Below are 72,089 nucleotides of genomic sequence, written 5' to 3' on the forward strand. Positions count from 1 at the left end.
GTACAGTCAAACCACACACAAGTACAACAGGTAGTATAAAGAGAAACTTAACAGAGTGCAAAATATAGTACTACCGTTACAGAGAGTAGCATGCTTTTGTAAAGGGGAGATCCTGCCTGACAAATCTATGGCATTCTTTGAGGAAGTAAACATGCAGAATAGACAAAGGAAAGTCAATGGATGCTGGATTTTCAGTACACCTTTGATAAGGTGGCACATGTGAGGCTGCTAAAGATCAGAGCCCATGGTATTAGAGGGACAATACTAACATGGATAGCAGATTGGCTGAATGGCAGAAGACAAAGAGTGGCAATGAAGGAGACTTTTTCTGGTTGGCTGCCAGTGACTAGTGGTTCCACAGGGGTCGGTGTTGGAGCCACTATTATTCTCGTTGTGTATCAATGAGTTGGATGAGGGAATTGAAGGGTTTGGGGTCACGTTTGCACGATATGAAGATAGGTGGAGGGGTAGGTATTGTAGAGGAAGCAGGGAGTCTACAGAAGGAATTGGACAGGTTAGGGGAGTGGGCAAAGAAGTAGCAGATGGAATACAGCATAGCAAAGTGTATGATCATGCTCTTTGGTAGTAGGAATAAAGGTGTAGAATATTTTCTAAAGGGGAGAGGATTAAAAAATCAGAGATGCAATGGAATTTGGGAGTGCTGGTGCAAGAATCCCAAAAGGTTAATTTGCAAGTTGATTCGGTAGTAACGAAGGCACATACAATGTTGACACTTACTTCGAGAGGACTAAAATATAAAAGCAGGGATGTAATGCTGAGGGTTTATGAGTCACTGGTCAGGCCCCATTTGAGCAATGTTGGGCCCCATATCTGAGGATGGATGTGCTGGGATTGGAGAGGTTTACGAGAATGATCCCGGGAGTGAATGGGTTAACATGTGATGAATGGTTGGTGTCATTGGGCCTTTACTTGCTGGAGTTTGGAAGAATGAGGGGGGAACCGCATTTAAACTTACCGAATAGTGAAAGGCCTGGATAGAGTTGACATGGAGAGGATGTTTCCACAACTGAGGTATAGGACCAGAGGGCAGAGCCTCAGAATAAAAGGATGTACCTTGAGAACGGAGATGAGGAGGAATTTCTTTATTCAGAGGTTGATGAATGTATGGAATTCATTGCCGCAGATGGCTGAAGAAGCTGTAATTGGGTATTTTTAAAGTGGACATTGACAGATTATTGATTAGTAAGGGTGTCAAAGGTTATGGGGAGAAGGCAGGAAAATAGGCTTAAGAGGGAAATACTAGATCAGCCATGATTGAATGGCAGAGTAGAGTCGATGGGCCGAATAGTCTAATTCTGCTCTCATGGCACGAACGTATGAGGGAGTGCAGAGAAAAAAAAGTACAAGAGCTATGAGGTAGGATGGGAGGTCAAGAAAATACCCTTACCTTATGAGAGGTCTGTTCATCAGTCTGATAACAATGAGGACGGGTGTACCTGAATAGCTTGTAGGAAATGTGGCAATTAATGTATACACTATAAACTCCCACATTGTCCAACTATTCAGAAATAGCATCTGGCTCACAAAGTAATGTTTCTTTCACTCCCTTTATACTTACAATGAGGCCTGGATTCTACACTTTCCATAAACGGACCAAGCCCCAATTCTCATGCCCCTTTTAAACTGCCCAGAGATCTGTTTCCCTTGATAGGGTTAAAGATTTTCTATAAAATGTTAAGTACTGTATAATTTTGTTTTTAAATTGATGCAGGTGTGATGGGACATTAATAAATGTATTGATAATTTTTTTTTTTGCCTATTTCCTTCCCCCCATATATGCGGCTGTACCCGCCTTTTTTGTGTACCTCCGTATTGATATAAATTTACCATTACAACTCCACCAAAGTCCTGAGTGTGGGTTCTTGGAGTTCTACTGTAATCTTTTCTTTGTGATGTTTGACTGTCCACAAATCTGGAAATGAGCCCTTCCCATCTTCAAGAATTTGCACACTTGAGAGGGCAGCTATTTAATGTTTAGTTTAGTTCAGTTTAGTTTAGGTCAGGTTGGAGGGAGTTTCCCCTGCCACGGGTACCATGTAATCAATGCTACCTGCACCATAGTCGGATAGTCGGCGACTAAACCGTCTCCCCCACCTGGTTTGCCAGGTGAGGAGGGGGCTGTGAACCCCCGGCAGGACCAAAGACAAGAGCTGTCAAAGGGCAGATGAGCTTCTAGCGAGCCATCAGCCATCCACACTTCAGTAGAAGTTGTGATCACTGTCGTACATAGCATTGTAAGGAATGAAGATAAAGCACACACACCAAAATCCTATATTTCCAGCGGCGGAGGTCCGCATGAACTGGAGGACAGAGACATGTGTGGTGCGTCCATCACCGTTCCCGTTGAGACCAGCACCACTGCGTCGCTAATGTTTTCAACGATGATAAATGAATGAATGAATTAGTTTAGTTTAGAGAGGCAGCACAGAAGCAGGCCCTTCAGCCCACCAAGTCCGCGCCGACCAATGATCACCCCGTCCACTAACACTATCCTACACACTAGGGACAATTTACAATTCACAGAAGTCAAGTCAATCTACAAACCTGTGCGCCTTTGGAGTGTGAGAGGAAACCGAAGCTCCCGGGGAAATCCCACACGGTCACCAGGGAAAACGTGCAAATTCCATACAGACAGTACCCGAAGTCAGGATCGAACCCGGGTCTCTGGCACTGTAAGGCAGCAACTCCCCATAATGTCCAAATGATGATACCTCCAGCAGTGAAGCACTCTCTCAATGTTAGCCTGGACTGTTATCCTCAAGTCTCTGGTGTTCAAAATCATGAAATTTAATGTCAATAATAAAGGAAAGGGAAGGCAACAAGGGGAAAAAATATCATTGAGTTGTTTTAATCGAGGATCTCCTGCCTGTAAAGGTGGCAGAAGCAGATTCAATAATAAGCTTTAAAGGAAATTGGATAAAGTATTGAAGTGGAAAAAGTTCCAAGGCTATGTTGAAAGAGCGATGGCGTGTGACTAATTGAATCGTTCTTTCAAAGACTGGCATAATCCACATTGTCTATTTACTCTGCCATTCATTTCATGATTCTGACATCTATGCACAGCAATCTTTGCAGGTGATTACAAACTAATTATCTCGGAGAGCATGGGACTAGGAAACGTTTGATTTTTCATCTAATTCTGCCTTCGGCCCTGAAACCTTTTTTTAAATACATCATAAAACTAATTTTCTCATATTTAAATGTAATACTTGATCCAGCGTCAACACTCATTGGAAGAAGAAAGTAATACTTTTCTGCCATCTTTTGCAGTTAAATGCTGGCTCCCGGTGCACTTTCGAGTTCATTTTAAGATACTGTTATTTGTTTTTATATCTCTGAATGGGCTCGCCCCGCCTTACCTCTCTGAGCTGCTCCACCCATACGCTCCTGCCCGGTCCCTCAGGTCAGCTGGTCAGCTGCTCCTGGAGGTACCGAGGTCTAATTGGAGGCTCAGAGGGGATAGAGCCTTCTCTGTTGCTGCTCCAGTGCTCTGGAACACCCTGCCGTTGCACATCAGACAGGCCCCCTCACTGTCCATCTTCAAATCCAGTGTCAAAACACATTTGTACTCCCTGGCTTTTGACCATGCCTGAGACTTTGCTTCTGTTTTTATTGTTTTTAATGTTTCTTTATTTTACATGTCTTTTCCTACTATTTCTTTGATTGTTATTATTGGTGTGTATTAACTTTTTTGTCAATGATTAATGATGTACAGCACTTTGTTGCAACTATGATTGTTTTTAAAGTGCTCTATAAATAAAATTATTATTATTATTATTATTATTATTATTATATGTTTCTAACTTCACCTCTGGAAGAAAAGACACAAAGTGTTGGAGTAATTCAATGGGTCAGGCAGTATCTCTGGAGAATATGGATAGGCGGCGATTCGAGTCAGGACCTTTCTTCAGACTGATCGTGTGAGAGGGGGGTGAGAGAGGGAAGGAAGCTGGAGGAGAGGAGGGACAGTACAAAGTCTGGCTAGTAATAGGTGAATATAGGTGAAGAATGTTTTGATAGCACAAACTATCGACTGACACGTACTACAAACCCACCAACTCCCACATTTATCTGGACTACACCTTCCCCACTCTAACACTTGCAAAATCACTATCCCCTACTCTCAATTTTCGCATGAGAATTCCTATTGTCCTGCGTTCTTCACTTCTGGACAGTTTAGATTTAATTTTTTTGTCCATTTCCCCATGTCCAGGAGTCTACAAACAACATTTTATTTTCTCTCAACCTATCCTTTCAGATTTCCATATCTATCTATATATTAAAACTGTGTGTGTGCGTGTGTGTGTGTGTGTGTGTGTGTCAGATTCCATTTTCAGATATTTTTGCAGATTAGATTTTTGGCCTTTGATTCCTTGGTCCGCCAAAACCACACGCTGAAACTCCGTGATTTTTTTCCATTTCGCTAGCGATTTCACTTTTACATTCGCTAATCCACTCCTCATTACATTTGGACATTGTTATGTACACATTTTTGAATAAAATCCTCCCCCCCCACTCACTCATTTAAAAATCTAAACGGGACACGAGCTGCTGACGTCACAATGCCAACATGCCGACCAATCCAGGCCCACCTGCCTCCAGGCCCCGCCCCCCGCCGCTGTGGATTAAAGGCGCAGAGAGATTGAGAAACTTCTGCAGAACAAACATTCTACAGCTCCGTTTCACTGCAGCTTCTTTGTTATACACATCTCGAGGCAGCGACTCCTCATTTGGCTCTCTCTTCATTTGGCAGCCCGGCTCTCCTCCACCCCCCCCAGCTGCCCGCACCATTGTGGAGTACGCTCGCGCCACGCCTCCCGCCCGCCTGCTCCACCCCCCCCCCCCCCACGTCACCTCACTCCCCTATCCTCCCCTTCCTCTCTCCCTTCACCCCCACTCGCCCTCTCCCTCCAGACAGAGCAGAACGCCGGCTGTTGCCAGAACCGCAGCTTCTGGCAACTGTGCCCGACCGACCTGCTTCAGGGGAGAATTACCACCTGCCCTGTGTGCCTCGATGTCACCCCCCACTCTCTCTCCCCCCGCTCTCTCTCTCTCTCTCCCCTCTCTCTCTCTTTCTCTCTCCCCCCTCTCTCTCTCCCCCCTCTACTCTCTCTCCCTCCCCTCTCTCTCTCTCGCTCCCTTCCCTCTCCCCTACCCCCTGCCCCCCCTAAACCCCCTTCCCCCTCCCCTCCACCCCTCGCCTACCCCCTTCTCTCCACCCTCTCCCTTCCCCCCACCTCTCCCCCTCCCTTCTCACCCCATCTCACCCCTTCCCTTCCCCCCCCCTCTCAGCCCCCCTCTTCCCTCTCTCTCCTCCCATCACTCTCTCCCCTCCTCCCCCACCCTCCCTCTCCTCGTCCCCTCCTCCACCCCCCACCTCCCCCTGTCTCTTGCCGTTCTGTCTCTGCCTCTCTCCCTGTCTCTCCCCATTTTCTCTCTGCCCTCACTCTCTACCCCCCTCTCCCTCTCTAGATGTGCCTGCGATTTGGGGGCTATGCGTCAGTGGATAGGGCGGTTATGGGGTAAAAGGATCTAATTAATAATATTAAAATAATATCAAGGGGATAGTTAGTGTGGGGGTGGTTAGTGTGTGTGTCGCCGCATGCCGCCCCGCACCAACCCCCCCCGCAAACGCGCGTTGGGGGAACAGACCCAACGGGTCTGCACTTGGTCTAGTTATCTCTAAAAATTCATCAACTCACTCATTAATCTCCTAACTTCCAGCTTCCAGTGAGCGCTACCCTAATTCATGGCATCTCTTCTCATAATTTAACCCTTTCAGTCTAGGTATCATTCCAGTAAATCTGTGCATATAGTGCCAAATATTCATACTAAGGCCATGCGGTCCAGAATTGAATACAACACAGCTGCCAACTCTCACGCATTGAGTGTGAGACTCGCGCATTTCACCCACTTCTCATGCTCTCACGCTGATCACAGAATTTCTCATGCTCTGTCGTGAGAAATTCTGTGATCAACAAGAATTTCAAAACTAATATCAACTACATGGGCCGCAAGTGTTGGAGAGCCAGGGCGGAGGGAGGGATGGAAGAAGAAGCAATGTAATTTAGCCTAACCTTATTCATAGCTAATCCAATTAAAAGCATAAATATTGCATTCAAGTGTAAGTGAAAAGACTTGCTACAGTATGCACCAGATTGCACAATTTCAAATTGAAAAATGCAAAAGCTCTCTACCAATGGGAGGGGGGACAACCCCTCTCCCACACCTCCCCCCCCCCCTCGGTCACTACACTCCCTCGGGCTTTGTCTCTCGCAAATTCTCACTCCCAACTCTCACCCAATGTTAGCAGCCCTGATACAATATGCCATGTGTGTCTCAAGAGTTCTTCTTGCCACAGCATGACTTTAACCCTCTTATATTCCAGCCTCCATGGTGTACAGGTCAATGTACCATTCACAAATTAGATTATTTTATCTATCTGCCCTTGAAATGCTCTTAATTGATTTGATACAATTAATACCTTTAGTGATTCTAGTTCTCCACCATTTAGAAAGTATTCGGTTTGATTTGTTCATGATCCAAAATGAATGGCTTCATGCTTTTCTGCATTTAAGTCACCAGATAGATCTGGCACTCCAATAATTAACCAGAATCAGTTTCAGTTTAGTTTATGGTTACAGTGCCCTTAATGATGTTTGGGACATCGATCATTTCATGGGCTCAAGGCATTTACAAACTTGCGTTTCCTCGGTCTTTCCCCGGCTGTTAATGTTTTGCTGGTTGCAATCAAAAGGGGACACGGAGTTTTCCAAAAGCGAACTCTTCCCCGGGCACATACAATGCCCTCAATATTGTTTGGGATAAAGACCCAGCATTTAGTTATTTGCCTCTGTACTCCACAATTTGAGATTTGTAATAGAAATAAAATCACATGTGGTTAAAGTGCACATTGTCAGATCTTAATAAAGGCCATTTTTATACATTTTAGTTTCACGACATGGAAATTAAAGCAGTGTTTATACATAGTCCCCCCATTTCAGAACACCATAATGTTTGGGACACAGCAATGTCATGTAAATGAAAGTAGTCATGTTTAATATTTTGTTGCCTATCCTTTGCATGCAATGATTGCTTGAAGTTTGCGATTCATGGACATTACCAGTTACTGGGTGTCTTCTCTGGTGATGCTGTACCAGGCCTATATTGCAGCCATCTTTAGCTTATGCTTGTTTTGGGGTAAGTCCCCTTCAGTTTTCTCTTCAGCATATAAAAGGCATGCTTAGTTGGGTTTGGATCGAGTGATTGACTTGGCCACTCATGAATTGACCATTTCCTAGCTTTGAAAACCTCCTTTGCTGCTTTAGCAGTATGTTTGGGATCATTGATCTTGCTGTAGAATGAACCGCTGGCCAATGAGTTTTGAGGCATTTGTTTGAACTTGAGCAGATAGGATGTGTCCATACACTTTAGAATTCATTATGCTACTACCATCAGCAGTTGTATCATCAATGAAGATAAATGAACCAGTACCTTCAGCAGCCATACATGCCCAGGCCATGACACCCCCACCACCGTGTTTCACAGATGAGGTGGTATGCTTTGGATTTTGGGCAGTTCCTTCTCTCCTCCATACTTTGCTCTTGCTAACACTCTGATATAAGTTAATCTTCGTCTCATCTGTCCACAGACCTTTTTCCAGAACTGTGATTGCTCTTTTTAGATTGTAGGTTAATGGTCGTGGGGGCGCTGCAAGCCGGCAGCCCTGCTAGCAGCGTGGCAGTTTTTTCAACTCATTTTAAATTTTTTTAGTGTGTTTAAATGTATTTTTTTAATGTTTCTTTGTGTGTCTTGTGTGGGGGATGGTGTGGGGGGGGGGGGGGGGGGGGGGGGGATAATGGGGGAACCGTTTTGGTCGCCTCCTCCACGGAGAGGCGACTTTTTCCATGTCGCCTACCCCGTGGCCTAAAATCGAGGATCGGTGCGGCCTTTCCCGGAGACGCGCCTGGGGCTTCAGCTGTGGGTGCAGCGTGGACTCTCAGCATGGAGTGGGCGAGCTCTCGCTGGGGCTCGCCGGAGGGGAGAGCTCCGTTTTGCTGGCCCGCGGGAGCCTGGAGCAGCGGTCTGCAGAGCTCCTGCTGGCGCGCCGGCCGCTCCTGGGATCCCTCGCTGGGGATCTGGGAGAAGAAGAAGCTCTGACTCCAACTGCCAGCCCGCGGCCTACCTCTACTGCGGGTGCGGCGTGGACTTACCATCGGGAGCGGGGTCCCTCGCTGGGGACCCCTGGAGGGGAGCTTTGACTTCGACTGCCGGCCCTGGCATTGCTTCTGGCTGCGGCGTGAACTTTAAATCACCGACCGCCGGCCTGCGGCCTACACCAATTTGAAGCCGCGGTCTCCAGTGGGGGAGGCACCGATTCAGGACTTACCTTGAATTTCATTCATCTGGATGCCCACAGCAGCGGCGGCTGCGGAGGGTTGAGGTCCCGACCACGGGGGAAAATGGAGGAGGACTGGCCAAATTTTACGAATAAAACCGTATTGTATTGTATTGTATTGTATTGTTTCAGTACTTATTGGTAAACTGTAACCGGGCCATCCTATTTTTGAAGCTAACCGGTGGTTTGCATTTTGCAGTGTAGCCTCTGTATTTCTGTTCATGAAGTCTTCTGCGGACAGTGGTCATTTAGGGGGAAATCCTTTAAAACCGAGATGAGAAGAACTTTTTTCACACAGAGAGTGGTGAATCTCTGGAACTCTCTGCCACAGGGGGTAGTTGAGGCCAGTTCATTGGCTATATTTAAGAGGGAGTTAGATGTGGCCCTTGTGGCTAAGGGGATCAGAGGGTATGGAGAGAAGGCAGGTACGGGATACTGAGTTGGATGATCAGCCATGGTCATTGACAAATCTACACCTGACTCCTGAAGAGTGTTTCTGATCTGTCGCACAGGTGTTGGGGGATTTTTCTTTAATATAGAGAGAATTCTTCTGTCATCAGCTGCGGAGGTCCTCTTTGGCCTGTCAGTCCCTTTACGATTAGTAAGCTCACCAGTGCTCTCTTTCTTCTTAATGATGTTCCAAACAGTTGATTTTGGTAAGCCTAAAGTTTGGCTAACAGTTTTATTCTTGTTCCTCAGTCTCATAATGGCTTCTTTGACTTTCATTGGCACAACTGGTCATCATGTTGATAAACAGCAATAAAAGGTTCCAAATGTGATGGAAAGACTGGAGGAAATATTACGTGCTGAGAGCTATCTTATACCTACATTAAGGACACATTTAAACACACCTGAGCAACTATAAACACCTGTAGACCTGTGCAAAACATTATCATGTCCTGAAATGGGGGGACTATGTATGTACACTGCTGTAATTTCTACATGGTGAAACAAAATTGTGTAAAAATATTTAAGAAGGAACTACAGATGCTGGAAAATCGAAGGTAGACAAAAATGCTGGAAAAACTCAGCGGGTGAGGAGCATCTACGGAGCGAAGGAAATAGTAAAAGTTTTGAGTCGAAGCCCTTCTTCAGACTGATGTGAGGGTGGGGGGGAGGGTGGGAAGAAGAAAGGAAAAGGTGGAGCCAGTGGGCTGAGGGGGAGCTAAGAAGGGGAGGAGAAAGCAGGGACTACCTGAAATTAGAGAATTCAATGTTCATACCGCTGGAGTGCAAACTGCACAAGCGAAATATGAGGTGTTGCTCCTCCAATTTATGGTGATCCGCAGTCTGGCCATGGAGGAGGCCCAGGACAGAGAGGTCGGATTCGGAATGGAAGGGGGAGTTGAAGTGCTGAGCCATCTGGAGATCAGGTTGGTTATTGCGAACCGAGCGGAGGTGTTCAGCGAAACGATCGCCAAGCCTACACTTGGTCTCACCGATGTAGAGCAGTGGATGCAATAGATGAGGTTGGAGGAGGTGCAGGTGAACCTCTGCCGCACTTGGAAAGACTGTGGAGTCAAGGGTGGAGGTAAAGTGACAAGTGTAGCATTTCCAGCGGTTGCAAGGGAAAGTGCCCGGAGAGGGCATGGTTCAGGTGGAAATGGACGAATTGACCAGGGAGTTAAGGAGGGAGCGGTCTCTGCGGAAAGCAAGCACGGGAGGAGATTGGAAGATTTGGCAAGTGGTGGGATCATGTTGGAGGTGGCGAAAATGTCGGAGGATTATTTGTTGTATGTGACGGCTGGTAGGGTGGAAGGTGAGGACAAGAGGGACTCTGCTCTTGTTACGAGTGGGGGGATGGGGAGTGAGAGCAGAGTCACGGGCTATAGAAGAGACCCTGGTGAGAGCCTCATCTATAGTAGAAGAGGGTAATCCCTGTTCCCTGAAGAATAAGGACATCTCCGATGGCCTGGTGTGGAACACCTCATCCTGGATTCAGATGCGGCGTAGATGGAGGAATTGGAGTAGGGGATGGAGTCCTTACAGGAAGCAGGGTGGGAAGAAGTGTAGTCTAGATAGCCATGGGTGTCAGTGGGTTTATAGTGGATGTTGGTCAGTAGTCTATCACCTGCGATGGAGATAGTGAGGTCAAGAAATGGTTGGGAAATGTCGGAAATGGTCCAGGTGTATTTGAGTGCCGGATGGAAGTTAAAATAATATTTTATAGATAATAATATAAACATAAAGGGTAAAAATACCCTTTATAAAATCTGACAATGTGCACTTTAACCGCATGTGATGTTTTTTATTGCAAATCTCAAATTGTGGAGTACAGAAGCAAATAAATAAATGATGGGTATTTGTACCAAACATTATGGAGGGCACTGTACATGTACCGAGGTACAGTGAAAAGCTTTTTGTTACGTGCTAATCAGTCATCAGAAAGACAATACATGATTACAAGCAAGCCATTCACAATGTATAGATACATGAGAAGGGATTAACGTTTGGTGCAAGGTAAAGCCAGCAAAGTTCGGTCAAGAGGTAGATAGTAGTTCAGCACTGCCCTCTGGTTTTGGTAGGATAATTCAGTTGCCTGATTACAGCTGAGATGAAACTATCATGCTGGATCTGGTGGTATGCGTTTTCACACTTCTATACCTCTAAATCTTCACAGGATATATATGTACGCACATCCTAGAGGCCTAAACAATCCCTCATCTCATCCCATTGTCAGTCAAACATAAACCACTTCCCAAAATACTTTGGAAAACAGCCTTTTTTCCAACGCCCAACCGACCTACATTTATTCAAAGTGTCCTTTAGCCATTTATTTGGGTCAAATTACCAATGTTCATTTCAGTTATTGATGACGAATTTGGTCTTAGCTGGTAATGCAAACTGGAGGTATATTAACATCAAATCTTCTCTATAATTGACTTCAATTAGAAATATTCTGGCAGGCAGTGGGGTGGGCTTAATTGTCAAAAATTACTAGTCTGGTATCTTAATGACTTCCCCTGTGGAATATGTAACTTTGACATTGAACCAGCACACTAATCCTCAGTGCACGGCTCAATGCTGGAAGGTAGCGATATGGTTGAGGAGGATTTCCAATCCATCCATGAAAATAGCTGGGACTCTATCCCAAATGAAGATGAACTATTTCCTCTTACATTTCTCATTCTCAGATACAGAAAGGATATAATCCATCGAACGGTACAATTGGCAATGAGATAATAGAGCAGACTAATTCAAGCAGAGACCTCTTCCTGGCAAAATATGTGGAGCATATTCTTGACACAGCCAACACCTGCTTTGAATGATACAAGCACAAGACATGTGTAGGAAAGAACTGCAGATGCTGGTTTAAATCGAAGGTAGACACAAAATGCTGGAGTAACTCAGCGGGACAGGCAGCATCGCTGGAGTGAAGGAATGGGTGACGATTCGGGTCTGAAGAAGGGTCTCGACCCAAAACGTCACCCGGTCCTTCTCTCCAAAGATGCTGCCCGTCCCACTGAGTTACTCCAGCATTTTGTGTCTACAAGCACAAGACATGTTGGCAACAGCCCTGATCCGGGCAGTTGATCCTATTAAATTATTCAGTCCAAGTGAAAGTCGACTGGGATGTCTGTACGATGGTTGCCAGACTCTTCCACCCCTCTTCTCTATGTATCTGACACCTTTTTGCTTTCTTTTCATTTCCAGCCTTTGTTACTTATTCCACCCATCTGCCATTCAATCTCCCTCACCTGTATCCACCTGTCACTTGTCAGGCTTTGCCCAGCCCCTACCTCTCTTTTCCACCTCCCCTCCTCCCCCACTACAATTTGAAGAAGGCACCCGACCCAAAACGTTGACTATCCATAGATGCCGCCTGACCCGCTGAGTTCCTCCAGCACTTTGTGGTTTGCCAAAGTTTCCAGCATCTGCAGTTCCTTGTCTCTCCAGACTATCCAATCCTGCTGGACTGCCTCAGGAGTGATTTTACAACAGAGGAAGTGAGAACAGGTAAGCAGGGAAAATCTCCAGGCTAGAGAGGATAGGGTGAGTTTTTTCAAACCAATAGTGCCAAAGATTTAGTTTCATTTATTTTGTTTTGTTTATTGTCATGTGTACCGTCGCACAGTGAAAAGCATTTTTGTTGCATGCTATCCAGTCAACTGAAAAACGATATATAATTAGACTAAGTAGGACCTATGGATCCCAGCATCACACGGGGGGGGGGGGGGGGGGGGGGGGGGGGGGGGGCTTTCTGGAGCGCTAGTATGGGTGTTGTGGGGTGAAGGGACTGGTTTCCAGTGGGCTAGTATGGACATTGTGGGTCAAATGGATTATTGGGATGGCGGCTCAGTCACTAAAGCCTGTTGTGCTGGCAGCTCACTCACTCATGGCTGGGGGGCTGGCAGTTGACTCACGGCTATTCCTTGAAATTCCATTTCAAGCAGGGCGTAAGGCCATCAAATTCAAGTGCAGATTCTTACCACTTCAAGTAGGGTGCAAGGCCACCAAAGACACTGAGTCGTGACCTCTCCCACCTCCATCTTGCAGAGCCCACACTTCTGGGTTTTATAGTCTCTTCCCCCTACTACCAGAAGGGGTGTGGCCTTCATGGCGTGATTGACAGGAGAGAGAATCTCAACATTTTTTAAACACTAATAACTCTTTTATTTTTCATAGATGGGAAAAATCCTCGGCACCTGAAGAGCGGAGGCAGACTCTCCACTCTTTGGTGGCCTTGCACCCTGCTCTCCGTAGCATTTATTCTAAAATCAATATAAAGCGCAAACAGGAAGTGGTCAAGATTAGACTTTTAATTATATAGAAGGCAAGTCAACCTTAATTAGGCAAGGCAAGTTTAATTGGGCAAGGCAACTTTAATCAGGCAAGGCAACTTTAATTAGGCATCGCAGCTTTAGCATTTCCAAACCAAAGGCAACACAGATTTAGCATTTCCAAACCAAAGGCAACACAGCTTTAGCATTTCCAAACCAAAGGCAACACAGTTTTAGCATTTCCAAACCTAAGGCAACACAGCTTTAGCATTTCCAAACTATATTTTCAAACCACATTAAGGGAACTGACAGGTCAGTAAAACCACTCACAGTTTAGTAGACATGTGTTCAGTATTATTCACAGCTCAGACTGAGAGACATGACCCTCGCGCTCCCCCATCTTGCAGAGACTGACTGAGGCACTCAACACTTCCGGGTTTTATAGTCCCTTCGGAAGGGGTGTAGCCTTCAGGAGAGAAAATCTCAACATTTTATAAACACTAATAACTTTTAGCCTTCATTGATGGGAAAAATCCTCTTGTCCTGCGCAGCGGAGAGGGACTCTGAGTAAGATGGCCAAAAATCACAGCCGTAAGTGGCAGCGTTTTTTTCTAAAATCAATATACAGAACAACAGGAAGTGGTCAAGATCAGACTTTTAGTAATATAGATGACAATCAGGCCATCCACAGTGTACAGAAAGAGGATAAAGGGAATAACGCTTAGTGCAAAATAAAGTCGAAAAATCTCAGATTAAATATAGCCTGAGGGTCTCCAATGAGGTTTATGGTAGATCAGGATGCTCTCTAATTGGTGATATGATAAGAAACTGTCCCAAAATCAGGTCGTCTGCGTTTTCACACCTGAATATCTTGCCTGATGAGAGAGGGAGAAGAGGGAGTGACTGAGCTGAGACTTGTCCTTGATTTTGCTGGTGGCCTTGCAGAGGCTACATGAAGTGGAGATGGAGTCAATGGAAGGAAGGTTGGCTTGTGTGATGGTCTTGGCTGCGTCCACAATTCTCTACAATTTCTTGTGGTGTTGCAAGGAGCTTTTCCGAAACCAAGCTGTGATGCATTCTGAGCTCAGGACAGGAAGAGATAGGAGGAACTAATCCAAGTCACTAGAATGTAGACCATAGGGCATAAAACAGTCCAGCGCAGCAGCTGACCCTTCAGCCCACAACATCTGTGCCAAACATGATGCCGGGATGAACTAATCTCATCTGCCTGCACATGATCCGTATCTCTCCACTCCCCACATATCAATGAGGCAATCTAAAAGCCTCTCAAATGCCACTGTCATATCTGCCTTCACCACCACCCTTGGCAGTGTATTCCAGGCACCCACCGCTCTATTATACCGGGTGGCGCCGTACGATGGCAGCCTCGCCAAAAGTCTGTTTTCGTCCTTTTATTCTTTTGTTGTTTTTAGTCTGTTGTTAAATGTATGTTTTGTTGTATCTTTAGTTTTATATTATGTAGGGGGTGGGGAAACTTTTTTTAATCTCTTTCCTAGACGGAGATGCGACTTCTTCCGTATCGTATCTCCGTCCGCGCTGCAGCCTAACATCGTGGAGCTGGCGGTTCCTTTGCTGGGGATCGACTTCGGGAACTCCAACCGCGGGAGTCTGCGGACTTAACATCATGGAGCTCATGATTCCTTGTCAGGGATCGACGGGAGTTCCAACCGTGGGAGCTTCGACCTTCCCGATCACTGGAGCTTCGATCGCTGGCTGCGGGAGCTTCGATCGCTCCGATGCGAGATGCTTTGACTGCCCCGATCACGGAAGAAAAAGAATGAAGAAGATAATATGTTAATGCCTTCCATCACCGTGTGCTGTGGTGGATGTTTTTGTTAATTTTTATGTAGATGTGTGTTTTGTTGATTTTTAGGTATGACTGTATGGCAAATCAAACTCTTTGTATGTTTTTACATACATGGCTAATACATTAATCACAATTACAATTACAATCTACAGTGTATGTATAAACAAACTCGCCCCACACATGTCCTTTAAACTTTGCCCCATCTACCTTAAAGCTATGCCCTCCAGTCTTTGACATTTTCACCTAGGAGTCAACTTTTGTTCTTTGATAATGGGTGGTACAGTGGCACAGCGGCACAGCTGATAGACTTGCTACCTCACAGCGACAGGGACTCGGGTTCAATGGAGCCTTTTATCCAGAATAGGGGGATCAAGAATCAGAGGTTTATGGTGAGAAGGGAAAGATTTAATAGGAATCTGATGGGCAATATTTTCACACAATGGTGAGTATATGGAACCAACTGCCAGAAGACATGCTTGAGGGTGATACTAGAGCTACATTTAATGGCATTTGGTCAGGTAGGAAAGATTTAGATGGATATGGGCCAAAAGTAAGCATGTTGATAGGGCATCGTGGTCAGCGTGGACAGTTTGGGACAAGGAACCGGCTTCAATGCTGTACACAGTACTCTGCACTCTGTACCGTGCGAAATTCCCCTCTTAATCTAGAAAGCCTATGGCATACCTAATGTATTGTGGTTAACTTGCTTAAGAAACCGCGCACCCCGGCAAGGTGGGCGCTCCGCTGACGGGGTGAGGGGGTGGGAGTGGGTTTAATTTTTTGTCGGGAGAGTGAGTGGCGAAGTTAGTGGACAGCGGGCAGCGGCTGTGGAGGAGTTCAGGTGTTGGTTCCTTGGGAAAGGCGGTGAATCACAGGCTGGGAATTTACTGGGTGGGATTGTTGGATGCGAACCTCGCCAATGTGCAGAGCGCAGGCTGGTGGGGAGCCTATGAATAATGAATGATGTGGGACAGAGTTTAGCAGCGGCTGAGATCCAGAGCGGGTCACTCTCCCGGCGAGGCGTGAACATGCAGTTTGCTCTCTTGGTGTTGGCGCTTGGCGGGGTGATTTGGGGCAGCGGGGCGCAGACTGGTTGCTCAGACTGCCAGCTCGCCTCTTGCCCGGCCGTGTTGTGCAGAGTGCCCGAACTGCTGGCTGAAGACGAGTGCGGCTGCTGTAAGCGCTGCTTGGGAGTACAGGGAGAGCGGTGCGGTGGCCAGGGGCTAAAGCACGGCCGCTGCGCCCCGGGATATGTGTGCCTGACCTCGGCGGACGGGCCGAAGGAGGAGGGGGAAAGGGAGAAGGACGAGAAGGAGGAGAGCGAGGATGAAGAGGGAACCGGCGCCTGCGTTTGCAAGCACGACTACCCGGTGTGCGGCTCGGACACCAACACCTACCCCACCATCTGCGCCCTGCACTTGGCCAGCTGGGTATCAGTCCACCAACAGGAGGGCAAGATCCACAAAACACACGACGGCGAGTGCAAATACGGTAAGGGACTTGAGGGGGAAGAAGTGCCGTCCAAATGGGGGGAGAGAGAGAGAGAGGTCAAGGAGGTGGCAAGGGACCGGAGGAAAGAAAAGGAACGAAAACAAAAAGAATGGAGAAGGATGGGGAGGAGGGGAGAGAAGGGAGGCGGAGAGGGGAGACTTGGAGATAGGACGCGGAGATGCAAGGGGAAGAAATGGGGGGTGCAAGAAGGAAACGGGGAACAAGGAAAGAGGAGGGAGAGGCTGAAAGAGGCAGGTGCCAAGTGGAGGAAACAGAACAAGGGAAATGCAAAGAGACGGACTGGTACCATTGCGTGGAATAGTTGAACAATTCGCGCTGCCCTGACCACTTATCCCTCTCACCCCTCTTTCCCCATTCCCTGCCTCTCCCTCTCCCACCACCCCCGTTCTCCGTGTTTATACATCCATTTCTCTTCTCTCCCACACTTTTCCCCATCTCTCTCCCTCCACAACCTTTCTCTCTCCCCCCCTCTCCTTCAATTTACGGTGCCTTCCGTTATCCAACCGAGGGAGAAAGGGACGGAGCAACTGAGTGCGGAGACAAAGGGGGAAGGGGGGGGGGGGGGGGGGGGGGTGGAACAGATGTAGAGACGGCAAGCAGAAGGATGGATGCAGCGAGAGGCGAGCATGCAAGCCCCAGAGATGGATGGACGGGCCAAACGCTAGAGTGAGACTTTCTCAGCCCCGCTCACTATCTGTCCGTGTCTGTACGCAATGTATCTCCTCCTCCGCCCGCGGTTCCACGCGGTTCTCTCCGCTTTGTCAGCAGTGCTGTGCCATGACGGGTAACTAAAGAACAGCGGGTTTCAAACAGCCGGCTGCCTGGGGTCTGGCGACACAGAGTGAGTCCCGGCCATGTCTACACTCCCCACTGTCCGAGCTGTCAGCTACAAGCTCCCTCGGGGCTGCTGCTTCACGCTTGTAATTCAGAGCACTGGGCTCTGGCAGATACCCCGTCTTTGCCCAAGTGTGTGTCAGTCCCGAGGAAGCGAGCGCTGCTGGACGCCGCGGGTCACTCCTGCTCTGGTCTCAGCGGGAGATGCCGCTTGTGTGGACATGAATGTAGAGTCGCCGGCAAACACCTGCCGCCCGGGCTAATGCGATATTTGAGGCTCCATCCCAGCCTCTGCCCGTGGCGACTGGTTACCCCAGCAATCAGAAAGACCACGAATCAGACACTCGGGGTATAAACTTCAGTAAAAAGCAGGGATGAACTTGGGCGAAAGGCTATTTATCATGAAGACCTCCCCGGTTACTGTCTATCTATCGAGCGACCCACACAAGTCCTGCTCGCGTGTATCTATCTGCCGGCTGCAAGAAGCGACAAAGAGAGAATGTACAACCACAGCTAACAGGGGATTTCGCTCATTTGATTTGGCTAGAATTCCCGAATAAGTGGGAGAATTGGTTATATTCGGGCCTGGACCGTTGACGTGGAATTTTAACCCAAGACTCATTTCATTGCATAATGAATTGATTCCGTGTGAATGGATAGAGAACCCGTTAATTCTAACTGTAAATTACAATGTTCGAGGACTAGAAAGTCCATGCTAACTCAGTCGGTGTAACTTGTGATAGGGGGTTGCTTATGTGTTCCGTGAACAAGTGCTAAGAAGCTTTGTATGTTTATGGGTTTTTAGACAATTTATATTGATGTAGAGCGAGGCGCATAAAACCCTACAGCAACAAATGCTGTCCACGCAGATATTAGGCAGATAAGCAGGGAGCGTACGGTATCTTACAGATCCAATAAAAGGTGACATCTGCGGATGTCTATCAGGATCGGTACCGACTTGGTACAGTTGAAGCGAAGTGAGGAAAATAAACAAATCGTAGAAAGACACAGAGCGCTGGAGTAACTCAGCGGGTCAGGCGGCATCTTTGGCGAATATTATGATGCAGCTTTATCGGACTTCAGTTAGACCACACGTGGAATATTGCGTGCAGTTCTGGTCGCCCCATTACAAGAAGGATGTGGAGCCTTTGGAAAGGCGCAGAGGAGATTTACCAGAATATTGCCCGGATTAGTGGGTATTAGCTACAGGGTGAGGTTGCACAGACTTGGATTGTTTTCTCTGGATAAGCAGAGGTTGAGGGGAGACCTGACAAGTGTATACATTTATGAGAGGTATAGGTAGGGCAGACAGTTAGAAGCATTTTCCCAGAATGGAAACAAAAATCTAATACTAGAGGGCATAGCTTTAAGGTGAGAGGAGCAAAGTTTAAAGGAGGTGTGCGGGGGAGCTTGTTTACTTCGAGGTGATGAGTGCCTACAACGCGTTGGCAGGGTTGATCATTGAGGCAGATACAATAGTGGTATTTAAGCTTTTTGTAGGCATATAGACATGGAGTGATGGAGGGATATGGATTATGTGCAGGTAGATAAGAGATGGTCTTGGCATCATGTTCAGCACAGACATTGTGGGCCGAAGGGTCTATGCTGTATTGTTGTGCTGTATTGTTCTATGGATAAATTATGTTTTGGGTCAAGACCCTTCTTCAGATCCGAAACGTCATGCATCCATGTTCTCCAGAGATGCTGCCCGACCCTCTGAGTTACTCCAGCATTTTGTGTCCTTTTTTGAAAACCAACATCTGCAATTCATTGTGTCCAAAAACAATCAAGGATGTATTCATACATTTACTTTCAGACTATATAGTGCATTTACATTTTTATAATGATTCTAAAATACAGTTATGATTTTGTCGTGCTGCTTTTACTAGAAGATCTATTTGGACTAGTCAAGAAATCCCTGAGGTCTTGCAGTATGAACTGGTGCTCAATCCTAATCCTAATCTGTTTTTTCTGAGCCTTTTCTGTTGCTGCCCCGGCACTCTGGAACACCTTGCCGCTGCAGATCAGACAGGCCCCTTCACTGTCCATCTTTAAATCCTCCCTAAAAACTCAATTTTATTCACTGGCATTCGACACTGGCTGAGACATTGTTCCTGTTTTAGTGCTTTTAATGTCTTTTAATTTTTTACTGTTTTTATAGTCCTGTTGTCTTAATGGTTTTAGTAGTTTGTAATAACTTTTTGTTGACTTCCCATGTACAGCACTTTGTGGTAACTGATGTTGTCTAAAAGCGCTTTATAAATAAAGTTATTATTATTATCCTAATCCTAATCAATCTAGTTTATTGTCACGTGTACCAAGGTACAGTGAAAAGCTTTTGTTGCGTGCTAACCAGTCGGCAGAAAGACAATACAGGATTACAATCGATCCATTTACAGTGTATAGATGTGTAAGAAGGAACTGCAGATGCTGGTTTAAACCAAAGATAGACACAAGAAGCTGGAGTAACTCAGCGGGACAGGCAACATCTCTGGAAAGAAGGAATGGGTGACATTTCCAAAATGTGTATACAGCATACAGGGTATAGATACATGATAAGGAAAGAATGGTTAGTGTAAGGTAAATCCGGCAAAGTTTGATCAAGGATAATTCGAGGGTCATCAAAGAGGTAGATAGTAGTTCTGCACTGCTCTCTGGTTGTAGTAGGATGATTCATTTGCCTGATAACTGCTGGGAAGAAACTGTCCCTGAATCTGGAGGTGTGCATTTTCACACTTCTGTACCTTTTCCCTGATGGGAGATGGGAGACGAAAGAGTGGCCAGGGTGCGATTCGTCCTTGATTATGCTGCTGGTCTTGATGAGGCAGCATGAGGTATAAATAGAAGGGAGGTTGGTTTGTGTGATGGTCTGGGCTGCGTCCACAATTCGCTTTGTAACACTGTGTGGAGATTTAGAACATAGAGCAAAATAGCACAGGAATTTTCTGTGCTGAACATATTGCCAATTAAAACTAACCTCCATCTCCTTCCATTCCCTGCATATCCATGTAGCTACTGTGTCTGAAAAACCCTCCTAAACGCTGTTGTATCTGCCTCCACCGCCATCCCTGGCAGCACGTTTGCAGGCACACACCACTCTCTGTGTAACAAAAACTTGCCCCATGCATCTCCTTTAAACTTTGCCCCTCTCAGCTTCAAGCTACACCATCTAGTATTTGAGGAGATTTGAGGAGGAATTTGTTTATCCAGAGGGTGAAATCTAGCATGTGATGTCTGTGAGGCTGGTGGATGTGGGTACACTCATATGTAAGATGTATGAATAGAAACCATGTTTCAGGTCGGGGAACCATCTTCAGACACTATTCCCAGTATGTTGTCATTAACATTCTTATCTTAATTCAGAAATCCCTTCACCTGTAACATCTTTCAACCTTAGATATCCCTGTGCTCTTCTGACTAAATCCTCCTGTTCCTTTCCTTCACGCGTCACGTTTGCATTTGTATGATGAGTATCTGCTTAATTAAAGAAGAATCAGTCGGCTTGGGTCAACTGCCCTATATGCCTGCGCAAATAGCAGATCAGCATCTAGAAATAGAAAGAGGATGGGATAAGAAGGGATAATGATGCTGCCTTGTTTTATTTGCTGCTGGTTTCCATTTCACATTGAATAACAATCATGCGATGAAAACATTGGATTATTGTAGCAATACAATTCTGACTTCACATAGCATCTTTTAAAGCATGAACTTTGAGTGGTGATAGATAAATTTGTGCAATAGAATTGAAACACGGATTAATTTATCACAGGGGTCATGACTAGTTATATATGGAAAGGTAATAGTTTTTGCTATTAATGATACATAGAAGTGTAGTTGTATGTTGAAGTGTATCAAATGTTGTTGATCATGTTAACATTTACAAAGCATGTTTATAAGTACATCAAGAAATAATTTATAGTTGAAGCATTTCTATCAATATTTAAGTAAATTTAATGATCGTGTTATCCTGTTGCTGAATTAAATTATTATTTTGTATTTTTTATTATATTGATTTGCAGCTCTACTGATGTTCATCAAAAGCATGCCATTTACTTATCCTCTTACTAAGCTTAGTCTGTGAATGGTCTGTGTCTGGGTGCTGAATCAGTCTGCATCTCTGAATAGAGAAGGGTGAATAATTTAACCACAATAGTCTTCTGTGACAAATCTCTGGGAATACTGCTGTGTTTTGCATCCAAATGAATCAGTATCTAAAAGTAATCCTGGGCATTTTTCACATTAAATATCTTTTCACCAAAATGCAAGTTCTTCAATGCAGGTCAACACCGACAACTTCAAAGCATAGTCCTCAAGGCAGTAACTATCGCTTGTGCTGAAAAAACAATTAAACAAATGTGTGTTTATCTATGTTGATGAATAAATACTCAATATTTAATTGCTCAATATGCCCTGTTGATCAATTCATTTTGTTTTTTTATTGTTGTGCAAAGCCAAGTAATATGCTGTTACCACTCTTTGGAGAAGCAGCATTCCTATTAACTGCACTCAGTAAAACCTTCACCCTTTCTTCTTTCATTCCGCACACAATGACCAACCGAGAAAACTAAAGGGACACTGGAGCCTTTTAAGGGATTTTCCAGCCACTAATCTCATGGTTTCAGCTTGTCCCATCTGTACAGTCAGAATACACAATTTCTGTCCCTCCGACCATCAAACAGAACAAAGCACACCCTTCACAATACTTTCATCCTGAAAAGCTCCTTGCTGCTTTTTGAAGTTATTCAGTGTGCTTCGATTTTAGAATGCTGCTTTGTTTCAAGATGCTGACAAACTGCAGCAAACATTCAATGACAGGTGCAGAATGAGCCCGGTATCTTCCTCAGACTGTCGGTAATCTTTCCGCCAATTCAGACCAGCGTTTAAAAGGTAGACAAGATTTCTCCTTGATGTAAATAGCTAATTAAATCAGGGGAGCAGAAGCAGCCAAGTATGAAGAGCTTAATCTCTGGTTTCTGCACACAGCATTATTACTCACAGGGGAGCGAAGATGAATTGTAGGATTCCTCCAAAGTGGCACCAGCATGGGGTACAATCTCCAGAATCACCTCAGGGCAATTAAAGCTACTGATGTGGCATGCAAAGTAGCACCATCACTGCTCTTTAATGCTTGGCACCCAAAGGAAGGCTTGGAGCAATCATGCCAAAGTGGTTAAAACTGCTAATACTTGATATTGCAGCTGCAAGCTGTGTCTGTATCAGGAGCTGGCTCACAGTTCCCGGGATCTGCCTGTGGGGAATGCTCTCTGCGATTAACAAATGAGGAGGAACGGCCAGGAATGTAACAGATGGAAGGAAATGGTGCGTACTTGTGTTGCGCACAATAGTAAGCAACGGACAAACAACCCGACCTCATCACCAACTCTCTTGACCCTGTTCACCGTCCCTGAAATGTCCCTGTCCATCTAACATCTCTGCATTGGCTCGGGAAAAAAAACTCCTCCAATTAAATAATACAAAGACCAAAGTCATTGTCTTTGGTCCCCATTGCTAGCTACTAATTAAACCTTTTTAACGGAACCAGTCCAATGCTGAAGTGGACGGTTTGCGACCACAATATCACGTGTGGCCCCAGGTTTAGTTCCAAGTCTTTTATCAACAATCATTGCCTATTTTCAACTTTGTAATAATTCCTGTCTCCAAATTTGCTTCAACTGTTAAAACCCTCATCAACATGATTATTCCAAAGCACTCCTGCAACACTAAACCTTTCAGCCTGCCTGCATCATATCCTTATTATAACAAAGTGGGGTGTTCGGCAAAGCAGATTTTCTGAGCAATTTCTGAGCATTTTCAACAATCCTTTCTCTCTCATATACACATTTACTCATGCCACCCATTTTCCTGCCACCCACCTACACAAGGGGTAATCTACAGTTGCCTATTAACCTACCAATCAGTCAGTGCATAGCTCATCTCTTTTTGTACACTGACACTGAAAGAGACTGTTCGGCCCACTGAGCTAATGTTGGCCATCAGAGACATTCCCACATTTATTTCCATGAAACCTATTTTCTCCCTCAAGCTCATCAAATCCACCCTGATTTTTCTATAAACTGCCAGCACAAGGGATAATTTAAAAACTATTTACCGATTTTGGGAAATAGGAGGGAACTGGAACTTCAGGGGAAAACCCAATGCAGTCAGAGGTAGAATGAGCAACAACCACAGGGCAGGATTGAACCTGGGCTACAGGAATGTGAAGCTCTTCATCTCTCGTCACCTGTCACATGTCTTGCTCGTCACCTTCTGAGTTTTATTTTAAATTAATCCTGCAAAGAATCTTACGTTTTTCACCATATAAATTGCCTTTCTTCTATTTAAACATTGGAGACAAACAAAAAGGTTACTTTGGTTAAGTTTCATTTTATTGTTCATGGTATCAAGATTGATATTCAGTCCTCCTTTTTAAGTAATTAACAGTATCCCAGAGGATTTGTGCAGGGGCCTGAGTTATTCACTATATTAGACACAAAAAGCTGGAGTCACTCAGCGGGCCAGGCCGCAACTGTGGAGAGAAGGAATGGGTGACTTTTCGGGTCGAGACCCTTCTTCAGACTAGTCCAGATCCGGCACATTTTCTTCTGCTCAAGGTTCCAGCATCTTGTGTCTCCATAACACAATATTTAGGATGTATCCAAGTTTACCACAGGCTCAATTAGGTAATGCTGAAACTGTATGGGATGGGAACGTTGTTAAATGAAGTGTACATAGTTGTTGCAGACAGAAATCAGGTCAAGTTCTGTGCATCAAATGCAAATAAATCTTATTTAAAAGATAGCTAACAATGGTCTGAGATCCAAGGATTCTTATCCACAGTTCATTAAAGTGTAGTAGAAAGAATAAATAATAATGGGAACAGGTATTAAAGTGGTTTCATCCGGTCAGGATCGATAAAAAGCTTTTGGTGTTTCACTGTTGAGAGTTTCTCGGACAAGGAGAGACAGACCCTACTACAAAATATCACCATGCAAACGATGGTGGAAATGTGGGACTGACTCCTACAACAAGCAACACCTGCTAGCTCTATTAATAATTTAAAATCTGACTTTGATAGATTTAGTTTAGTTGAGCTGAGTTTAGTTCAGTTTAGTTTATTGTCACAAGTACCGCGGTACATTGAAAAGCCTTCGTCGAGTGCTAACCAGTCAGTGGAAGGCCAATGCAAGATGACAATCTAGCCGTCCACAGCGTATAGGATACATGATAAAATAAATAACATTTAGTGCAATATGGTGCCAGGTTGCGTATAGTTCTTGTTACTGTCAGAAAAGGGTATAAAAAGACAGATGACAAGAAGGATGGATAGAATTAGGGTACTGTGACTGTGCTGAATGGAACTGGTTTGAGGAACTGAAAGGTCTCTTCCTGTTCACGTGTCACTGCGTATAAAGACAGTAACTAAATACGGTGAAGTGTTCAGCAGTTCCGGCACTGCATCTGATATCAGCAGAGCTTCTATGTAAAGGACCCATCCGGTAACACATTCCAAAATATAAGGAAAGGTCATCTATTTCATTTCACAAAATGATTTAATGTCAAAGAACTGGAACAAAATGTGACAGGTGTTTGAATATGGAGATTAGTTTGATAGAGAAGGAGGGTAAATCCATTTCCTGCATTGTAAAGTAAAATTTGCATTTAGTGTAATTTAGAGATGCAGTGCGGAAACAGGCCCTTTGGCCCACCGGGACCAGCGATCCCTGCACATTAAGACTATCCTACACACACTAGGGACAATTTGTACATTTAACAAGCTAATTTACCTACAAATCTGTACGTCTTTTGAGTGTGGGGGGAAACCGAAGGAATTTCCATTTCAAATTTTCAATCATTCAATGATTCAATTTCAATTTTTCAATGATTCAATTTCAATTTTTCAGAATATTTCTGAAAAATATTCCATAGCTATGTAGGTTAATTGTTAGTTCAGGGATACAGGAGGCAATTACCACATCTGATGTTAAACAGGGATTTTTAGGGATTTCATTTCACCAGTTGGCATCAAGGAATAACACACTTTTGATCATAAACTCTGGCAAATTCAGTTCAGTTTCAGTTTAGTTTATTGTCACAAGTACCGAGGGACAGTGAAAAGCTTTTTGTTGCATGCTAACCAGTCAGCAGAAAGACAATACATGATTACAATTGGGGAGCCCGCGTAGAAGCTGAGACCGGAGCCTCACGGATCGGAGCCCACGGCTGAGTCGACAGAGACCACGGCTGCAGCCTGGGTCAGCGCCAAGGAGGCGTCCAGAGATGACCTGGCACCAATAGTGCAGAGGTGGTCGATGATGCCACTGAACGATGGACGAAGACTGACCAAGTGGAGTGAGGACGTTGCTGCCGGGGGAAGGAACAAAGGAGGACACAGCTTGGGGGTGGATCGCCGTGAAGGAGGGGGAAAAACAATTAACCCAGAATGGGGGGACCACTGTGAGGGATGGGGGGAGAACAAGGGAGGACTTGCCGCGGGATACTCTGTATATCCCGTGCCCTTTATGTGGCTTCTATTTGCATACCTTGGGTATGCAAGCAAAAAATTTCACTGTGACGTCACATGGGTCAATAAAGATACATTCATTCATTCAATTGAGCCATTTACGCTGTATAGATACATGATAAGGAATAACGTTCAGTGCAAGGTAAAGCCAGCAAAATCCGATCAAGGATAGTGGAAATGGAATAACTGTCCAAATTGATTAAAGAATTTTGACATTAAACAATCAATGAATGTCATCATAGACTGACATTTCTGAAGATTACCAAGATCTGCTGTGTTGTCAGAGGTCTACCCTCTCAGAGAGAGATAACAGCATATAGGTGAGAAGGTGACAAGGACTTGGACAGATCCTTGGAGGATTTATTGCGTAAAAGTGTTGGAAATAGAAATTGTTCCAGATGATTTTCTGCCTACAACTTGCTATATAAGAATTGAAACAGATATGCTGTTATTCCACCCGCAACTCACAACTATTATCAAATGTCTACCAAACAATCCAGAGTAATTATAAATAATCCAGTGGATCTTTTGTTGATGTTCTCTAATCGACTTACGACTTACCATCGTGGACCCCGCGATCCCTTTGCCAGGGATCAACCCCTGAGCTCTGCCGTGGGGGCCTGCGGACTTTAACATCGTGGAGCTCGCGGTCTCTGGTCAGAGACCAACTCCAGGAACTCCAAGTCACAGGAGCTTTGATCGCCCCGACACGGGAGCTTCGACTTTAGACTTTATTGCCTTCCATCACAGTGGGGAATGTGGGGAATCCGCTGTGGTGGATGTTTATGTTAACTTTTATGTAGTTGTGTGACTTGTTGCTTTTTTAGTATGGCTGTATGGTAATTCGCAAATCACTGTACCTTAATTGGTACACGTGACAATAAAAGAGCTTTGAAGCCTTTGAAGCCTTTGAATATCTATTTTTAATTGGCAGCTCATTCAGCTGAAATCAACAGGAGATCATTGATACTGTATGTACATCCCAAATTATGCACACCAACACGATGACATCTGTAATGACTGTTGTGAAATGTCTTAATGAAAATAACCAAATGAGTATCGTTGATCTTTGCCAAGATTGTTTTCTCCATTGGTAATCAATTTTTGAAAACTAATTGCCTCAAACGAAACCAGCACTTGCATTGGGTCTGCCAAGGCCTGCAGGATCTCCCGGTTGCTAGCTATTTTAACTCTTCTTTCCATTCCCATAATTACATTTCTGTCCTTGGCTTCCCCCATTGCCAGAGTGAGGCCATACACAAACTGGAGGAACAGCACCTCATATTCTGCCTGGCAATGGTATGAACAGTGAATTCTCCAATTTTAAGGGATACCATCCCAGACTCTCTCTCTTCCCTGTGCCCTGCCCCACCCCACACCAATTTCACTCACTAACCTCCCTAGGTTATTTCCTTACCTCTCCTTCAACCGATCCCTGAGTACACTCACAGCCCATCCACGTCCATATTTTCCCTTTCATCACTCCTCTTTCCCCATCCTCCTTTCCCCTTCCACCCACGCCTCTCTCTCCGGCTTTACATTCCACTCTTCTGTCCTCTTTTCTCTCCTTTTCATCTCGAGACTTTCACACTTACTCCATCTACCAATCAAGCCAGCCTCATCTGTATCTACCTATCACTTGCGAGACTCTGTCCTGCCCCCTCTCTTTACCAGCTTTCTCCCTCCGACTACAATCAGTGTCAAGAAGATTCCCAACCTGAAACATTGCCAGTCCATTCCTTCCCCAGATGTTGCCTGACCTGCTGTTCCTACACCACTTTGTTTTTTGTGAAACTGCTAATGAATATCACAACATTATGCAAATCCATTTCTCTAAATTCTGTTGAATAAATAGCGATTTCGTAACTGATTTTTGCTGTGACTCCATCAAACCAATTAAAAATATTAAACCAGAGTATTAATAGGTAATCTAAATATAACAATGAATGACATTGGTATGTATATATACAATAAATACATCATTCCTACTGTAGGTTAAATGCCAATGAGTGTGGATTAGAAACACTATAAAATAAGCAGAGCATTGCATTAGATTTTATTACCTAAACCATTAAATTATGTGGTAATGTAGATAACTGGTATAGTACAAACTCTAACTCGTCACTAATTTTCTATTAAGCTGTGAAATAGAGAAGCATGGCCCATATGAGTTTGTGATGGAGATGTAGGGAATTATTCCTCAAATCAAGTATGCATTGCCTCAGGCTTTTGACCAATGTTTCATGCCTCAACATCTTATTTGACCATGGGTTGAGCTACCAAATTAAGTGTGTCCATCTTCAAATCCACCCTATTCTTACTACTGTGCCCCAACCCAACCAGATCCTGGCATCAAGATCATCAACTGCTGAAATCCACCAGGGTAGTCCACAGAAGGCAGTGGAGGCCAATTCACTGGATGTTTTCAAGAGAGAGTTAGATATAACTCTAGGGCTAACGGAATCAAGGGATATGGGGAGAAAGCAGGAACGGGGTACTGATTTTGGATGATCAGCCATGATCATATTGAATGGCGGTGCTGGCCAAATGGCCTACTCCTGCACCTATTTTCAATGTTTCTATGTAGTATATTTTTGTGGTGTGCTTTAGTTTGGTTTAGTTTAGTTGGGAACAGGCCCATCAAGTGCACTGACCATCGATGGCCCATTCATACTAGTTCTATATTATCTCTATTATTCACCCACTCCCCCACACACTAGGGACACTTCAGAAGCCAACATACCTGCACGTCTTCGGGATGTGGGAGGAATCTGGAGCATCTGGAGGAAACCCATGGGGTCAGAGGGAGAACGTACAAACACCATATATATAGCACCTGTAGTTAGGATCAAACCTGGGTTGCTGGCGTGTGAGACATCAGCTCTACCAGATGCACCATTGTAAATCTTTTAATCTCTATAACTGTAGGTTTGAACAACTTTAGATATCATAATAAAACATGCTATAATTTAAAATTTGAAGATCCTCCAGGTGAATTTTCTCTAAATTATAAAATCTTATCCAAGAGGGGCATCAAGAAGGCCAAGCACTGCCATAAGCTCAGGATTGAGGAGCACTTCAACAACAACTCCGACCCCCGACGCATGTGGCAAGGCATCCAGGCCATCACGGGCTACAGACCCTCCAACACCACCCCCACATCCAGCGACGCCTCCTTCCTTGAGGAGCTTAATCACTTCTATGGCCGCTTCGACAGGGACAATCTAGAGACAGCCATCAAGGCTGTGCTCCCTGCCGATCACCAACCCCTCACACTCACCCCCTACGACGTATACGTGGCACTGAGTAGGACTAATGCATGTAAAGCTGCTGGCCCTGACGGCATCCCCGGGCGCGTGCTCAGGGCCTGTGCTGCGCAGCTGACAGACGTCTGGACTGACATCTTCAACCTGTCACTTGCCCAAGCAGTTGTCCCCACTTGCCTTAAAACCACCTCCATCGTGCCAGTGCCAAAACACTCCACTGCGGCAAGCCTCAACGACTTCCGCCCAGTTGCACTTACCCCCATCATCACCAAGTGCTTCGAGAGGCTGGTCCTGGCACACCTTAAAAGCTGCCTACCCCCCACACTGGATCCCTATCAGTTTGCCTACCGCAAGAACAGGAGTACGGAGGATGCCATCTCAACAGCACTTCACTCCGCCCTCTCCCACCTCGACAACAGAGACACTTACGTAAGAATGCTGTTCATCGATTACAGCTCAGCATTCAACACCATTATACCATCAAAACTGATCACCAAACTCGGTAACCTTGGCATCGACCCCCCCCCCCTCTGCAACTGGATACTGGACTTTCTAACCAACAGACCCCAGTCTGTTAGGTTAGACAAGCACACCTCTTCAACCCTCACCCTGAACACCGGCGTTCCACAGGGCTGTGTGCTGAGCCCCCTCCTCTACTCCCTCTTCACCTACGACTGCACACCTGTACATGGTACTAACACCATCATCAAGTATGCAGATGATACAACGGTGATTGGCCTCATCAGCAACAACGATGAGTCGGCCTACAGGGAGGAGGTCCAGCACTTAGCAGCATGGTGCGCTGACAACAACCTGGCCCTTAACTCCAAGAAGACCAAGGAGCTCATTGTAGACTTCAGGAAGTCCAGAAGCGGCACGCACACCCCCATCCACATTAACGGGACGAAGGTGGAACGTGTTTCTAGCTTCAGGTTCCTGGGGGTCAACATCTCCGATGACCTCTCTTGGACCCACAATACCTCAACTCTGATCAAGAAGGCTCACCAGCGTCTCTTCTTCCTGAGGAGACTGAAGAAGGTCCATCTGTCTCCTCAGATCCTGGTGAACTTCTACCGCTGCACCATTGAGAGCATCCTTACCAACTGCATCACAGTATGGTATGGCAACTGCTCTGTCTCCGACCGGAAGGCATTGCAGAGGGTGGTGAAAATTGCCCAACGCATCACCGGTTCCTCGCTCCCCTCCATTGAGTCTGTCCAAAGCAAGCGTTGTCTGCGGAGGGCGCTCAGCATCGCCAAGGACTGCTCTCACCCCAACCATGGACTGTTTAACCTCCTACCATCCAGGAGGCGCTACAGGTCTCTCCGTTGCCGAACCAGCAGGTCGAGGAACAGCTTCTTCCCGGCGGCTGTCACTCTACACAACAACGTACCTCGGTGACTGCCAATCACCACCCCCCCCCCCGAACACATTATTATTTATTCAAATCATTTGCTATGTCGCTCTTCCAGGGAGATGCTAAATGCATTTCGTTGTCTCTGTACTGTACACTGACAATGACAATTAAAATTGAATCTGAATCTGAAGTATTCATGTGTTGATTTGAACTTTGTTCTAGAGCTGGATTCAGCATGATAGTTTTATCTCTTCCCTTGTGTTCATGGTTCAGCTTGTTTTGCATAACATCTTTGTGAACAGGCTGGATAAAAAGTTACATGCGCTGTCCTATGATTTGATGAGATATTGAGGTTTCCATTTTGCAGACAAATTATTTTACTCTGCATCCATTGCTTGTTAAGATATTTAAAATCAGTAAAGAGCAAATTAATGCGGGTCCTGGAAATCAGAAACAAAAGAAGAAGGGATTTTAAATGTTACATTTCTCAGTTTTAACTTTCACTTTTCATTGTTCTGAGCATGAGCACGGGAACTGGGTAAAAATCGAATTGAGCACACCAGTCAGAGAAATAAAACTGGGTCGAGGGAAGTGCTTAGTAGAATGCCATAGGGATTAATGCAGGGGCTTGACTGTTTCTAATCTGTTGACTATACAGCAATGGCGATAAATTTTACTGTTCATGTATCTCTGGAAACCTGTTGAAAGCCAAGCTCATTTAGGCAATTCATTTACCCTCCCTACATTATGCATAATTAAGCTGTACATGGAGCATCTATAAAGATGTGGATGTTCCCGTTTTTTTTTTCCTTTTTCCTTCTGTAGTTAACTATTTGTTTTCTGTAATTGTAACCATGACAACATTGGCCTGCACTCTCTGAGTCAATTCTTCTTAGCTCTCCCCCTCCCCCTGCTGCGACTCAAAACATGCCCCGATTTCTCACCTGCCCAGTACCGATGAAGGGTTCTTGACCCAAAACGATGACTATTCTATTTTGGTTCTATTTCGTTCTACACTGATGCTGCGTCCCACATTTTCTGCTTATTTTGCATTTATAGCATCTGCAGTTTTTTCCTACTTATTGTAATTCCACACCCAAAGGTGTACACAGAAATGTTATCATTTAAAATGTCATGCCAAGCCATATATGCAGCCACCGTTATATTGAAGATGGACCCAGATGCCTGAATTAAAGGAATGGAATGTTCAGCCACCATTTTTATAGGCAGATGGAGAAATGTGTGGATTTTAGTTAATATCTAGTTGGGCAACAATAATTTATTTGGTTATTTTCAGTCTTCCAGGGCCATCTGTGATTTAGAACTTACCCAAGCTGAAATGTCAACCAACCCAGTAAGATATGCAGACCCAACAGATTATTGTATGTCATGTTGTCACTTGCGGGCGGAGCACCAAGGCAAATTCCTTGTATGTGAATACTTGCCCAATTAACATATTCATTACAGATGGGGTGGAATGGTGGTGCAGTGGTAGAGTTGCTGCCATACAGCGTCAGAGACCCATGTTCCATCCTGACTGTGGGTGTTGGCTGTACTGAGTTTGTACATTCTCCCTGTGACCGCGTGCTCCAGTTTCCACCCACACTCTGAAGACATACAGGTTTGTAGGTTAATTGTTTTTTTGTAAATTGTCCCTAGTGTGTAGAATAGAACTAATGTATTGGCGATTGCTGGACAGCGCAGACACGGCCTGTTTCCACACTGTATCTCTAAAGTCTAAAGTAAAGGATGCTGTAATCCGGAGCAAGAAATAAAGTGCCGGACGAATTAAATGGATTGAGCAGCATCTGTGGAGGCAAAAGGATAGTCAATGTTTTGCGTAAACCCCCCCCCCCCCCTTCGTATGCTCCTTCTTTTCTCCAGTTTAGCCTCCTCATCCCACTCTTCACCTCGCTCCCTCTCAACGTGCTTCATTCCCCTCCCCACCTGGTTCACATCACCCACACACACACCTTCTGGTTCTCCTATCTCCTATCCCCTCCCCTCCCTTATCTGGTCCACTTCTCAGCTTCCCTCCTTATGAGATTCCACACCGCCAACCTCTTTCCAGACGTTGTCTCTACCTCCAACCTCCCTCCCTCCACCTGGCTCCATCTGCCCATCATCTCCCCCCTCCCCGGTTTCCTCCTATCTCCTGCCAGTCCCGTTTTTACCGTTCCTTCTGACCTCTTTATCTTGGTTGTCTCCCTTGTGCACCATCAATTGCAATGCAGGCTGGCCACTCCAAATGGTGCCTATCCCTTTGACCCTATAGATGCTGCTTGACCTGCTGAGTTCCTCCTGCAGTTTGTTTCGTGCTTTGCTATATGCAATTACATTGGAAGGAGTCGGCACACACTGCTGCGAAAAAAAGCTGCCCCAAATAAGCAACAAATTACGCAATTCTGATGGTTTTTGTAGTTTGTGCTCTTGTCCTGGAGTAGCGATGTCTTCATGTAGGCTGTGATTGAACCCCTCAATGAGCTGCCAACCTAGAAATTAAAATGAGTAGATCTTTGTTTCTGTGTTTCTATGTTTCTATGTTTCAAGGGCGGCACAGTGGTGCAGCGGTGAAGCTATTGCCTTACAGCGTCAGAGACCCCCCGGATTCGATCCTGATTACAGGTGCTTCTCTGTACGGAGTTTGTACGATCTTTAAGCATGACCTGTGTGGGTTTTCTCCAATATCTTCAGTTACCTCCCACACTCCAAAGACGTACAGATTTGCATACAGATTGGCTGGGCATAAATGTTAAAAAAAATATCTCTAGTGTGTGTAGGGCAGTGTAAATGTGTGCGGGGATCACTGGTCAGTGCGGACTTGGTGGACCGAGGGCCTGTTACCACGCAGTATCTCTAAACTAAACTAAACTAATAAATATTTATTCATCTGAAATAAAGATTGGATTATGGATATGAGGTTAAGTTAGGAAATGAAGTAGCGAGGGGAAAACATTTAAAGTTGAGGCAGCCAATACAAAGCTTATCGAGACAGACTGGCATCTGATCTCTCGCATGTTCAGCGCTTCTACCCGGCAGGTAGGTATGATATGAAGACGCTGACCTGCTAAAGACATTGCCTGCAATTCTCCTACACGCCGCCAGCAAGGATGATTAAGCCCATTACTTTCACAAGAGAATGTGTAAAAGGAGACATCTGATCACCGATATCGATACTATATTGATTAATCACTACACGGTGGTGCAGCGGTAGAGTTGCTGCCTTACAGCGCTTGCAACACCAGAGACCCAGGTTCGATCCCGACTACGGGTGCTGTCTGTTCGGAGTTTGTACCGGAACCGGCGTGGTAAATGTAAAAATTGTCCCTAGTGGGCGTAGGATGGTGTTAATGTGCGGGGATCGCTGGTCGGCGCGGACCCGGTGGGCCGAGGGGCCTATTTCCGCGCTGTATCTCTAAACTAAACTAAACTATATTGATTGTGAAGATTGAAACAGCACTTCCTATATTGAGGCAGAGAGTCTTTGATAGCAACTCACCTCTGGCTCTGTTTAGCTGTAGATGTTCGATATTAGCAGTTGTGATAAAACAGAAAAGACAGGAAACATTCAAAAAGTCGGGCAGAATCCTCAGAATGAGAATCAGAGATAACATTTCAAGTCAAAGACTCCTTCACCAGAACTGGGAAAGTGTGATGGTTTTATGTCGCAGAGAGAGTGAGGGAGGAATGGGTGGGGTAAAAAGAATAATTCTATTTTCCTATCCATGAACCTGTCCAAATGTCTTTCAGACATTGTAAATGTACCTGGCTCCACCACTTCCTCTGCAACTGTACAGCTTCAAAACAAGCTGGACCACGGATTGCCAGACCATAGAATGCCAGAAACCTGTACTTCCAATTTCATAAATTCATAAGTGATAGGAGCAGAATTAGGCCAATCGGCCCATCAAGTCTACTCTGCCATTCAATCATGGCTGATATACGTATCTTTCCTTCTCGACCCCATTCTCCTGCTTTCACCCCATAACCCCTGACACCCGTACTAATCAAGAATTTATCTCTGCCTTAAAAATATCCATTGACAGCTTCCACAGCCTTCTGTGGCAATGAATTCCACAGATTCACCACCCTGTGACTAAAGAAATTCCTCCTCCTCATCTCCTTCCTAAAGGAATGTCCTTATATTCTGTGGCTATGACCTCTGGTTCTATACTGTCCCACTAGTGGAAACATCGTCATCTACTCCATATGAATTGCTACCACACATTTTACTCTTCATTATTTTCACCTACATGTAGTCCCATCAGAAGATTCACTTCCAGGAGCCTTTTCAAACTTTCTTTAATTTATAACCTACTCTTACTCCAGCTAAACGGTGCTCTATGCTGATAAAATGTTTGAATTCTATGCCTGGACAATTGGAATGACTATTCATAGTATTGCCATCTGAGGGAGGGATAAATCCTAAATTGGACTAGCAAGCTCCTTTAAGGTGCATCCTCCTGGTTTTCTGTAATGTCACCAAAACAAAAGTGAGGTGCTGCCTGAAAGCGCCAAAGTCCTGAGTTCAATCCTGGCTCTGGGTGTTATCTGTACAGAGCTTATACATTCTCCCTGTGACTGGTGCTCCGGTTTCCTTCCACATTCCAAAGATGTGCAGGTTTGTAGGTTCATTGGACAATGTAAATCGTTTTTTGGCACAGACTCAGTGGGCCAAAGGGCCTGTTTCCACACTGTAACTCCATACTAAAGTAAACAAAAAAAAGTGTGACATGATTGGATTTCAAAGTAATTAAAATGTTTAAGAAGGAACTGCAGATGCTGGAAAATCGAAGGTAGACAAAAGTGCTGGAGAAACTCAGCGGGTGTGGCAGCATCTATGGAGTGAAGGAAATAGGCAACGTTTCGGGCCAAAACCGTTTTGTCTACCTTGGATTTCAAAGTAATGTGGATTCCAGGACTTTGTATATGATTCATGTGTTCAGCTTAATAAACTGAATGTGCCCAGGCATTCAGCTCATTATAGGTGGAAAGGTAACGGGTTGGAGGTTTAGCAATGTCCTGTAGTTATATTAATGCTGTACTGCAGGCCACCTCGTTTAACAGGAGTTTATTGAGGAATTCTAAATCACTGCTCGTTAGTAGAAAAACAACTGAGTTGTAGGCAAATAAATGCATCTGTTTGTTTCACTGTAAATAGAGCTGCACATCCCTGAGGTTTTGTGCATTCAGTTTAGTTTGCGTGACTTTTTCCATTCTTGGCAGTGCATGTGCTCACTGACAGATTCACATTTAGCAGTGGTTGGGTGACTTGGCAGATAAAGTGAAACAAGTGAATTGGATGAAAGATTAGTTCTGGATGAGAGATGACCCACAAAATATCCTAGCTTGCAAAATCACATGTAACAACCTGTCAATGTCCTCAGTGTTATGTCAGTTTAGTTTATTGTCATGTGTACCGAGGTACAGTGAAAAGCTTTTGTTTGTGTGCTAACCATTGTATAAACAATACATGATTACAATCGAGCCATTTACATGATGAGGGAATAATGTTTAGTGCAAGGTAAAGCCAATAAAGTCTGATCAAAGATAGTGTGAGGGTCACAGAATTTTCAGGTAAATTACTTCTCTCTCCTGATTTACCCAGGTCCTCTCAGGCATCCTTTACTTTCCATTCCCTTTCCCCCCCCCCCCCCCCCCCCCCCCCCCCCAATTCCAGTTTCTTTCCCCTCCTCTTTCTGCCCTTCATCCATCCCTCCCCTAATTATCCCCATCATCACCATCCTAATCATCAATAGTGTTTTATTTTTGATGTTTAATGTTTTATGTGTCATTCCTAACTGCCACTGCATGGCATGTTGTCACTTGCGGATGGAGCACCAAGGCAAATTCCTTGTATGTGAATACTTGGCCAATAAACTTATTCATTCATTATTCATTCATTCTTTCTCATCCACCCACCATCTCTCCCTCCGGTTCCACATTTCACTCCCCCATCTTCCTTTCTAACCAAATTCCATCATCTGCCGCCTTTGTTGTTCGCCACTTATCATCCCCAGCCATTGTGGCTTTCTCCATCCTTCTTTCCCCCGCTTGACTCATCCCCCAATTAAACACTCCTTACCTGCATCCACCTATATCACTTGCCAGTTCTTGCCCCACTCCTCCCCCTCACATTTTTCTCCCAGCTATCTCTCCTCTACTCCAGTCTTGAAGAAAGGTCCTGACCCAAAACAACATCTGTCTATTTCCCTCCACAGATGCTGCCTGACATGCCGAGTTCCTCCAGCAGTTTGCTTTTTAGATAATCTGCCAGTTTTCTTCATTCGCTGAGTTAAATTAAAAAATATGGCAACATAAAGCCTGGATAACGAGGTTGGGTCAATGTTTTCAAAATTGTTATTATGATGTGGCAGCAAGTAGTCCTGAGGCCATTCAGAGTTAACCACACAAGGATTAGAACGGAGTCGCGTGTAGAGTAGAATGGGCTGGGGCAGGCAGGTATGGCCCCAAGGGGCATGAATCATCTGGTTGGATTTTTATAAAAGTACAAATCATTCTGCTGATTATCTGGGCCAGCCCATGTACATTGGTTCATTGGTTACTCACTGAATTCTATCCGCTGATTACCCACCATTGGTGATCACTGAGCTGTGTCGACTGGTGTCAGCAACACAACTTGTCTTTTGGTTTGGCCGTTAATATAGTGAAATATCCCAAGGAGCTTCATAGCAAGAGTTTCAACAGTACTTACACTGTCACATCAAGGAATGTATCAAAAATCAAGCAAAGGCACGATCATAGTCATCGAGAGCCATCGAGTCGTACTGTTTAGATTAGTTTAGTTTAGCGTCACGTGTACCGAGGCTCAGTGAAAGGTAGCAAGCAGACGGAAAGGCAAATCCACGGACGGATTTGAAAACAAGAATGAGGATTTATAATTGGTTTATCAGGGGCTCATATGGGTCAGGTTAATGGGTGAACACTACTTGAGAAAGCTAGGACAGTAGTAGTTTTTGCTGATGAAAATGAAATATAGAAGGCAGGCCAGGAATGCATGGAGCAGGCCAGAGCACACTGGTTGTTCAATGAATGTTAAACACTGGTTTGTCACCAATCTACATTAGTTGGCTAGCAAGTCGTAGAGTAGTGCAGCATGGAAACAGGCCATTCAGCCCAACTTATCTAAGCCGACCAAGAATCCCCATTTAAACTAGTCCCATTTGCCTATATTTGGTCTTATCCCTCTAAGACTTTCTTATCCATGTACGTGTGAAAGTGTTTTTAAACACTGTTTAGTACCTGCATCAACTACCTCCTCTCGCAACTCTTTCTATATACGTACCGCTCTGAATGAAAAGGTTGCGGGTCAGGTTCGTATTAAACCTTGTCCCTCTCACCTCAACATAAACCTCTTGTTTTTGATTTCCCTTCCCTGAGTAAAAGATCTGTGCTTCCACCCATAGTTCTTCCCATCATGAGTGTTGTACACTGCTTGTTCAATACATTGTACACACTGTGTAGGAAAAAACTGCAGATGCTGGTTTAAATCGAAGGTAGACATAAAACGCTGGAGTAACTCCATGGGACAGGCAGCATCTTTGAAGAGAAGGAATGGGTGACGTTTCGGGTCGAGACCCTTCCTCAGACCGAAGCTGCCTGGCCCGCTGAGTTACTCCAGCATTTTGTGTCTGCATTGTACACACTGATTTCTCACTGAATGGTGTACAGTGAACACTTACTGAAATGGGTACAATGGTTGGTAGACAATTGAATAGTGCTCTCTTTTTAATTCTACAGTCCTATTGCAATGAGGCATATTTGTGATTTCAGAAAATGATTCACGTTTCCACAATCTGGAAGAAAACTGTAGAAATCAGTTGCACTACACATTTCAGATATTCAGAATATCACTGATGTAGGATGAAACATCACAACATTCTAAAGCATTGGTAAATGCCAATAGATTGAACCATATTAGATTGAGCTAAAATCCTGCTCCCAACATTTAGGGGATAGCACAAAACTGAATACTGTTTTTAAAGGATGTGTTCTATAGTGCAGAATAATCTTCAATATAATATATATCCTTCAATATATCTTCAATACCATACAAAATCCTAAAGAAAGGTTTTGATTCATAACATCACCTATTCCTTTTCTCCAGTGATCGAAAGGATTGAAAATTCCTTTTCTCCATCTGCATCTGCCTGGCCTGTTGAGTTACTCCAGCTTTTTGTGTCTATCTTTGGTGTAAACCAGCATCTGCAGTTCCTTCCTAACAGAGAAGTGTTCCTTTTATCGGAATTGATTGAAAAGATTAGAGCCTTTCAATTCAAGTCATCCGGTCTTGTTACTCTAACTGTCTTAAATGTTTACAGATATATATTCACATGCCTACTATTTTATAATCATGTCTGAGCAAGCTAGCTCTCATGTGGACCGGCTCTTCATGGATAAATTGCCCAAACTAGTAGCTTGCCAATTGGTTGCTACCGTAAACACACAGAACAACTGCACCCTTCCTGCCTGTGTAAGGAAGGAGGCTCCAAGTACTGAATTAGTGATGCTGAAACGATATGGCAGCTGTCTCTGCCTTGCACCAGTTCCTCTGGCTCCCTGCTCAGTGGTTCCGGTGGATTATTCTTCTCAATGCGCAACATTAGAAATAGGGGGAGCGTTAGTGCAAAAAAAGCAGATGGACTTTGGATTGGGGCCAAAAATTAGAAGGTCATAAGGAATAGGAGTAGAATTAGACTATTTGGCCCATCAAGTCTACTCCCCCATTCCATCATGGCTAATCTATCTCTCCCTCCCAACCCTATTCTCCTGCCTTCTCCCCATAACCTCTAATACCTATACTAATCAAGAATCTATCTCTCTGCCTTTAACATATCCACTGACTTGGCCTCTACAGCCTTCTGTGGCAAAGAATTCCACAGATTCACCACCCTCTAAACTGACTAAAGATATTTCTCCTCATCTCCTTACTAAAAGAACGTTTTTTTAATTCTGAGGCTATGGCCTGTAGTTCTAGACTCTCCCACTAATTGAAATATCCTCTCCACATCCACTCTATCCAAGCTTTTCACTATTCTTTGCCTAATTTAAGAATTAGGCATATCAAAGAGAAGCCTAATTTGTTTTATTAATGAATCTCAAAGTTTGCTGACTATTGTGGATATTTATTATACCACTGGTGTTGCGATCTTCACATTCCCAGGAATTAATTTATGCAATGATAATTTGAATCAGCAAATCGGAGTAATGGGTGGAATGACAGAGGTGGAATAAGATACGATCAGGAGTATAAACAAATGCTGGTGTAATTCAGCGGGTCAGGCAGCATATCTGGAGAACATGGTTAGGTGACATTTTGGGTCGGGACCGTTCTGTGTGGAGAAGGATCCCGACCTGAAACCCGTCTGAAGATTGGTCCCGATCCGAAATCTCACCTATCCATGTTCTCCACAGATGCTGCTGGACCCGCTGAATTATTCTAGCACTTTGTGTCTACTTTGTAAATCAGCATCTGCAGTTCCTTGTTTCTATATAAGGTCAGGAGGGTTTTTTGGATGAGCTCAACTGCATGCCAAACAGAAAAATAACATAAACTGCTGTAGTTGCTAGAAATTTCAAATACGCTGAATAGAAATACACCATGGGTCCAGCAGCATCAATGGAGTGAGAAACAGAGTTAATGGTTCAAGTGGATGACCATTCATCAGTTTAGTTTAGTTTAGTTTAGTTTAGGTTTAGGTTTAGTTTAGTTTAGTTTAGTTTAGTTTAGTTTAGTTTAGTTTACTTTAGTTTAGTTTAGTTTAGTTTAGAGATACAGTGCAGAAACAGGTACTTTGGCCACCGAGTCTGGGTCGGGACCTTTCTTAGACTCTGTACATACTTGTTTCCACATTCTAGCTAGTTATGCATCTGTGTTGCTGCACTTATTTGGCGATTGTTTCAGGAAATAGTTTGGATGTAAAAGTTGTTTCAGCCCTTCTACACATCCGACAAGAACATTGCTTTGGATGTTACCCTCTTCATAAATTTAGCGACGGAACATTCTTAGCAGATGGGGATGCGTGGATCAATGTGAAATGTAACAGCTGTCATAATCAAATCTCTCAGCGATCCACGGGAATCCAGATTCCCTGCAGACATCTCCAATTCTCTCATAATGAGAGGATATTTGGCAAAAGTTCAGGGGCTTCCTTCCCAATGGCTCTGTCACTCCGTTAATAAGAAGAATGATTGACTGTACTCCGTTAATAAGAAGAATGATTGACTGTAATAGAGGCTCCTGCAGAGGCATTCAATCGACAGTTTTTATAAAGATCTCGTTAGCCATTGCTTTATGAGATTGTAAATTCTACCACCTACATCTCTACCCAGGTCCATGCTGAGCAAGAAGAAATTTAGGGGATTTTGAATCAAAAGCCTTTTTAACTTGGTCCTAACTTCCAGCTTTCCACAGTGAATAGCTGCATTTGCTTGACTGTGCAATGGTGCTGTTTCCGGAGCTTAGGGTTTTTTTGTTTGCTGATGGAAGTGGAATTATTTAGCTTCTGTTCCAGTTCACCCCTAGATTGTATTGGTCTAGTTAAGTTTAGTTTAGTTTAGTTTAGTTTAGAGATACAGCGTGAAAACTGGCCCTTCGGCAAATATAGTCCGCGCCGGCCAGCGATCCCCAAACACCAGCATTATTCGACACACTAAGGAAAATTTACAATTTTTACCCGAAGCCAATTAACCTACAAACCTGTATGTCGTTGGAGTGTGGGAGAAAATTGGAGCACCCGGCCAAAACACCCACTCAGTCACAGGGAGAACTTCCAAACTTTGTACAGGCTGCACCCTTAGTCAGGATCGAACCCAGATCTATGTCGCCGTAAAGCAGCAATTCTACCCATGTGCCACCGTGCCACACAACCATCAACATTGCAGAGCGTGGCAAATACATAGACCGCTGTGGAACCAGCACAATAAAGTGAGCTGGACACACAAGACACTGCAGATGCTGGAATCATTATGAAGAAAACAAAAGGAACTCAGTGAGTGAAGCAGCATCTGTGGTGGGAATAGACAGATGATGATTGGGGTCGAGACTCTTCTTCAGACTGACAGAGCAGAGGGGAGAAAGCTAGAAAAGAGCGATGCGGATGGAGCAAAGCCTGGTAAGTAATAGGTGGATACAGGAGAGGCGGAAGGATGGACAGATGGGTGGAGTAAGTGATAAAGACTAGAGGTGAAAAGGAAACAGATTATTGCAGGATAGGGAGAAGAGAAATTAAGAGCCAGAGGTGGGAGGTGTGGGTTTTCACACTTTTATACCTTTTGCCAATGGGAGAGGGGAGAAGATGGAGTGGCCAGGGTGTGACTCGTCCTTGACTACGCTGCTGGCCTTGTTCAGGCAGCGTGAGATACAAATGGAGTCAATGGAAGGGAGGTTGGTTTGTGTGATGGTCTGGGCTGCGTCCACAATTCTCTGCAATTTCCTGCAGTCTTGGATGGAGCTGTTCCCAAACCAAACTGTGATGCATCCAGATAAAATGTTTTCCACGGTGCATCTGCAAAAGTTAATGAGAGTATTTGGGGACATGCTGAACTTCCTAAACCTTCTCAGGAAGTAGAGGCGTTGGTGTGCTTTCTTGGGCGTTGCTTCAATATGGGTTTGCCAGGAGAAATTGCTGGTGATATTTAATAATAATAATAATAATAATAATAATGTTTATTTATATAGCACTTTTCACCAAAACCAGTATTTGAACCAAAGTGCTTTACAGAGATTGATTAAATTAATTGAACAGATCAAATGTCAATATATCCATACAAAACAAAAAAGAGAAAAAAGAAAAAAGACACAAAACAGTACACTATAGAAATCAACATGAAACGTCCCCCCACAGCAGAATTTACTCCTAGGAATTTGAGGCTTTCAACCATCTCTACTTTGGCGCCGTAAATGCAAACTGGGGTATGTGTACAGTACCGCTTGTCTTCCTGAAGTAGATCACCATCTCCTTTGTCTTGCTGGCATTGAGAGAAAGGTTGTTGTCTCGACATCAGGACACGAGGTTCTGAATCTCCTTCCTGCACTCCGTCTCATCATTATTTGATTTCCGGCCCACAATGGCGGTGTCGTCTGCGAATTTGTAAATTGAATTAGATTTATACATGGCTGCACAGTCGTGGGTGTACAAGGAGTAAAGAAGGGGGCTGAGAACACATCCTTGCGGACGACCAGTGTTGAGGGTTATCGTAGAGGATGATTTGTCCCCTATCCTCACCGATTGGTGGCCTGCTGAACAGGAAGTCAATGATCCAGTTGCAGAGATGAGTGCTGACTCCAGGTCCCGCGAGTTTGGACTCAGGGATGGGAGACGAGTGCACAGAGCAGGAGAAAGAAACACAGTTACTAGGATGATGGGTGAAATGTGTGCGCACTGGACGAGTTGGGATGAGGCAGAGGAAAGGGAGGAGTGTAACTTGAAATTAGAGAATTCAATGTTCAAACTGTAAGTGTATGCTACAAAGTGGAATATGAGGTGTTGTTCTTCCAGTTTGAATGTGGTCTCACTCTCACAATGGAGGAGGCTAAGGACAAAAAGGATGGTATGGGAATGGGAGAGGGTGCAACCTGGAGTACCAGCAGGCCTTGACAGCAAAATGGTCACCTAGTCTAAGGTTTATCCCTTTGGTGTCAAAAGCAAATTTGGTGGGAGCACATGCAGAACTACAGGCCACAGAGGAAGCACTGGTGAAGGCTAGGGCCACATCAGCAGGGGTGGTGGGGGAGTGACACTTTTCTGAAGAAAAATAACATCTTGGATGTACCTGAACATAAAGCATTTTGGGAGCAGATGCAATAGAGACAGAGATATTGAGAACAAGTGATGGCATCCTTGCAAGAAACAGGGTGGGAGGAAGTGTGGTCAAAGTAGCTGTCAGAGCTGGTAGGCTTGTAGTCGACGTCAGTCGATAGTCTGTCTCTTGCGATGAATACAGAGAGATCAATAAAGGGGAGAGAGGTGTCAGGGTTAGCACACGTGAATTTGAAGGCAGGATCTTAAGCTGGGTCTTGGACAGATCAAAGGCAGAGAATTCCCAGCAGAGGGAGCCCTGCTCTTGGCCCTCTGCCCATTGACTCTGAAGCCCTGGAGAGCGATCTTCCCTGCAGCTCTCATCTGTTTTAACACACAGCACAAGCCTGTTTCCGCTGCACTCCTCCCAAATGCTAAAACTGTATTTGTGGAAACAGCTGCAAGCAAAGGTTGTCCCATTTCCAACACTGTGCATTGTTTGTGATCGAAACAGTCTTATCCTAAGAGACAACGCTACATTATGTAGGAGGTCTGTTCACAGTATTGGCTTGTTGTGACTACATGGATGTTTTGTTGGTGATCTTTAGACACACCACCTATTTTTATTCATTCACTGGCAGTATCAACATTTGCTGTCCATCCTTAACTGCACTGAAGGGAGGATCTCTAAAGTCTATAATATTGGTGATTCTGTAGTTACATATGGGTAGAAATGACATATTTTCATCAATGAATGAAACAGTTTAAACAACATTGTAATAGTGTCATGACTACTCCACTGGGACAGTTTAAAACAAATACTTGAATTTAAACTTCCCAGCAGCAGTGAAGGGATTGGAGCCGAGAACTCTGGTTACCAGACCATTTATTTAACCATGAAGTTACCGTACCTGTTATTTGACAATCTCATCTCTTATTACAGAATTGTTTAGTTACCCTGATGAAACATGCATTCCTAAGTTTGTTCTGATCCTTCGACTTTCCCTTAGCAGTGCAAAGTTGACTTTAACCCACCCCACTCAACAAAAAAGGGTTGTCAACCTCTACATAGTGGTAGCACTGGCTACCATCTATCTATATACTTTTAAAACTCTGTGTGTGTGTGGGTGTATGGCATTTTGCCTTTGATTCGTTACTCCGCGAAAACCAGACGCAAAAACACCGCCATTTTTACCATTTTGCTAGCGATTTTACTTTTCCATTCGCACATCCACTCCTTGGTCAATTATTTCCCCAGACTTTGAGTAAAATTGATCACAAAACTCAAACAAAACTCAATTTTTTTAAATCTGAACGTCTCTTACCAGCTGCCGACATCACAATGCCCACATGCCGACCAATCCAGGCCCACCTGCCTCTAGTATGCCTCCAAGTACGTTGGTGCCACGCCTCCCGCTGCTGGACTCCGACACGCGCCCACCTGCCCGCTCACTCCAAACTCCCCCCCCCTCCCCACTCCACCTTTCTCCCCCATCCTCCCCCCCTTCACCCCCACTCGCTCTCTACTAACCCCCAGACAGCGCAGAATGCCAGCTGTTGCCAGAACCGCAGCCGCAGTTTTTCCGGTGCAATATTTAGTTTTCAGCTTCTGGCAACAAATGGTGACAAAGCAATCAAAGGTGAAAATGACGGTGAACCAGACAGAACAGTCTGTAGCTGCAAACCTCAGTACTTCGTAAAGACGCAATGGTCCTTCCTATAGTTCACCCTGCTGATGCTCACAGTCTCCGGTGGGGCCGCTTTCACAGACTTAACCGTGAGCGGCCCCAGCGTTTAGCCCGCGTTCTGGGAACTCGGCATCTGATGGGGACGAGGAGGCTTCTAGAGGGAAGTTAGGGACAACTTACAATCCAGGAGCAGAGTGGCTCCGTTAATGGATTCATTCCACAGTGAGTTCAGTTCAGTAACAATTCCCCCCTCTCCTCCCCCCCCCCTCTCCCTCTATCCCCCCCCTCTTTCCCCCACCCACTTCTCCCCACCCTTTCCCCCCCTTCTCCCAACCCCTCTCCCCCCTCACCCCTTTGCTCCTCCCATCCATACCCCACTCTCACCCCCCTCCCCCTCTCCTCCTCTCCTCCCCCCTCCCCCTCTCACCCCCCCCCCCCACCTCTCACCCTTCCTTCCCCCCGCCTCTCTCCCCACCTCTCCCCCTCCCTTCCCACCTTTCCACTCCTCCCCTCCACCCCCCTCTCCCTCTGTCTCTTGCCCCTCTCTCTGTCTCTGCCCCTCTCTCTGTCTCTGCCCCTCTCGCTGTCTCTGCCCCTTCTCTTTCTGCCCTCACACTCTACCCCCCCTCCCTCTAGAGGTGCCTGCGAGTTGGGGGCTATGCGTCAGTAGATAAGGCCGTTATGGGGAAAAAGGAGCAAATTAATAATATTGATATAATATCAAGGGGGTAGTTAGCGTGTGTGACGCCACATGCTTCCCCCCCTCCCCACAATCTGCACTTGGTCTAGTATACTTTTGGAACTCTGTGTGTGTGTGCGTGTGTGTGTGCGTGCGTGTGTGTGTGTGTGTGTGTGTGTGTGTGTGTGTGTGTGTGTGTGTGTGTGTGTGTGTGTGTGTGTGTGTGTGTGTGTGTGTGTGCGTGTGTGTGTGTGTGTGTGTGTGTGTGTGGGGGGGGGGGGGGGTGTATGGGTATCATTTTTGCCTTTTGAACCATATCTCCTCGAAAACCAGACGCCAAAACAAAGATATTTTTACATATTTCAGTAAAGATTTTTCCTTGTGATTTTAGAAATCCACTCCTCTGTACATTATTTTCCCGACTTTTTAATTAAAATTGTTGACAAATCTGACCTTTTTTTTAAATCTGACCGCTGCCCAGCTGCTGACGTTAAAATAACAGTGACATTTTTACATCTTCTGGTAGAAATTTTCCTTATGATTTCAAAAATCCAATCCTCTATCAATTTGGTCAATTATTTCCGGAATATTTACTAAACTCTATCACCAAACTAACATTTAAAAAATATATAACGGTTGCCCAGCTGCTGACCTCACAATGCCCTTGCACGTGGCCCAGCGCGCTCATGCCCCCCCCCCCCCCCCCCCTCCCCCACCCCCCCACCGTTCTTCAAAATGCACAGAAAGAACAAGCATTCTGAAGATCGGGAGGTCACCGGAGGTCCCAGCAGGTCCCAGCAGGTCACAGCAGGTCACAGCCGGTCACCGGCTTGTGTCTGAACCCTCTCCTCTCTCTCTCTCTCCTCTCTCTCTCTCTCTCTCTCTCTCCCTCTCCCCCTCTCTCCCCTCTCTCTCCCTCTCTCTCTCTCCCTCCCTCTATCTCTCCCCTCTCTCTCTCTCTCTCCCCCCCTCTCTCTCCCCCCCCTCTCTCTCTCTCTCTCCCCCTTCTTTCTTTTCCCCCCTCCAGCCCCTCCCCCCCACTCCCTCCCCTAAACCCCTCCCCCTCCCTTCCTCCCCCTCCCTTCCTCCCCCTCCCTTCCTCCCCCCCTTCCCCCCCCCCCCTCTCAGCTCCCCCCTTCTCTCCACCCCTCTCTCCTCCCCTCTCTCTGTATCCTCCCCACTCTCTCTCCCCTCTTCCCCCAACTTCGCCACCTCACCCACCCTCCCTCTCCTCCTCCCCTCCACCCCCCTCTGTCTCTTGCCCCTCTCTCTCTGCTCTGCCCCTTCTCTCTCTGCCCTCACTCTCTACCCCCCCCCCCCCACTCTAGACGCGTCTGCGAGTTGGGGGCTATGCGTCAGTGGCTAGGGCGGTTATGGGGTAAAAGGAGCAAATTAATAATATTAATATCAAGGGGGGTAGTTAGTGTGTGTGTGGGGGAGGCATATTTTCTTGGATTATTGTCATATGTACACATAGGGTGAGGTACAGATAATTTCTAAATTATCACAGGCAAATACACTCAGACAACACAATAAACGAAGGTTATACATACATTATATACAAATTACACAAGACAATGAAAAGGAAAAAAAACTGAAACACGATAGAAGTTCATAAACATAAATAGAAACAAGTTGATGGTTATTCAAGAGGTGATCCATAATGTTCCGTTACTGAGTTAGAATTAGGCTTTTGCAGGTTGGTCAAAAAATCTTATGATCGTAGGAAAGAAGGTGTTGCTGAACCTGGTCGGGTGAGATTTCAGGCCTCTCTACTTCCTGGCTGATGGCAGCAGTGAGAAGATGTATGGACTGGACAGTGGGAATGCTTCATGACAGATGTCAGCCAGGACTTGTCTTCTGAGATGTTAACACCTAGGTATTGAAAGCTACAATCTCTCCGCTGCTGACACACCAATGAGATTTGGCAGGTTACACAAAAAAGCTGGAGAAACTCAGCGGGTGCAGCAGCATCTATGGAGCGAAGGAAATAGGCAACGTTTCGGGCCGAAACCCTTGGTTTCGGCCCGAAACGTTGCCTATTTCCTTCGCTCCATAGATGCTGCTGCACCCGCTGAGTTTCTCCAGCTTTTTTGTGTAACCTTCGATTCTCCAGCATCTGCAGTTCCCTCTTAAACAATGAGATTTGGCACCTGGTCTCCCAGCTGCCCCTGTCAGATCAGAGCGCAGGAACGGAACAAGACCATGTCCGGGCACATGGCGAGTGTAGCTCAAAGCAGATGCTGACATCTCTTCCTTTTCCTGATGTTGCGTCCAGTCCATACGGTGGATGGAGAAACCTTTGGGCTGGAATGCCACATACAGAGAGATGGGGGTGAGCCATGTCTCGGTGAAACTTCGTCATGTCTCACTCTTGTTCTCCAATGACTGTACATTGGCCAACTGCAATATAGTAGTCTTGGTAACATAGAAACATAGAAACATAGAAATTAGGTGCAGGAGGAGGCCATTCGGCACTTCGAGCCTGCACCGCCATTCAATATGATCATGGCTGATCATCCAACTCAGCATCCCGTACCTGCCTTCTCGCCATACCCCCTGATCCCCTTAGCCACAAGGGCCACATCTAACTCCCTCTTAAATATAGCCAATGAACTGGCCTCAACTACCCTCTGTGGCAGAGAGTTCCAGAGATTCACCACTCTCTGTGTGAAAAAAGTTCTTCTCATCTCGGTTTTAAAGGATTTCCCCCTTATCCTTAAGCTGTGACCCCTTGTCCTGGACTTCCCTAAACATCGGGAACAATCTTCCTGCATCTAGCCTGTCCAACCCCTTAAGAATTTTGTAAGTTTCTATAAGTTATTATAAGTCTATAAGAATTTTGTAAGTTTCCCCTCTCAATCTCCTAAATTCTAGAGAGTATAAACCAAGTCTATCCAGTCTTTCTTCATAAGACAGTCCTGACATCCCAGGAATCAGTCTGGTGAACCGTCTCTGCACTCCCTCTATGGCAATAATGTCCTTCCTCAGATTTGGAGACCAAAACTGTACGCAATACTCCAGGTGTGGTCTCACCAAGACCCTGTACAACTGCAGTAGAACCTCCCTGCTCCTATACTCAAATCCTTTTGCAATGAAAGCTAACATACCATTCGCTTTCTTTACTGCCTGCTGTACCTGCATGCCTACCTTCAATGACTGGTGTACCATGACACCCAGGTCTCGCTGCATCTCCCCCTTTCCCAATCGGCCACCATTTAGATAATAGTCTGCTTTCCCGTTTTTGCCACCAAAATTGGCAGGGGAGGTGGCATTCCCGGATGCTTCAGTCTTATCTGAAGGCCTCCCTGGTGACCATGTTTCCCAGCATAATATAGGCCTCCCCAATTGCCCAGATGCTGTACTTGCATTGCAAGGGGTTAGGTCCATCAAGTCTGTCAGGCAATCATATGCTCACTCATGAAAAAGCCCATTGCTTGCTACTTTAATTCTGGCTGCAGATTTCAGCTTTAAAAGGTCAAAACATGAGTATACAAGTATTCTCCTAAATACTGTCTGCAATATATCACCTTTCTCTGTTGCCATTTCGTAAAATAAAAATTTCATCAAGGAACACACAGTCGTGCAGCTGTTAGAGCTGCTGCCTCAACGAACCAGTGACCTGGGTTTGATCCAGACTTCGGGCGCTGTCTGTGTGGAGTTAGCACGTTCTCTCTGTGAGCATGTGGGTTTCCTCCGAGTGCTCTGATTCCTCTGATAATTGGCCTCTGTAAATTGCACCTAATGTTAGGCAATGGATGTGAAAGTGGGATAATTTAAAACTAATGTGAACAGGTGATCATTGGTTGGCATGGACTTGGTGGACCAAAGGGCCTGTTTCCATGCTGTATCTCTAAACTAAACAAAATGATTTTGTTGTTAATTAAAGTGTGGCACACTGCTTTGTGGAATTCACAGCTGATCTTACTTGATGCATATACAATTTATCAATTGCAATCCAGTCATCGAGGAAAATACAAGATGGAAGGGACGGTAATTACAATCACAGTGTCTGCACGCAATACTCGTCTTCCTCATGGGGCAATTAGATCTGGTAGATGCCACCGAAAATTTCTACATAGAAACCAATTATTCTGCTTTTGTTTCTGAAAAATAAATGTCTCTATTTTGCTCTCTCCCAGCTCCCGTAATCATCCTCTCCCCGAAGCCAGTCCTGAACGTGACTGGTGCCCAAGTGTACTTGGTCTGCGAAGTGAAAGCTGTTCCAACTCCCATTGTCACCTGGAGGAAGGTAGGACTCTAGCCAACTGCACGGTGACTGCTCAGTTTCTTAGGGAAGTTTGGTCATTTGAAGAAAGCAAACAATAATGATAGTTCACAAAGTGAACAATTTTCAGAATTGTTACGCAGCTAAAACATTTCCATAGAACTTTTTAGACCCATATAAACTGTTCTCTATTTTCTATTTTATAAAACCTAAATTATCAACATGACAGCAAAATCTGTATTCTACTTACCTTCTGATTAAAGAGCACTGACATAGATAGGAGCATTTTGATGTCAAAGCACACTCCATGAGCACCCCGTTCTGTATAATGGCAAGTCTATGAGATCCAGAAGCAATCAATTCACACTAGAAGTCACAGAGAAACATTCAGTTGACAACAGTAGACAACAGGGCAATACAACAGAGCAGCTGGTGGAGCTGCTGCTTCATGGTGCTGGAGACCCGGGTTCAATCCTGACCTCAAGTGCTGTCTGTGTGTGGAATTTGCACATTCTCAAGATACAAGATACAAGATACATTTAATTGTCATTTGGACCCCTTGAGGTCCAAACGAAATGCCGTTCTGCAGCCATACATTACAAACATATAGACCCAAGGCACAACATAATTTACATAAACATCCATCACATCGCTGTGATGGAAGGTCAAATAAACTTATCTCTCCACTGCACTCTCCCCCCCCCCCCATGTCAGAGTCAAAGTCAAAGCCCCCGGCTGGCGATGGCGATTGTCCCGCGGCCATTAAAGCCACGCCGGGTGATGCAAGGTCACACACCGGGTCTTGGTGTTAGAGCCCCCGGCGTGCGCTCGCAGAGTCCCGCGGCCATTCCAAGCCGCGCGGGGCAGTGATGTAGGCCCCGCTCCAGGAGCTCTTCAACCCCGCAACTCGGGCGGGGGAAGTCGCCGTTGCGAGAGCCCTGAAAAGCGGTCTCCCTCCAGGGACCCGCGGGCTCCCGGTGCCGCCGTCCACAGACCTGCCGTTGGAGCCTCCGACTCTCCGGTCGGGCCGCAGCAGCAGCAGCAGCAGCAGCAGCGCTCCTCCACCGCTCCACCCGCTCCGGACTCGGCCAGCCCCGTGACGGTGATGGTGAGTCGTAGCACCAGAGTCCCCGGTCTCTTCCTGTTGGAGGCCGCTCCTCGTTGCGGCCCCAACGACAACGGAAACCCGACGAGAAAAGGTCGGGTCTCCCGTGCACACACACCCCAACAAAAAATAACAAAAACTACATAAAAACACAGACAGAAAATAATAAAACGCGGACAGACTGCAGAGGCCGCTGCTGACCAGAGTCGCGCCGCCCACCGGATATGACCAAGTGGGTTTCTTCCACATGCTCCAGTTTCTTCCCACATCCCAAAGACAAGCGGGTTTGTAAGTTAATTGGCCTCTGTAAAATGCCCCCTAGTAGGTAGGAGATGAAAGAGAAAGTAAGATCATAGTGAATTCATGTTAATGGGATATCAAGGGTTGGTGTGGTCTCAGTGAGACTCAGTTTCCACACTTTCTCTCTAAACTAAACTAAACATTCAGCAACTAAATAGTAAGTAATGATGATCTCTTTAAAGAGCACAGATAGTGGTGAGGAGGAAAGGGTTTCTTCCCTGAAGCAGGATGCTTCATCTGTTTTAATGTCATACGCATGCCAGTAGCTGCATTGCTGAACTCCAATTTGATAGCACTGATCCTATCAAACTCTTCTGAAATGGGACCTGGCATGACTCATTCTGCACATGTGCGGATGCATATTGTATGCCAAACATGGTATTTATAAAACACAAACCACCCCACAATTTATCTTTATCCTCAAGTAGATTCTTTAGTCCTTTAGTCTTAATCCTCAAGGGTATCCGGGAGTATGGGGAGAAGGCCTTGAGAGGAAAGATAGATCAGCCATGATTGAATGGCAGAGTAGACTTGATGGGCCAAATTACCTACTTCTGCTCCTATAACTTATGAACATGGGTATAATAAAAGTGTACACTATCTACAGTACATTGTATGTCAAAAGTTCATAAGATGCAGATTCAGAATATTTATTTCATATACACCAAGGTGCAATGAGATTCCACGCTCACATGAAGTTCATAGAGTAAACAATATACGATAATGATAGATTATAACAATGAATACAGGGAATTAACAAGGGGGAGCAAAGAGAATAGGCCATGCAGCCTTTTCCACAGGCAGGAAACAGTCATATCAGGGAATAGTTCCCAGTATATTGGGGAATCAACGACTAAAGTCTTCGGAGAATCAAAGAGAAGGAATAGTCCTTGATTCTCTAATAGATTGTTATTATCATTAGTTATTGCATCATGATAGTCAAACTCAAAGTATAGGCAAGAAGATAATTGTTGGCAGTGACAATGCCTATCCTGTAACCAGATCCAAAATAAATGCCTGTTGTTAGTTGTAAATTATAATTTAATTCTTATTTTAATCTGAGATGCATTGCCTAGTGTGAACTGGTGCCATACTGTATATACTGTATAGACTGGTGTACAGCCTTCTGTTGGGTTATTACTGTACTTCACCATTATATTGGTCTGTATAATATTAGTATTTATTATATTGTTTATTGCTTCTTACCAATTCAGTTAATGTTCATCCAGTTAATATTTACACCTTGGCTGTGAGCAGGTCACAGAGTCACCCAAGGGGAGTAAAGCTTTTGGAAGAGTTGCCTGGAGATCGGGTGAATGTTGCAGTTCAGGTTCGTGGTGGACCATCCAAATACGAAAGCACTGGATGGGTTCTGGTAAGTCATGAGTTTGACATATGTAGAGATTAGATGCCACAGTGGGGCACACACACACACACTCACACACACTCACACAAACACACACACAGGCAATTGTAACTAATGCTTTTTTTTCCACAAAGGTTCATGTAGAACACGAGAAAGTGCATCAGGCACTAATGCATGGCAGAATTCCCCCACATGATATAGCAATGTTACAACATTTTGAGATTTTAAACATCAAGTCTGCAATTTATCCCATCAGATAAAGCATAAAAAGAAGTTTAATTTGACACCTAATTCACTTTCATATCTTCAGTATTAAAAACGTTATGGCCATTTTCATACTTGGAAATTAGCATCTTGTTCCCTATTGCTTTTCCATTGACTTAACACAAAAGCTGTGATCGAGGACAGTCAATTCAAAAGCCCATAACTTTCTTAAAAATTAAGAGAACTGAATGAAATGTTCAGTTATTATAGATTGAAGCATTCTGAAACAAATATAAAACATCTTACTTGGAGGATCTGAAATTAAAGCATACCTAATTGTAGCTGATTACAAAATTGACTATTGTGACGAAAATAGTAATAAACACCCAGACTGCCTGGAAAATTCAAAAATTTGATATTCTCAAGATCAGAACTTTAATAGAACTTTATGGAGAAGGTCAGTCGCTACCTGCTGCATTGGCATATCATAATCAGTAGCATCATCATACTCCTCAGATTGTAACCAATAAGCAACCAATGTACACCTTGTTTTTCCTCAACTTTTCAATTTTGGCATTGTAAACTACAGGTTTTTGCTCTTCAAACCACGCATGACATGCCTTTCTGCCCACTACTTTCCCATTAACAATGTCCTGTAGATTCCATTTCTTAAGAAAATTATTTTTTTTTTAAATAGCCTAAGTATCCAAATAACAAACTAATCCCATTCACACAAGAATTCACAATATAACATGATTTTTAAATCTCAATGTCATGAATTTATATGCCAGATGGAAGGAATTTAATGTTTAATTCCCATAAATTAATCCAGAAACATCCACTCAAAATATAATCAAAATTATTGTTTTTTGCACAATACATGTGACTCAAACTGTGAATATTTAGTTTAAAAATAATGATCATGGAGAGAATAACACAAAATATAGACAATTTAGACGGCTTATGACATTGTCCAAAAAAAACGAGGATTTAAATCATCTTGTGAGTGGGTTTTTCTGGAACGCGATCAATTGGAACGTTGCATTTGCAGTGAATTTGAACTCCATATCGGCAGGAAAAACACTGCTGGTTCGTATGGGGCCCAAATAACATTTTCGCAACGTAAAATTAGATTAAAGCCATCCCAAGAAACAAGATTATATGTAAAATAAACGACTTACCCATTGTTTTGTCCCATTCTTGTGATCCATCACGTTGTAGGCGTTGAGGGCGTTCGAAGTCACATTTTACTTTAATCCAATTATTAAATTATCCAGCTAATTTTTTTTAAAATATACCGGGAACGGAAGTTCGATTGATTTTTCTTCATCAGCTAGCAGCATGAGGAAATCAGCCTCCGACAGACAGTACAAACCCACCCCCCCCCTCCAAGGCGCCAAAGTCGCGCACATGGCCTGTGGCAGATCTGCAGTGCCGCTGAAGGTAGGTATTGTAACATCGCTACCAGATACAACAGTATTCTCAAGGGGAAGACAAATCAATAGAGGCATGGACTGGAGCACACTACCAGTTGTACTGTTCCTGCAGCCTTGGAGGACTGCATTAATCTTTTTCTCTGAGAGAAAGTCCCGCTTTTTATCTCGTACTTTATGCAGATTGTTTAGAAATTGAATTATTTTAAAGTTATCAAACGAAGGATTAGGGAATCCAAGGGAAAGTAAAATGTATACTCAAATCCTAGCTTTCCTGTCCTGCTTCAATATTGGCTAGATCTCTTCAAACTGGGGAAATTTATCTTCCATACATTAACATTTAATCAGAAAAGGAGGGATCTGATGCATTTATCAAAATAGGCCATTTAAGGTATAATTTATTTGGTAAAATAAGTGTATTTGAGATCCAGCCTTTCGGTTTATCTTTAAACTTGTTTTCTTTGTTAATATTAGTAGTATTATTTTTAATGAAAAATAATATCCAGTATTTCTGCTAATAAATGTCATGGCTAACAATGGTTTCATTCATGTGTAGACTGTACACAGTGCTCATGATGAATTGACTGTGACTCATTGAGAAGTCCCTGCATGTTTACAGTTTTATATCCATCCATTGTTGATTCCACATATTATATTTGTAACTTAAATACTTTTATTTCCAAATTCCTCCCTAACATTTAGATAAATCCACTGACAAAGGAAGATGAAGGTGTTTATCAATGTCATGCCAGCAATATCCTTGGTGAGGCACAGATTGAAGGCACAATCAAGATCATGGAGAAGGTCATGGTGACTAAAGGTGTGGTTAATATTTGGGAATATAATATCTGAGCAACAGCCTTGTGGGATATTATGTTCATTGGATCTGCTGAAAAGTAATGGGGCATGATTCACAAAAAAAATCATAAGCAGAATATTTCAATTAAAGCATTCAGAGATGGAGTTAACACCAACCAGTGCCATTATTAAAGATGTACTGTATTATTTATAATACTGTATATACTTATTCCACTGTATGGTTGTTTGTATGAATGCCTCTAGATCATGGAGTCAGAAGGATGGGATGTGGAGTCAAGAAGGCATGTTTTTGAGGGTTCTTCTTACATTGTATAGACTGGGGTTGGTGGGTTTTCCTGGCTTAATTGAAGGTCCCCACAGCCATCAGGCTATTAAACCTGGCTCGGACAACACTGTGATTATTAATAACCGATTATCTGTTATTTGCACTTTATCATTTTATTTATTCACGTGTGTATATATTTATATTATAGTATATGGACATTGATCTGTTTTGTATTAAATGCCTACTATGTTCTGTGTGCTGAAGCAAAGCAAGAATTTAATTGTCCTATCAGGGACACATGATAATAAACTCACTTGAACTTGAACTTGAACTTGAGGTCTATGCATTAAGTTTAGCATACACACAAGTAGACCATAGTCTTACTCTGGGAATAGTTATATTCTACCATCAGTATAATAAAATTTATGATAGGTCTGCGTTTGTACAAAGGTGACATATTTTAAATACCAATTGCAGTATGTTGTGATATTCTGCATAGTATTTCAAAGAAGATCCCTATTTGACAGCAGTAAAATACAAACCTTTTTTAGCATTGGCCCAAATCAACAGTAATACTTTTCACTTTTGTCCACAAATTCACTTGGACTCTCAATCTGACACCTCTCCCCCTTTCTTGTTCTCACTGTTCTCACAGGGGACCGACAATCGATTGACATCTACTGCAAACCTACCAACTCACACAGTTATCCAGACTACACTTCCTCTCACTATGCCTCTGACAAATTCACTATCCCCCACTCACAATTTCTCCGACTCCGCCACATCAGCTCCCAAGATGAAGCTTTCCATTCCAGGAGATCCGAGGTGTCCTCTTTCTTTAGTAAACATAGAAACATAGAAATTAGGTGCAGGAGTAGGCCATTCGGCCCTTCGAGCCTGCACCGCCATTCAATATGATCATGGCTGATCATCCAACTCAGTATCCCGTACCTGCCTTCTCTCCATACCCCCTGATCCCCTTAGCCACAAGGGCCACATCTAACTCCCTCTTAAATATAGCCAATGAACTGGCCTCAACTACCCTCTGTGGCAGAGAGTTCCAGAGATTCACCACTCTCTGTGTGAAAAAAGTTCTTCTCATCTCGGTTTTAAAGGATTTCCCCCTTATCCTTAAGCTGTGACCCCTTGTCCTGGACTTCCCTAACATCGGGAACAATCTTCCTGCATCTAGCCTGTCCAACCCCTTAAGAATTTTGTAAGTTTCTATAAGATCCCCTCTCAATCTCCTAAATTCTAGAGAGTATAAACCAAGTCTATCCAGTCTTTCTTCATAAGACAGTCCTGACATCCCAGGAATCAGTCTGGTGAACCTTCTCTGCACTCCCTCTATGGCAATAATGTCCTTAGTTTCCCTCCTGCTGTCATAGATGGCTCCCTCAGCCGTGGCCCCTCTGTGTCCCGCAGTTTTGTTCTTGCTTCCCCCTCCCCCAGATAGAACCACGATAGAGTTCCTCTGATCCTCATCTTTCGCTCCACCAGCCTCCATGTTCAACACATCATCCTCCGACATTTCTGTCACCTCCAGCGTGTTCTCCAGAGATGCTGCCTGACTGACTGAATTACTCCAACACTTTGTGTCCTTTTTTTGGGAAACCAGTATCTACAGTTCCTTATTTCTACTTAGTAAGGTTATGACGTCCCCATTGCATCAGATACCTAATATAATCTAGAAGCTGCCTTAATTTTTTAAGTTATGGTTTCCAATGTGTAATAACGAGTTTGATATTTTTTCCCTTCAGGTTTCTCACATTAAACCTATGCAACAATTTTTTTCTCTCTCACTTCCCTCTCCTTTACCATTGCTAAACTTGAAGATCTTCTCCCTGGAGCTATTTTTCTCTAACCATCTAGTTTCCTTCTTTTTATCTACTTTTGTTTCTCCAACTTTCATCCCAAATGCCGGTATTTCTGGTGCGGAAGTCCAAGATTAGTTGCAGGAAATAAAATAGAATCATAGAAATATGCATCACAGAAATGGACTCCTCAATAGAGTTGAGTGTTTTATTGTCATATGACCTGAATTTTTACTTACAGGATCAAAGTCCAAACTTCTATAACGTTCATAATCCAACCAATTATATATTTTGAAGCTGATCATGTCCCGTGGGATAGTGCACCTTTTATGGAGAAAGACAGGGAAGTGATAAATCAAAATATAATTGTTCATTTTCTCAGGAAGCCAGAAAGTAAGAAGATTGAAATATGAGATTTCTGGTAATATTACAAAGCATTTCTACTTCCAAAGGACCTAAATCAGTTAGCTCTTGGCAAAACAGAGACCTTGAAAACAATACTGTACTGAATTTTATATCTTCAACATTGTCTGGGAATTTTATTCTCCTGCCTGTTTCTTTAGAATGCAATTTAATTGGCGGTATGTCATTTCTTTCAGATAAGATAGAAGAGGAGCTTGAAAAGAAAGAAAATTAAATCATGGACTACTCCATGCTGATACTTCGGCGTTTTCAGAGTTAGACAAAGATGAAACTCATCAAACCGAATTGAAAATTATGTATTTTGTACCATTTTCTTCTACTTTTGTAAAGTTTTTATGATGATGTTAGTAGGTCCAGGATGAAATGACTGCCATTTGCGTAACCTGCACAGCATGCAATTGAAAATGCCTGAGGTGTTTGTAGAGAGGAGACGATTGGAGCTGCATATGTTTGAAGCTCATGGTGACTGTATGAACCGTGCAGACGGAATGCTGTACCGTAGCACCATAACAAGGATCATTCATGCTACGTTAATCTAAAATGTTTAATCCTTCAGCATAGCTCCTGGTACAATATTTAACTCTTAATCTCTATATTAGTTGTGTTGTCTTCAGTGCTAATAAATGAGTAGTCATTGAATAGATTTCTCTGCAGATTTGTGCTTTTATACTTTTTCACCTTCAACTTTATCGAACAGACCTGGCGGAACTTGTGCAGCTACCAGATTTCCATACGTAATTTTACCAGAAACAATTTTTCTGAATCTCTGGTCATTGCACAGCTCTGTTCATTGCTGGTGTAACTAATGTAGAATGGAGGTTTCCAACAGAAACTACAAAATGTAACAGCTGTTGTGTATTCTTTTACAAGGTGTTTTAATAAAGATCATTGTTACCTTTCAGAATTATTTTCTTCTATTTTAAATCTTATTTTTCAAATACATTTGGCTCCCACCTTCTCACCCATTTGAGGAAGTAATACAAAGGAAATCTTAGTGCTTTGCTGGTTTGGCAATTATCAATTCAGCATGTTTAGCCAAAAACATTTTCTCAAGTGTGGTTATACTTCATTTGAGTATAGGAGCAGGGAGGTTCTACTGCAGTTGTACAGGGTCTTGGTGAGACCACACCTGGAGTATTGCGTACAGTTTTGGTCTCCAAATCTGAGGAAGGACATTATTGCCATAGAGGGAGTACAGAGAAGGTTCATCAGACTGATTCCTGGGATGTCAGGACTGTCTTATGAAGAAAGACTGGATAGACTTGGTTTATGCTCTCTAGAATTTAGGAGATTGAGAGGGGATCTTATAGAAACGTACAAAATTCTTAAGGGGTTGGACAGGCTAGATGCAGGAAGATTGTTCCCGATGTTGGGGAAGTCCAGGACAAGGGGTCACAGCTTAAGGATAAGGGGGAAATCCTTTAAAACCGAGATGAGAAGAACTTTTTTTCACACAGAGAGTGGTGAATCTCTGGAACTCTCTGCCACAGAGGGTAGTTGAGGCCAGTTCATTGGCTATATTTAAGAGGGAGTTAGATGTGGCCCTTGTGGCTAAGGGGATCATAGGGTATGGAGAGAAGGCAGGTACGGGATACTGAGTTGGATGATCAGCCATGATTATATTGAATGGCGGTGCAGGCTCGAAGGGCCGAATGGCCTACTCCTGCACCTAATTTCTATGTTTCTATGTTCATTGCAACAGGAGCTTACTTCAAGATATGGTCATCACAGAATTTGGAAAGTGAAGTTATAGATAGGAGTAACAAGAGACTGCAGATGCTGGAATCTGGAGTAAAAGACTCATACAGCATGGAAACATCCCTTGCAGCTCGACTAATCCATGTTGAATACAATGCCCCATCTAAGCTAGTAACATTTGTGGCATTTAAAGTTACCTCCATGTAATTGTGAAAGTGTATTTTAAATGCCGATCTTTAAAAATAATTGTGCAGTTTTTATTCCTAAATTTCTTTACATTAAGTGTGTGACTTTTAATGATTAACCTGCCACGGTGTCTTTAAAAATTGAGGAGATGACATAACAAATCCTTTTTCCCTGGCTCACTATTACACTTGCATCAAACCTTTTATTATAATTCTCTAGAATAACAAGTAGCCAACAGAGAATATCAGTGAAATGAAACTAATTAGGGGCTGCACTGTGGCGCAGCAGTAGAGTGGCTGCCTTACAGCACCAAAGCCCCGGGTTCGATCCTGACTACGGGTAATGTCTGTATGGAGTTTGTACATTCTCTCTATGACCTGCTTGGGTTTTCTCTGGGTGCTCCAGTTTCTTCCCACACTCCAATGATGTACAGATTTGTAGGTTAATTGGCTTTGGTAAAAATTACAAATTGTCCCTTGTGTGTCGGATAGTGTTAGTGAACGGGGATCATGGGCATGGTGGGCCGAAGGGCCTGTTTTTGTGCTGTATCTATAAACTAAACTAATCTAAACTAATGGAGCACAGCCACCTAAAAAAATGGCCTGTGGCCTGTTAGCGTCTCCTCCTCCTTCACCGTGGGAATACAAACTGCAACTCGTGATAACTGTGAAATAATATGTTGGATGCCTGTCTGCTTAGTTGGCTAATCATAACAATCCTGCATTAAACTAACATTTCAAGCTTTTATTTGTTCTTGTGGTCCAGCCATTATAAGAGTGGTAATAGATTCACAGCATCTCTTAGAGCAACACCACCCACAGTTTGTGAAATAACACTTGGAATGCAGGGTAAATGTTCTTGCGTTGTATACATGTCTGCCCACGGCAGAGGTTATCAGAATCCTATGACAATGCTTTGAAGAGCAAGTGAATTCTCCACAGTGACCTGCTCAGTAACTGTCCCTCAAACAGCAACTAAAATCTGATTATTTCATTGTCATCAAATAAGTCTTTGCCGTTGCCATATTAAAAGCTAAACTTCGCTGCTTTATATGGGCGCAGCTGCTGATACAGTTGCTGCCTCACAGCCAACGACCTGGGTTCAATCTAGACTGTGGGTGCTGTCTGTACGGAGCTTGTACATTCACTCCGTCACCTTGACCGTGGGGTGGCACAGTGGTGCATTGCCTTACAGGGGAGATCCGGGTTCGATCCTGACTATTGGAGCTGTCTATACGGAGTTTGTATGTTCACCCTGTGAGCACGTAGGTTTTCCCCGGGTGCTCCAGTTTCCTCCCACATTCCAAAGACGTACAGGTTTGTAGCTTAATTGGTTTCTCTAAATTGTCCTTCATGTGTAGGATAGAGCTAGTGTACGGGAATCACTTGTCTGCACGTACTCTGTGGGCAGAAAGGCCTGTTTCCACTCTGTATCTCTAAACTAAACTAAAATATGCAAAAGTGGGACAAGATAGAACTACTGCAGGGCTGTCAACTCTCACGCTATGAGCGTGAGACTCGCGCCCTCACGCAAACTCTCACGCTCTGTGGTGAGAAATTTTGTGATCAACGAAAATTTCCAAACTCAGATAAACTGCATGGTCCGCGGGTGTCGGAGAGCCGGGGCAGAGGGAGGGATGGGAGCAGAACCAGCAGCGGGAACAGATGCGGGGAGCCGGGACTGACGATGTATTCGCCGGGCTGCGGGTGTTTGCGGGGCTGGCGAATCGCTCGCTACAGCTCAGGCCAAGGAGCAGCCCCAGTGTGAGAGTCCCGGGCCGCGGAGCCGTCGGTAGTCTCTGTGCCGAAGGGACAGACTCTCAAAGGGAGGTGGAGAGAGAGAGAGAGAGAGAGAGAGAGGAGGGAAGGAGACGGAGACAGTGGGGGGAGAGAGGGGGAGAGAGTATGAAAATGGGGGGGAGGTGGGGGGGGGAGATGCTTTATCTGATGGGGGGGGGGGAGAGGGGAGAGTGGGTGTTGGAGAGCCGGGGGGGGAGTGAATGGAGCGGGGAGAGAAGAGGGAGAGGTTTGCGGGGTAGGGGAGAGAGAGTGGAGAGAGGGGAGGGGAGAGAGGCCGCCAGGGGGGAGGGGGGGAAGAGAGAGAGGGGTGAGAGGGAAGGAGAAGAGAGAGTGGGGGGGGTGGAGGAGAGAGGGGAGGATAGGAGAGAATGGGAGAGAGAGGGGGAAGAGAGAGAGGGGTGGTTAAAGAGAGAGGGGGGAAAGAGAGGGGGGGGGCAAAGAGAAAGAGGAGATAGAGACAGAGGAGAAAGAGAGAGAGAGAGGACAGAAAGTAGAGAGAGAGATGTGGAGGAGGGAGAAAGAGAGAGAGAGAGAGGAGGAGAGAGGAGAGAGGAGAGAGAGGGAAGGAGGGAGGGAAGGGGGGAGAGGAGGTGAGTGAAGGAGGGAGGTGGGGGGGAGAGAGGGGGGGAGTGTGTGGAGAGGGAGAGGGAGAGAGAGAGAGGGGGAGACAAAGAGGAAGGGAGAAAAAGAGAGAGGGGGAGAGAGAGGGGAAGCAAGGGGCAGAGAGCGAGAGGAGAGAGAGAGGGGGAGAGAGAGAAAGAGAGAGAGAGAGAGAGAGATAGAGAGGGGGGAGAGAGAGGGGGAGAGAGACACACAGGGACTGAGAGAGAGAGAGGAGAGAGAGAGGGAGAGAGGGGACGAGAGAGAGGGGGAGAGTGAGGTGGGAGGGAGAGAGGGGGAAGAGAGGGAGAGAGCATGGGCTCAACTGCATGGGCCGCGGGTGTTGGAAGCAGAAGCAGCGGCGGGGACAGATGTAGATTGGGAGCGGAGCTGGAGAGTGTTTGCCGGGCTGGCGAGTCGCTCACTGCAGCTCCGGCCATGGAGCAGCCTCAGTGCAAGAGTCCTGGGCCGTCGGAGGCGTCGAAGCGTTGCGCCGCTGCCGTGAAAGTCTCTGTGCCGAATTTGCCCAGGTGACCGGCATGGATCAGGCTGCGGCTCGGTGCATCCTGGAGGACAACCAGTGGCTGCTGGAAGTAAGTACCAAGCACTGGGAAGAAACGGTGGAAGATAGTGGACTTCAAATGGGGGTGGTTGGTGAAAGCATCCTGCTTGCCTGCTAGATTTTCACTTACTGTAACTGCAGGAAAAATGTTCCCGATGTTGGGGGCGTTCAGAACCATGGGTCACAGTTTAAGAATAAAAGGAGGCTAGTTAGGACTGAGATGAGAACAAACTTTCTTCACGCAGAGAGTTGTGAATCTGTGGAATTCTCTGCCACAGAAGGCAGTGCAGGCCAATTCACTGGATGTTTTCAAGAGAGAGTTACATTTAGTTCTTGGGGCTAATGACATCAAGGGATATGGGGAAAAAACAGGAAAGAGGTACTGATTTTAGATGAATAGCCATGATCATATTGAATGGCAGTGCTGGCTCGAAGGGCCGATGGCCTATTCCTGCACCTATTTTCTATGTTTCTATGCTTGAGTATATGGCAATAAAACTCGATCACTTGATTTTGAAGCATTCATGCATGGTGGAGGTATAATGTAGTCATAGAGTGATACAGTGTGAAAACAGGCCCTTCGGCGCAACTTGCCCACACCCACCAACATGTCCCAGCTACGCCACCTGCTTTTGGTCCATACCTCCAAACCTGTCCTATCCATGTATCAGTCTAACTTTTTCGTAAATGGTGGGATGGTCCCTGCCTCAACTACCTCCTCTGGCAGCTTGTTCCATGCACCCATCACCCTTTGTGTGGATAAAGTTACCCCTTAAAAAGTTACCTCTTAAAAATACTTCATACAAAAAACATTGAAATCATACTTCTACAATGCACTAAAACAAGATTTGAATACATCAAATTTCAAAACGTTCCTACCCTGGGAGGGGGGACACCCTTCTTCCACACCCTCTCCCCATTCGGTTGCTCTACTCCCTCACCGGGTATCCCCAAGGCCAGTGATCAGTGAGCGCACAGCCTCCCCCCTTTCAAAAACGCTCCATTCCAATTTAAAGCATATATATTGCATTCAAGTGTAAGTTAAAAGACTCGCTACAGTATGCACCATATTGCACAATTTTAAGCTGAAATATGCAAATGTTCCGTACCCTCCTGGGAGACAGAGTGCCTGTTCCCAGTTTGTCATTTCTCTCCATTTCAAGGGACACTGGAGCTGTATGATGGCCATACACCACAGGTCAGTAGACTAACAGGATGGGGAGGAATGTAGTGGATATGTGTAAACATTGCCTTGTTGTCTAATTAACTTGACTGTTCCAATTACTTCCTGAAGCAAAACACTTGATTGTGGGAAAAGAATGGAATGCAAAATTGTTTAATTGCAAAACAAGCCTACAAGACTAAACATGAAAAAGAATAATTCAGTTCTGATGAAGGACGTGGACTCGTTGGGCCAAAGGACCTGTTTCCGCGCTGTATCTCTAAACTAAACTAACCTAAACTTCCCCTCCACCCATAGTCCCCGTTTCCATTTTATGCTTCCTCTTTCCCCTCTCCTGTCCTGTCCTTTCCACCCCGTATTCCTTCCTCCAGCCTTACACATCAGTTTTCTTCTCCCCTTATCTGACACCCTTTTGTTTCTTTTTCACCTGTAGTTTTTTCACTCATTCCACCCATCTGCCAAACAACTTCCCCTTCAACTGTATCCACCTATCACTTGTCAGGTTTTATCCCACCCACACCTCTCTGTTCCAGCTTTCTCCCCCTATTCCTATCGGTCTGAAGAAGGGTCCTAACCCGAAATGATTGGGGATGATCAGCCATGATCACAATGAATGGCGGTGCTGGCTCGAAGGGCCGAATGGCCTCCTCCTGCACCTAGTTTCTATGTTTCTATGTCATCTGTCCATTCCCACTACAGATGAATGAATGAATGAATTAATTAATAGATTTTTTGGCCAAGTATTCACATACAAGGAATTTGCCTTGGTGCTCCACCCGCAAGTGACAACGACATACATTGTGACAGTTAGGAATGACACATAAAACATTATTAATAAAACATTATTGATTAAACATGTGAATTAAAATACCAGAGCAAAAGGAGGCTACAGATTAGTGGAAAAAAAGCTGTTTTTATGTCTGGCTGTGGCAGCTTTGACATTCTGGAGTCGCCTTCCAGAGGGAAGTGATTCAATGAGTTTGTGGCCAGGGTGAGAGGGGTCAGAGATGATCTTGCCCACTCGCTTCCTGGCCCTTGCAGTGTACAGTTCATCAATGGAGGGAAGGTTGCAGCCAATAACCTTCTCAGCTGATCGGACGATTCGCTGCAGCCTCCAGGTGTCGTGCTTGGTGGCTGAGCCAAACCAGACCATGATGGAGAAGGTGAGGACAGACTCTACGATGGCTGTGTAGAATTGGACCATCATTGCCTGTGGCAGATTGTGCTTCCTCAGCTGCCGCAGGAAATACATCCTCTGTTGTGCCATGCTGCCCGATACGCTGAGTTCCTACAGGATTTTGTTTTTTGCTCAAGAATAAACAGTTAATATTTTGGGTCAACTTATACCAAGCCAATTAACCTAAAAAACGTATACGTCTTTGGAGTGTGGGAGGAAACTGAAGATCGCAGAAGGACGGTACGGTGGCGCAGTGGTAGAGTGCTGCTTTACAGCACTTGCTGCGCCAGAGACCCGGGTTCGATCCCAACCATCGGTGCTATCTGTATGGAGTTTGTAATTTCTCCCTGTGACCATGTGGGTTTTCTCCAAGACCTTCGGTTTCCTCCCACACTCCAAAGGAGTACAGATATGTAGGTAAATTGGCTTCTTAAAAATTGTCTCTAGTGTGTGTAGGGTAGTGTTAATATGCGGGGATCGGTGGTCAGTGCGGTTCTACGCTGAATCTCTAAACTAAACTAAATCTCAGAGGAAACCCATGCAGGTCATGGGGAGAATGTACAAGCTCCATACAGACAGGCACCTGTCATCAGGATTTTACTTCGGAGTCACGTGAGTGACTACGTGAAGAACCCGTCCAGCACGCATGCGCGACATGAGCGTTCACGCAGTGCAACAGCGACGAACGGGAGTACAGGCGCTCCCGCTACAAGCCTGAAAGAACGGACCGTTAGGTAAATACTTACCCACAGGTTCAAATTGACAAACTTTGCTCTTCTTTGTGCACCAGATGAAAGCTGGAAAGAGCAAAGCAGCACAGAGAAAAACTGCCCCCGTTCGACTCCAGGGAAGGAGCGTTCCATCAGTGGGGGGGGGGGGGCGAGAGGCGGCACCTCGACGCAGTCATGGGTACCGAGCCGAGCCCAGTCCGCTAGCGCTGCCTGACGAACAGCAGTGGACTGGAGGCAAATCAAGATACAGACCGGCCGGTAATCCCTGCATACTCCGACAAGGAGACTCGCCGCGACAACGACAGAGGCAGCCGCCTGAACAAAGTTGGCGACCAGTCGCAACGGGCTGGAGACAGACACACGGAAGACGGACAGGCCGGCTCATTCAGAGAGCCGGCACTTCAAACTACCGCCCGAGAGCGAGAAAGTGTCTGTTCTCCAAGCCTCAGAGAAAGGTCATGGAGTAAAAACTCCAGCGAGACTTGCCTCGGGAGCTGGGGCAAGCTCGCCAAGGGAGCACAAACACTCCCGCTCCAGTGCACTAACAGCACTGGCCATCGCATCTCCCTCATCAGAGGGGATCGTTGGCGACCAGGGTTGGGCTGGTCAAGAAGAGGGGTCACTGGCTGAACAACATCGGGAGTATGCTTGAGGTACAGGACCAGGAAGAGCTGCTGGGTGTGAGATACCGCTACGTGGCTACACCACGAGCAAGATGGCCGTTACAGCCTAAACTGCCGGCCAGCTTACTACCTGTCTTTTAAAAACCTCTCCAAGACAGGTAGTCATGAGGCGTTGGACTTTATCACGTCTCCCCAAAGTTGCATTTGCTCAAAATGCCTACCATTAATGGGGGTACATTGAGCAGGGCATTTAAAACCCAAAATCTTAATTTGCAATATTGATACCCCTGACGTCGGCTATCATTTAGCATGCTCATTCCAGAGGGGCAGGGTAGTATGGCAAAACACCTGACCCTACTGTTCAACACAGTATGTGATCCGCAATCTCTGGAAGGAAGTCATAAAACCTGCCCTCAACCTAAAAAATTCACAGGACTGTGAGAACGCCGACCTAAGAACCACAGATCCTGCTATCTGGCAAAGCTACCAAATCAAGCCTAAAAACTGGACGAAGTATCCAAGATATTTGGCCTCATGAGGGCAGGACCTGGAATGAGCAAACCACACAAAACCAGACAGCAGTACCAACATGCATCCACCAGTAGGCGTCTACTTCATGGTACTGGTGAAAGCCCGCATGCCATCCCCGCAAGTCTTTCAGGACAGGGCCCAGAGCAGGCCCCATGGAAAATGCGCCACCCCCCAACAATGCCACCCTGACGAACAAGGAACCAGAAACCGAAGAAATGAACACACCACTAAACAACAGTGGAGGTAGGTGAGTATGGTTCCTACCATCACATAAAAGGTGAGGGGATTGTGCTAACAGGGGGGGGGAATCCACACCTGGTTTTGGAAGCATGAAGAACTATCACTAGTTATATACCAAAAGTATTCAAGGACAAAATTGAATTTAAGAAAAACTTGCCACCGGTTCAGCATGCACCCCAAAGGGGTTTTACCCTCTCACTAAAAAGGAAACATGAGGGACAAGCTGAACTGGAGAAGACATACAAAGGGGTCATAAAGAAGTCTAAATATGAACCTTTGGAACCGTATTTATTTACCAAAAAAAACAAAAAAGATGGTGATTGTTGCACCATCATTGACTTAACCACTTTGAATACTTTCACCAGGTATACACACTTTAATGGAAAACATTTGTAACTGCCAAACATGGATTTCCTAAAGATACTTTATGGTAGGCATCGACTTAAAAGATGCATACTATTCAGTACCCATGCATAAAGATCATTGGAGATACCTAAAATTTACCTGGATGGGGTAACTATGGCAGTATAAATTATTGACTAATGGGCTAAATATGAGCCAAAACTGTTTTCCAAGATGTTCAAACCAGCCCTGACACTATTAAGGAAACATATTGTCATGGCATATCTCGATGATATTTAACAACAGACAAAACCATGGAATTAGCTAAATCAGCAGCATTAGCTACTAAAAACTTATTTAGCCTGGGCTTTGTCATACAATCCAGATAAATATACGTTGACACCATCCACAACTATGGACTATCTGGTATTCAATTAACTCAGTCCACATGTCTATAACGTTGCCAAAAGGAGAATCAGCATAATTGGCACAAACCTGTAACAAATTAATGGTTAACAATCAACCAACCATTCGACAAAGTGGCAAGAGTAATTGGGAAATTAGTAGCAGCATTACCAGCTACTTAACTTGGACCTTTCCATTAGAGCTAAGGTGCTAGCGTTTAAACAAAATAACCCATATCCAGAACAGGTGGTAAATGGACTAATCTATAGTCATCACCACTACTACAGACACTGGACATAAAACCTAGTTGGAAATGTTGGGTGCGTTCTATGGGTTAAAAGCATATTGTTCAATAGTGCACCATTTTGCAGGTTTGTTTATAATTTGACAATATCACAGTGGTGGCCTATACTAAACCACATGGGCGGAATAAAATCGATATCATGTGACAATTTGATTTGGTAATGGTATGTCGTCAAACATATTTGGCTATCAGCAACTTACCTACCAGGTGAGCTAAATACTGTGGCAGACATGGTAAACCGAAGTATTTGCTGAAATTACAACGCAATATGGAACACCAGATATCGATTTCTTTGTATTCCGACTGAATCTGACTAACTTCTATTCAAAATCCCAAGACCTAGATATACCAAGGTCTGGGATGTCAGCGTTGTCCTAACATACCTAAGGGATGGCCACCAGCCAGATTTCTTACTGAAAACAGCTACCCTGTATGCGGCCATGCTGATGGCTTAGTCTCAGCATAAGGGTCCAGTCTTTTTACCTACTCAGACTGGACAATATGGTCATAACATCAGACCAAATAACATTCACCATTCAGGAGCTGGTAAAACAGAGCAGACCAGGAACTTCAGGACTGATTATGGAAATTCCAGGCGTACCCACCTGACCACCGTTATACGTCATGACTCACCTTCTACAATATATCAACACAACAAAAAATTCCCGAGGGAGACAAAATGAGTCGGCCACAAAAAAGCCACTGGGTCAGGGTACCGAGTCAAACCATCTCTAGATGGCTCAAACAGGTATTGGGAGCTGCTGTAGTGGATACCGATATTTGCACATCTCACTCCACCAGAGCAGCATCCATGTCAGCGGCTAACAGTATGGATGTGCCACTGGACCTAACCTGGTAACAGAGGGGTGGTCCATGGGAAGAACTTTCAAACATTCTACAACTTTGTATTGTATTGTATTGTATTCAAATTTATTGTCATTGTCTCAATTAGAGACAACAAAATGAATTTCCCTTTACAGTCAGTATCATAAAAATAAATAAGTAATAAATATTAAAACATATTAAAAAAAAAAAAATAGAATTTAAAAAAAGCACAAACATAGAAAGTCCACGACACAACACAACACAGTGGCACCAAGGTGAGGAAGGCACCATAGTCCAGCCAGCCTCCCCTCCGTGTTCATCCATGGTCGGGGCCTTCCGAGCACCCGCAGTCGCCGCCCCGGGTGGCCCGATGTTCAGGCCCTCACGCCGGGCTGGTGGAACGCCGACGCCGATTAAACAAGCCATTAAAACCCATTTCATTTGTAGAGAGAATTTTAGACGCTGCAAAAAATATATAATTTAGCCCGGGGGAGCATTAATTTCTTTGTTATTATTTTCAAATAATACCATTGTTGTTTTACAAACAGATTCAGGTTTGATTACGATAACACACTTCCTCCCTTGGATGACTTCGGCAGGGAGTGAAGCATGGACTGTTATACGGTTTGAAATCACAGAGCTTTAAAATCTTCACGTAGTCACTCACGTGACTCCGAAGTAAAATAGTAAGATTAAACGAGAACTTACCAGTTTGAAGTTTGATCTGTATTTTATGAGGAGTTACGATGAGGGATTACGTGCCCTCCGCTCCCACCCTCAATTATAGAGATCAACTGGTATCTTAGTTCTCCTTTTCTTTTTTTTTTTTTTTGTTTATTTTATTAGAAGTTAATACAGCACAAAACAGTACAGTGGAACCTAATTTTAGGTGCCAACTATGTAATACCGTAATCCATTCTATGTACAACCTCTAGTTTTATGTTATAAGAAGGAAGTAAGCAGGACAAGAACAAGAAAACAATAGAAAGGGGAAAAAGTGGAAAAAGTGGAAAAATAGATGGTAGAGAGTAGAAAAACGTGAAGTGTGTATATAAAAAATAAAAAAAGGAAGAGAGAAAGTGGAAAGTAGAAATAGAAGAGAAGGCCCCTTAAAAGAGAATTTTTCAAATCTGTATTCGGAGATGTAGATCTATCCACGTCATGAACTGAAATCAGCAATCCTTACGGTACCGCTGCATCACATGATTCCAAAAAGTCGATGAAAGGAGACCAACTCCTTAAGAATTGGTCATATTTATCTATTAGTCGGAGTCTCATTTCTTCAAGGCGTGCTATGTCCATCATATTCCTAATCCACATTTTAACGGTTGGTGTGGTTGTATTTTTCCAAAATTTAAGTATCAATTTCTTTCCAATTATTAACCCATAATTAAAAAAAACATTTTGATCTTTATTTAAATTGGTATCTTCTCCTATTATTCCAAATATAATCCATTCCGTTTTGGGTTCTATTCTTGACTTGAAAATCTTTGTAAATATATCGAATATATCACTCCAAAATTTATTCAACTTTGTACATCCTACAAATGAATGTGTTATATTAGCGTTTTGAAACAAACATTTATCGCATCTGGGAGAGACGTTTGGATAAAATTTATTCAACCTCGTTTTTGAATAATATAGTCTATGTAATAATTTGAATTGAATTAAATTATGTCTTGCATTAATAGAACAGTTATGTGTATTCATCAAATACTTTTCCCATCTATCCTTCGAGATCTTTATCATTAGCTCTTGTTCCCAATCTTCCCTTAACGCTTCTGTTGAGGGTGATTCTCTATTTAATATATTATTATAAAAGTATGATATTAATTTTTGTGAATCAGCCTTAATATTCATTGCTTCTTCTAAAGGATCTAAAAATATAGTTTGAAATCTATGTGTATATTTCTTCATAAAGTCACATACCTGTATATATTTAAAATATTGATTATCCTTCAATTTAAATTTTAATTTTAATTGTTGAAATGATAATCTGTATTTTATGAGGAGTTACGATGAGGGATTACGTGCCCTCCGCTCCCACCCTCAATTATAGAGATCAACTGGTATCTTAGTTCTCCTTTCCTTTACTATGTTTATTTCAATTATTGTGTTTCCTGTGATTCCACACCGCTGCTTTGAAGTACGTCGCGCATGCGTGCTGGACGGGTTCGTCACGTAATCCCTCATCGTAACTCCTCATAAAATACAGATCAAACTTCAAACTGGTAAGTTCTCGTTTAATCTTACTATTAAACATGGGTCTCTGGCATTGTAAAGCACCACTCCGCCACTGGCCGCCCACCAGTTGTTCCAGTATCTGCAGTTTTATATGTTTCCAGCACTTGGAGCGGGCACTGAAGGGTACCCTGCAGCAACTGTCCAAGGCTTCCACTAAACCACCTCCAAAATCCATGATATCTACCACGCAGAAGGTCAAGGTTACCCCACCACCTCCAAGTTCACCTTAAGTCACACTCCATTTTAACTTGTGAACCTTCAGAAACCTGGAACTTCAGCCTTTTTAACCACTGTGGCAATACATCGAGTGCACTGACGACAGTGGTTCAAGATTACAGCCTTTCACAACTTAGCTATAGGAAAATGGAAGCAGCTCTGTTAGGAAATTTGGTCGGCATTGTTGAGTTGGCCAAAGGACATGCTGTATAGATCTATGACTCTATTACTCTGATGCTGTAATATCCCAACCTGTACATAATTCTGGCAGGGCCCGATTTCACATACTCTTACTGTGGCTTTTAAATAAAGTAGTTTTTATATATATTTTCATGAAATGAAGTGACCATGTAAACATGTACAACAAAATTAAAAATGCCAACCAGTCAGTGCACCATTTACACATTATCTAAAAGCTAACGATACGTAAAAGAGAAATATCTGAAATAAACAACTAAAATAAATAACATGAAAAAACCAAGCATAAACACACAACCATACATTCTTCTGTCGATTTCACAATCCCTTTGGTATGTAGCGCACCTATAACATATAACATATAACAATTACAGCACGGAAACAGGCCATCTCGGCCCTACAAGTCCGTGCCGAACAACTTTTTTCCCTTAGTCCCACCTGCCTGCACTCATACCATAACCCTCCATTCCCTTCTCATCCATATGCCTATCCAATTTATTTTTAAATGATACCAACGAACCTGCCAACACCACTTCCACTGGAAGCTCATTCCACACCGCTACCACTCTCTGAGTAAAGAAGTTTCCCATCATGTTACCCCTAAACTTCGGTCCCTTCATTCTGAAGTCATGTCCTCTTGTTTGAATCTTCCCTATTCTCAAAGGGAAAAGCTTGTCCACAT

At 44.4% G+C, this 72,089-nt stretch overlaps 1 protein-coding gene across 1 annotated transcript; it reads left to right on the forward strand.

Annotated features, from left to right (window-relative positions):
• Positions 1-15,778: 15,778 nt before the first annotated feature.
• Positions 15,779-58,450, forward strand: LOC129701442 (insulin-like growth factor-binding protein-like 1). Its single transcript, XM_055642624.1, is given in 6 exon segments — positions 15,779-16,459; positions 49,729-49,838; positions 52,477-52,494; positions 52,496-52,594; positions 54,925-55,042; positions 57,720-58,450. Coding segments are annotated over 6 exon segments (918 nt in total). The 5' UTR covers positions 15,779-15,924; the 3' UTR covers positions 57,758-58,450.
• The last annotated feature ends 13,639 nt before the right edge of the window (positions 58,451-72,089 follow it).

This window comes from Leucoraja erinacea, chromosome 1 (genome assembly GCF_028641065.1).
Source record: "Leucoraja erinacea ecotype New England chromosome 1, Leri_hhj_1, whole genome shotgun sequence".
Classification (NCBI taxonomy): domain Eukaryota; kingdom Metazoa; phylum Chordata; class Chondrichthyes; order Rajiformes; family Rajidae; genus Leucoraja; species Leucoraja erinaceus.